The 60,948-nt window shown below is 53.8% G+C and overlaps 3 protein-coding genes across 3 annotated transcripts; 1 reads left to right on the top strand and 2 right to left on the bottom strand.

The window, feature by feature from the left end:
• Positions 1–1,363: 1,363 nt before the first annotated feature.
• On the bottom strand, positions 1,364–5,047 carry SOX18 (SRY-box transcription factor 18). The gene is made up of 2 exons (XM_083873297.1): positions 4,643–5,047; positions 1,364–3,071 (listed from the first exon to the last, which is right to left on the bottom strand). Exons 1-2 carry the CDS (start codon positions 5,043–5,045, stop codon positions 2,221–2,223), a joined length of 1,254 nt encoding a protein of 417 aa, XP_083729423.1. The 5' UTR covers positions 5,046–5,047; the 3' UTR covers positions 1,364–2,220.
• Positions 5,048–20,388: 15,341 nt separating this feature from the next.
• TCEA2 (transcription elongation factor A2) lies at positions 20,389–35,672 on the top strand. Its single transcript, XM_083873087.1, has 10 exons — positions 20,389–20,556; positions 23,000–23,062; positions 23,652–23,757; positions 24,850–24,940; positions 29,921–30,054; positions 31,492–31,548; positions 32,267–32,421; positions 32,754–32,900; positions 34,729–34,800; positions 35,380–35,672. Exons 1-10 carry the CDS (start codon positions 20,488–20,490, stop codon positions 35,386–35,388), a joined length of 903 nt encoding a protein of 300 aa, XP_083729213.1. The 5' UTR covers positions 20,389–20,487; the 3' UTR covers positions 35,389–35,672.
• Positions 35,673–37,736: 2,064 nt separating this feature from the next.
• RGS19 (regulator of G protein signaling 19) lies at positions 37,737–53,702 on the bottom strand. The gene is made up of 6 exons (XM_083873375.1): positions 53,638–53,702; positions 42,607–42,743; positions 42,309–42,445; positions 40,832–40,906; positions 39,650–39,884; positions 37,737–39,089 (listed from the first exon to the last, which is right to left on the bottom strand). The coding sequence occupies exons 3-6, from the start codon at positions 42,407–42,409 to the stop codon at positions 38,901–38,903; spliced, it is 600 nt and encodes a 199-aa protein (XP_083729501.1). The 5' UTR covers positions 42,410–42,445; positions 42,607–42,743; positions 53,638–53,702; the 3' UTR covers positions 37,737–38,900.
• Between the last annotated feature and the right edge of the window lie 7,246 nt (positions 53,703–60,948).

Below are 60,948 nucleotides of genomic sequence, written 5' to 3'. Positions count from 1 at the left end.
TACCTGGAAGCTGGGGCCTGGAAAATAACTCAGGACTTTCTTCTTCTCCCCCCCTCCCTCATCTCCTTCCTCCCAGGCCACTTCGGGGAGCAGAGCGGGATGGAGACCATCGCCGGCTGCTTCCTTTCATAGTCATCGGCAGCAGCACAGGATGCTTCTCATTTGGTGTTGTGTTTGTTTGCTGCAGCGCGGGTTCTGGCACCCGCCGGGCGCCCGCCAGCCCTCCCGTGTAGGTAGTGAGGTCATTTTTCCATGTATTCCCCCTTTTTACATACTGTATATGGAAAGACAATGAAGCGCCTTTGTGGCGTTCCATGGGAACGCGTCGCCAGCCCCCGGAGTGGTCCCATTTATTAGCGCTTCACATTCAACAACAACAAAAAAAAAGTGAGTCAGGATTGAGTCCTGTTAACACTAATGTGAATTTAATTTAGGAGAAGCTTGAAAATTAATGTCATTTGTTAAATATCCATTTCCCCTAAAAGGCAATTCTTTGCCAACAACAACAACAAAAACCCTCTTCTTCTATTCAATTTTTTTGAAAATTTTTTTTTTTAAACAGCCTTTTTTGGCGATATCAGCCTGGTTTAAATCACTTGGTGCTCAAGGAACGGATGCCACTGGGTTTTAAGCAACAGATTGTTGTTCCTCCTTTTCAAATTGAACTAAAAAGCTCCCTGTAAATCATACAGTGATTCACAGGAGGGGGATGAAGCTCCGGCAAAGCACCAGCAGCTCCGAGCAGGATCCGGCTGGGCATGGTGACGGCTCGGCAAGACCCGCCGCTGCTGGAGCCGGGAAGCAGCCAATGAAGGCCAGGAGGAGGAAAGGCTCTGGTACATGGAGTTTTATTCCAACTCCAAGGACTGGAGAGAAAGCACTGGAGCAGCCTGGCTCTATTTTTGGGGGGGTTTCATGGGAAAACAGGGTGAGCCACGGGGCCCTCGCATCGATGCGCTGCCAGCCTGCCAAAACAATGACCACACCAAGGCTTGTTTCGGAGGAGGATATCACATGTTTTATTATATTTTAATCTGAGAACAGCTGCTTTTCCTGCTGTGAGCATCTCTGGGCGGCACGGCGCGGTGCTGTGGGGCTGCCGCCAGAACCCCATCCCATCCCATCCCATCCCATCCCAACCCATCCCATCCCATCCCATCCCAAGCCACCGTCCCGTCCCGAGCCGAGCAGAGCCACGTTCGCGGAGCCCGAGGCGGCTGACGGGGCGGGCGGGCGGCAGCTTGGAAATTAATACATTTGCCAGGTTGTCAAAACATTAATCAACGGATACAAAAATCTGGAAATGGTTGGGACAACATGTATTTGCGGAAAATATGTGTTCACACAACAAGCACACAAGATGGGAACAATTATATGAAGATGTTTTAATAATTAACCAGAATAAAACAAGTTTGCTCTCCATACAGTTCTAGACAATAAAAGTGTTTGCAGTCATATTTTTCTTTTGTACAAAATTCCAGTCAGTTGTTCCTCAATATTTACATTATCATTCCCTTTTCACAAAATATCTCCTTTTTTCCCCCATTCCTTTTTTTTTTTCTTTAAATCCAGCTTTGCTACATAAATGCTTTAGATCTCATGGATATCCCTTGATTTCTTTTTAAAAAGTCTAATAAAAAACCCCCAAAAGACATTAAATACCATTTTATATATAAAAATGCTTAGTAAAAATATAGTTTTGTTGCCCAATTAAAATATATTGCTGAGAATACAGTAAAAACTGTCCTAAAGCCCACCCCTAATGGGCGCCGACTCTTTAACAGCCCCGGCAAAGTCTTTCTAAAAGCTTTTTCCTCCTAAAAGTTTGCCTGTCCTTGAGTTAAATACTGGGGACAGGTCATATTTTGGCTCATCCTGGTGTGATTGTTTCAGGCAGGATTTACTGGAACTGGCTTGAAAATGCCCCTTGGAGCTGGCGGGAGCTGGAGAGGTGCCCTGCCAAGGGCTGGAGCGGGGAGCACGGCGGGGAAAGGCGTCTATCTGTGTTATATAGTTATACGGTATATCAGTGAGTTCAGCATGGTCTGTCTCTAAAAAGAATTAAAAAAAAAATCAAAATAAAAAAGAACGAACAAGAAAGCGATGCATTTAATGAGATACTCTAAATATGATGGAGCTCGTGGTTAAAGGAGGATGGCTTTTTGTTTTTAGAGGAGAGTCAAGGCTCTCCTGGTGCGCGCATTGGATGGTGGGGCCAACCTAACCGGTGATACAGGGGCTATAGTAAACAGCACTGCTGGCATCGGACAGGGCTGATATCAAACTGCTCTCCTCGCAGGAGATGCTTCTAGGAGTCACTTTGGACAGGGAGACATGGTAAGGGAGGCCCGAGGCTTCGGGACGAGTCCTGCTCATGTTCAAATACTGGTCAAACTCGTTGCGGTCAACGTCTGTCCAGAGCTCGGTTTGGTTCAAGTGATCCACGCTCTCCATGTGATGGGCTTCAGGCGGGGGCGACAGCTGGCCCAGGTGGGCGGAAAGCCCGTTCTGAGTTCCCGAGCACATCTGGTTGTAGTAAAGGCTGGAGGGATGGGGAGTCCTCATGGCGTCAGCCAAGTGTGAGGGGGTCTGAGTGTAGGGCACGGCCACGTCCCGCCCCATGCACTTCTCCTGGGGAAACTCCATCTGGTGATGGTGGTGGTAGCTGCGAAAGGGCATCATGTTGCAGTCATCCTGCATGTGCGGAGGGAAAAACGCCGGCTCGGTCTGTTCCAAGACATCCAAGGGAGACATCTCAGGAGTTGGCAAGCCATAGTTTTCAATATCCGACCCCATGGAGTGGAGTTCTCTGAAGTGGTTAAGTGGGGGAGGTTGGGGGTGGCCCGGCTGGCTGCCGCCATGGTGACTCATGCTGAAGTTGTCACTGCAAGGCTGGGAAAGGTTATGCAGGAGGATATTGGGTTCCATCCTCTTGATTTTCTTGGCTTGCTTCTTTCTCCTTGGGCGGTATTTGTAGTTGGGGTGATCCTGGAGATGCTGGATTCGCAGTCGCTCTGCCTCTTCCACGAAGGGACGCTTGTCGCTGGCACTCAGCGCTTTCCACGATTGGCCTGGAAGAGGAAAGAGAAGCTCTGTGAGAGTGGCTCAGCCACCTGGCACTGGCCAGGGCATGGGGACACCCATGGAGAGGCAGCCCAGGGGTGAAGGCTCCTGCAGATAGCTTGGCACCTGAGTGGGGTCTCACTGCTGGCACCAGGAAGGGCTGGGGAATGGGTTCCCAAGCCAGGCTGTTCCCTTGTCCCAGAAGAAGGTTTGGGTAGTGTCCAGCACTTCAGTGCTGTGGGAGAATGGGGGTACATGGAATGGGAACCCCTCTGTCTCCCACTTCCCCTTCGTACAGTCCACAGACCCTGCTTCCCTGCATCTTGCATCCATAGCTTGCACCTCTGAAGACCAAATCACCCATCCCAAAATCTCACAGCACCATATCCTGAATCCCACATCCCCACACCCCGCAGCCCCGTGTCTCTGCATCCTGCTGCTCTGTCTGTCCATATCCTGCTTCCCGTAGTCCCGCATCCTGCAGCTCCATTTACCCATATCCTGCTTCCCGTGTTCCCACATCCCGCATCCTAGAGTCGTGCATCCCGCATCCTGCAGCCTGTATTCCCATATCCTGCATCCCTGCAGCTGTGTACCCCTCAGCCCTCTATCTCTGCATCCCGCAGCCATGCTTCCCTACATCTTGTGTACATGCAGCTCTGTATCTTCACATCCTCATAGCCCACAGATCCATATTCCTACATCCTGTAACAACACATCCCACAGCCCTTGATCCAACAGTTCTGCATCCTTCCACCTCGCATCCCTGCATCCTTGCAACCTGCAGCTGGTAGCCCTTCATCCCACATCCCTAAATCTTGTGTCCCACAGCTTTTTAACCTTGTAGCCCATAGCCTTGCATCCCCCAGCTCTGTATTCCACAGCACCCATTGTTGTACCCCAGCTCCTGCATCCCATATTCTTGCAGTCTGCATCTCACAGTCCTGTACCCTTGGAGCCTGGCTAGCAGAGCCCCGTATCTTTGCATCCTACAGCCCGCTGCCTTGTATCTGTGCAGTCTGCATCCCACAGCCCTGGACTCTCACAGCGCACATCCCAAATCCCTGAACTGCTTCATCCCACACTCCCAGCCCTGAATCCCTGTACCCCCACACTTCACATCTCCAGCTCTGAATCTCTGCATCCCACTGCCTTGGACTATCAGAACCAAATCCGTCTATCCCTACACCCCCAACCCCGTTCCCCAACATTCTGAGGTCGGTACCTCTGCATCCTGCAGCCCTGCACTCTTGCAGCCCACATCCCCAGACCTGTACCTCTGTATTCCTGTATTCCCAGCCTTGTACTCCCACACCCCTGTCTCCCCAGCTCGATATCCTCCCTATCCCACAGCCCTGTACTCCTCCAGCCTGGATCCTCAGCTCCACATTCCCACATCCCTAGCTCTGTGAGCCTGCATCCCACAGCCCTGTACTCTCACAGCCCGCATCCCCAGCCCGCACCCCGCATCCCCAGCCCCGTAACGCAGCATTCCCGCATCCTTAGCTCCACACTCCTGCATCCTCCAGCCCCGCATCCCCGCTCCCCCCAGCCCTCCTCCCGCTCCGCTCCCGCTCACCCAGCATCTTGCTGAGCACGGCGTTGTGCAGGTCGGGGTTCTGCTGCGCCAGCCGCTTGCGCTCATCCTTCGCCCAGACCATGAAGGCGTTCATGGGCCGGCGGATGCGGGAATCCTCGGCGGCCTTGCCCTCGGGGCGGCCGGCCGGGGGGCTGTATCCATAGCCCGGCTCGGGGCTGGGCGTGCGGCTGGAGGCCGCGCCGGGGGCCGCGCCGCCGGGGCCGGGGCCGAAGGCGAAGCCGGGCTCGGGGCTGGGCGTGCGGCTGGCGGGGGAGGCGGCTCCCGGGGGGCGCGGGAAGGCGAGCCCGGGCTCAGCGGCCGGCACGGCGGCGGTGACCCATGAACAGTCGCCCCGGGGTTGCGATATCTCCTCTCGGCAGTAGTTAGACTCAGATATATTCATTCCAGCTGGACAGCACTTTGTGTCCGACCCGAGCGGGTGCCGGAGAGAGAATCGGGATTCCTGCCGCGTCCCACCGGGTCCAGCACCGCCGAGCAGCCGCCCGCAGTTCGCCTCCCTCGCCTGCCTTCGGGGGACTCGGGCTCGCCTGCGTTTGTTTTGGTTTCTTTTCTTTTCTTTTTTTTTCCCCTACCTTTTTTTTATTTTTTCCCCCCTTTCCCCCCAAAAAAAACTTTTGGGATGATGCTGGGCTGGAAGGGGCAAAATATAGCCGGGCTGGACCAATCAGCGGGGCGAGGGGAGGAGGAGGAGGAGGAGAGGGAGAGGAGGAGGAGATGAGGAGGAGGAGGAGAAGGAGGAGATGAGGGGGAGGAGGAGGAGGGAAGGGGGGCGTCCCCAGGCACCAGCAGGAAGAGCCACCCGGGGAGGGCCGAGCTGGGACCGGTGTGGAAGCTGCTGCCCCGTTCCCTTCTGTCCAAGGACAAGGGTTGTTAAATTTTTCTTCTTTTTCTTTTTCTTTTTCTTTTTCTTTTTCTTTTTCTTTTTCTTTTTCTTTTTCTTTTTCTTTTTCTTTTTCTTTTTCTTTTTCTTTTTCTCTTTCTTTCTTTCTTTCTTTCTTTCTTTCTTTCTTTCTTTCTTTCTTTCTTTCTTTCTTTCTCTCTTTCTTTCTCTCTTTCTTTCTCTCTTTCTTTCTCTCTTTCTCTCTTTCTCTCTCTCTCTTTCTCTCTCTCTCTTTCTCTCTCTCTTTCTCTCTCTCTTTCTCTCTCTCTTTCTCTCTTTCTCTCTTCCTTTCTTTCTCTTTCTCTCTCTCTTTCTCTATTTCTCTCTCTCTTCCTTTCTTTCCTTTCTTTCTTTTCTTTCTCTCTCTCTTTCTCTCTTCTCTTTGCAAGCCCCTTTTCTGCTCGCTGTGCCCTGCCCTCGCCCCGCACCACCCGCGGTGCCGAGGCGGGGAAGCGTTTGGCTTTGCCTGCCAGGCTGTGTGCAGGAGCACAGGGATGTTCAGGGCTCGGCGTTTATTTTTCTTACTGACTGACTCCGTGTGTGTGTTTTGGCCGGCATTCCCCATCCGGGGCTGGGAGCAGCCCTGGGGTGAAGGCAGGGGTGAGCCCTCTCCCCCCGGCAATTTTCTGTGGGAATTTCAGTGTCAGGCAGAGAAACCGCTCCTTGAGTTTAAGTGCCGCTGACATGAGAAGCATTGTGTTTTCTAGGGACTGTTGAGGAATGGGGGGTTCAGTGTCAGCCAGGTGACGGTGGCTAAGCCCAGCCTGCAGGGCTGCTGGGGCTGGCACAGCTGAGCCATCACTGCACGCCTTGGGCACGGCCGGGCAGCCACAGCCTGCTGCCATGGGCAGCCACAGCAAAGCATCACATCCCCTGCCACCAGGTCACCGCTCTGCTCACTTGGCTGCCATCCAGCAGGGAATTGCAGTGCCAAGGGTCAGGTTAGGTGGTCTGAAGGTCCTTCCTGCCCTTGGCACTGGGAGTTACGAGTTCTGTGGGATCCATTTGCAATCAAGGAGATTGGCCAGAGCACTGTGCCTGCCCCCTGAAAGCCCCGAGGCAACTGGCCTGACTTGAAAGAGATGTCCCAGCTCCCGGTGCCTGCCCCCAGGCCCTCTCTGGCTGTGGACATGCCCTAGACCCCAGCCTGAAATGTGAACCTCAGCCTTAGGAAGACTTTGGGGCACTGGGTTGCGCAAGAGCCCAGCTCCAGCCTCTCACAGCCGTGGGGTATTGCATGCCATGCTTTCTGTGTGTCTGGAAGTGATTTGGACAAGCCAATCTGCTGTTAACCCTAAACAAAACAAAGGCCTCTAAAAAAAAAATTTAAAAAAAATCGTGTCTCACTTGTTCTTCAGTCATCAACCAGGAGCAACAGAGGTTTCAGGCGAGATTTCCTTCACATTTCTGGAGCTCCTTATTAAAATTTTGAAAGTGTAAATCAGCACCAGCCCACAGGAGAGCCCACACAGCTGCGAGGAGTCTCCTCTCCTCTCTCCCCCATCCAGAGGGAGCTGGAGCACTGCTTTGCTGGAGAAGCAGTCCCTGCTGCCATCCAGAGCAGAGCCCCTGGAGGCTTTGGCTCTTTGCCCCTGCCCTGGGAGAAGCAAGGTGGGTGCTGGGGGATCTGGGGACTCTCAAGCCAGGATCTGTGGCTGCCTGTGAAATGAGCAGCCTTCAGGGCAGTCAGTCTGGGCAGCTGGTGGGGATATCCCCCTTCTCCCAGGCTTCAGCCAAGCATGTGGTGCATTCCCTGATCACATCCTCTCTGTGGCCTCCTCCATGGCCCTGGCAGAATCCTTGGCCTCCAGGTGTGTTCAGAGCTGCCCTGGAGCAGGGGTTGGACCTTGTGGCATCAGCTGGCATTTGGGATGTGGTGGGGATGAGCTGCAGCAGGGTGGGAGTTGGGACAGCTCTGATTTTCCTAGCCCCAAAATGATGTAAAGAGCTGGGACAAGACCTCCCCAGGGGAGGCAGAGCCTCATGTCCTCCACACTTGCTCTGTACAGCCACTCCAGGCCTGGGCTTCTTCCACACAGGATGGCCAGGGCTCAGGATGCTCTCCCTGCTGCAGGGGGCAGAGATCAGGGTGGTGCTGCTGTCCCTGCTACAATGGGATAGTTTGAGAGCTCCTGACCATGGAGCAAAGCCGGGCACTTTGACCCTCAAGCTCGTATGAAACTCAGCCTCACACTTGGCTTGCAAACTTGGTCTTGCAGTGCATTTGCTGTTGGTTCTGCATCATTAGGAAATCATTAAGAAAAAAGAAAAAGACAAAAAAAAAAGGAAAAAAATTGCAAAAAAGGAAACAGATAGAAAGGAAAAAAAGGAATGGGATGAAGAGCCCTGGAGTGTGGCATGGTTTTGGAGGAGGTAAAGCACAGAGAGAGGGGAAAGAGAGCTCCAACATGCAAAGCACACAAAAATGCCTGAATGCAGAAATGGCTGGGTACAAAGCACCCAAAATATCCAAAATATCCCTGGGCCAGCCCAGGAGGAGCCTACCTTCAAGGGCAATGCCACCCTTTTTCTCCCTTCCCTCTCCCCACAGCCAGCACCATGGACCTTCACTCCAGGGAGTGAAAGTCCCCTCAGCCAGGTGTGGGGTGAAGTTGCAGGGTCTGTGTCTGGCTCAGCTTTCCTGTGAGGGGGATAAAGCCTTCCTTTCACCCTGCTGCCTATAATAGGGCTGGACCGTGGGGTGTTGGAGACCCACTGGCTCCTCACCAGCCACATCTGCAGCCACACACAGGGAGGAAGCTCTGGGCATCCCTGGGCAGAGCCAGGATCGGTGTGTGCCAGCTGAGTGACCTCTCCCCAAGCCCTCCTCACTGGCCTTGGAATCAGACAGGCTGGACCCGAGCCCAGCAGTCCAGCACACAGCCTCGGGAGTTGTGTATTTTTTAATTTCTCTCTTTTTATTTTTTTTTTTTTTTTAATTCCCTCCCCAGTTTTATTGAGCTGGCAGCTGGCTGACCCCACCCCGGCCCCTGGCCTCCCTCCCTAGCATCCCGCGCAGCCCAGCACCACACCTAGCAGAGGAAGCGTGGCGGGACGGCCACCTCTGCTCCCCAGCACAAAGGCATTTGCCCTCTCCGCCCCCAGCCCGCCCGCTCCCGGTTATTTCTCCCAGCCGGGTCCAATGCCGAGCTCCCACCCGGCTAAAAATAGATGCGGCACCACCTGGATCATCCCAAAGGACGTCAGGGATTTGAGGGCTCAAAGAGGGGCTGGTGGGGATGGCAAGAAGGGAAGAGCCTGTTGCCAGCTGAGCCTGATGGTTATTTCTGCTGCTGCTACTGCCTGTGGGTTGGTGCAGGAGCCCCAGGCTGAGGCTGTGCGACCAAATCCAAGGGACTTGTCCCCAAAATTTGCATCCAGGTAACAGAGTGGCAGGTGGATGCTGGCAGGATCCTGTGGCACAGCAGTAGCCAGGCTCCAAGTTGTGGTGGGAAAATGGCTTTTTATCCTCATTTTGCAGAGAGTGCAGGGCAGGGACAGGGGCAGGATGGGTCCTTGGGTCTGGGTGCAAGTGCTGCACCCTTGTCCAGTGCCCAGCACTGCCCTCACTTGCTCACACAGACCAGCCTTGCCTCTAGATGTGTTCACACCACTAACTGATTAATCACCATGCAGTTACCAGCAGTGTGTGGCTGGCGCTGTTGTATGTCCAATTGGACAAATGAGACATTTTACAGGAAGATATTATTATTAATTATAGCAAATAATTATCATTAGGGCACACCAGACACGTACCCAGAGCAGTGCAGCCAGGTGGGATGGACCTGACCTACACCCGCACCTGCCAAGGGAAATGGGGATCCTCGGGGTGGCCACGGGGAGTAGGGATGTTCTTCACACAGTTTAGGGGGAACAAACTGTTCCCAACTGAGCTGCATGGCCCAAGTTGGCAGCTCCCCCAGTGCCCTGAGAGGTGCCCCTGTGCCAGCAGGTCCTGTGGGCTCCCCTGGGGCTGGGGCTGCTCCAGCCTTGCTGGAACAAAGGCTTCCCAAAGAAAGGCGCTTCCTGGAGAGCAAAGGACTCAGGGCTGGGGCTGTCTGTGAGTCCTGCTGGGAGGCTGAAGTCATCCGCTGGGAAATGCTGTGTTCACTGGAGCCTCCCTTTCTGCAAGGCCCAGCTCAGCGCCCCGTTTCCTCGAGCACAAATAGTTCAGTGGGTCAGGCGGAGCTGGAAAGTGCCGAGCAAGGCAGCTGGGGTTCAGCATCCATGTCAGGAGCATCGTGGCTGCAGCCATGTGCCTGTACAAGGGTGACAAATCCCCCGTGTCCCCAGCCAGGGATCAGAGACCCACCCAAGTGGGGGAAAGTGGGCACTTGTGCCACTCCCAGTCCAGGGAATGCCCAGCTCAGCTGTTTTCTGCTCATGTGCTCTTTTTTTTGTCTGCCAGCTCCGTCGGACAAGTGAAAGGCATCGGGGACAACAGGAAGGTGTCGGGCCACAGTGGCTCTCTGCCTGGGTGCTCACTGCTGCTCTGCCCTGCTGCCAACCTCACCACAGGTCCCCAACAGCTGCAGGAGCTGAGCTGGGAGCATGGTGTGGGCTGTGTCAGCCAGGCCTGGCAATCAGACACCGCATCTGAGGAAGCAGAGAAAGTTGTCTTTATTTTCAGCTCTTTTCAATAACCAGAGGTCAGCCTTGTTTATACAGGATTATAACTGGAATGACAACAGTGATATCCATTGTGCGAGCAGTGAAACCCACAGCTAACCTGAAAAAGCTGTTTGCTCCGCATGGGTGCAGCCACTGCACCTCCTGGGTGATGGCCAGAGACCTTGGGCCTCCCTAGGACTGTCCTGCCTCCCCTTCTTTTGCTTTGCCACAGCCCCTTCTGGCACAGCTGACTCTCAGGTCCCACCATCAGCTTGTGGTGCTGCACTTCCAGCCACATCACCCTGTGTTTGCTCCCCAGGCTGTTCTCTGTGAAACCCGGGGTGAGATCCCCACACCCCAAGCATGAGCAGAACTGTTGCAAATCCCACCCATGGCTCTTATGGACACTAAATCCCGGGAAAGGCTTCAGCACAAGGAGATCAGAGCATGCCAGAATGTGCAGGGCACACACTGCCTGGAGTCGCCTCCCTGGCAGCTGATTGCAGCTTTAATACCCAGTTCCCATCACAGAGAGAGAGCTTTTAGGAAGGAAAGTCTTACACTTCTACCAACTATTTCAAGACTTCCATAAACACATTTTTGGTTGAGCATTAATGAATTACCTCAATGCAGAGCTACTCATGCCAAATACATGAATACAGAGTGTAGAAAAGCCGCCGAGAAGCAGATTTGGCTGCCATTCAGCTGCTCCGATCCGCACAATTTCTTTTCTTGATTATAGCAAGAAAATGCTCCCTGCCTGTGGCACTGCATCCTCCCAGGAACAGGCAGCTGGCCGACAGTTGGGCTGTGCAGAGCCTGGGCATGCCGGGGTTATTCGCTGCTTCCATCGCTTGAGTTGGCAGAAAACGCTGCTTGCTGGTGTCTGTGCAGGAGATGCAGCCAAGAACTGGGATCCTGCTCCCTCTGCATGCCCAGGCTGGCTGCCTCGGGATGCCTGACCTCCTTTCGGGTGCTGAGGAAAGGAAAACTGCAATTAGAAGGATTTCTGAGCCTGGATTTTTTGGGAGGTAGGTTGGAGCTGCCTATCTGTGGCCCTGCATCCACACATGCCCATGAGAACCATGGCCATTTGCAGCTCCAGCATGGCCCCTCTCCATGGCCTTAGCCTTGGGGACTCCCAGGGGTTGATGTGATCCCTAGGAAAAGTGCAGTCTCCCCTTTGAGTACACCTTTCTCACAGGGCTCTGCTCTGTGCATTCCCAATCTCTGCACCCACATGAGAGAGTGGGAGGTGGCACCACTGTGGGCATCGAGCCCCTCAGCTGGCAGCAGAAGGGTCATCTGTCCTCTCTATCACTGGGATGTCTGATCCAGCAGCACAGGACATCTCCATCTAGGAAAGGTTTGCTGTTCTCAGGAACTGCTGTGGCTCCTGACACGGTTTAACTTAGCATGAGACATGTCCTCACTGGGCAGCAGTAGATGGCAGATGGCTGCTGGCTGTGCCATGCTCCCCTCTTCTCTTTCTCCTCTTTCCTCTCCCCTCCTCTCTCTCTCCACTTCCCCTACAGCCCCCACTCCAGTGCTTTCTGCTTGGGTTTTCCATGCACTGGCTGGTTTTTGCTCACAGGAAGGTGACTGCCTGGTTTCCGAGCATCACCACAACCAGGCCTGGAGGAGGAGGAGACCTTTGCAGCATCCCTGGAAGAAGAGGAACACTACAGCACCCCAGGAAGAAAGGGAGCCCTTTGCAGCATCCCTGCAAGTGACAACCTTTGCCAAAGCTTGGAGCCCACCCCACTGCACACAGGATCTCTTCAGGCCCTTTAGAGAGAACAATCTCCTCAGCAAATGGCAGGGTGTATCTCTGACGGAGTGCTTCTATCCTCAGAGAGAATAATAGTAATAATTACAATAATAACAACAAATAGTAATAATTACAATAATAACACTAAGAATAAAGAAAAGGACATGAGAGCATTCCCTCCTTGCCAGCAGAGGAACAACTTTTGCTTTTAGGTGCTGCACTGGGGATATTAAGGGAAGGGAAGGGAATGTGCTGCATTTCCAGCTCAAAACCCCAAGAACGGTGACATCCCTTCCATAAGTTGGCCTAAAAACGAGATTTTAAAGCTTCCCACAGGCAGCATCATTTTCTTTGATTTCTGATTTCAGAGCATCCTTTGTGCTGCAGCTCGGAAAGCAGCAGTGAAATCGCCCAGCAGCAGAGCTGGAGCTCAGGGATGCCGGGAGCAGTCATGGAGGGGTTTGGCACAGGGATGCAGGGTGGGATGAGGAGGGCGCTGCGGACCCCCAGGGCCGTGCCGATGCCGGGGATCCCCGCGGCTGGCGGAGCGCAGGGGGCCGGGGCAGGAGGGAGGCGGCAGGGAAGGGCTCCAAGGGAAAGGCTTTGTTCCCGGGCCAGCCGGGAGCGTGCGAGGGCCTCCGGGCTCCAGCGTTTCTCCTCCACTTCGCTCCTGCTGTGTGCGGGAGCCGAGCCAAGGTGGAGCACGGCGGGGTGGAGCGGGTCCCTGAGGAAGGCAGGGGACAAGGGACGGCCGTGCATTTGGCCCTTACATTGCCTGGGAAAGCAGCTCTGTCTTTCCATCTTCCCCCAAGGCTCTTCTCTCACCCAAGCTGAGGCTGTTTCCCAGGCTGCTTGCCCTGAACACCTCCACCTCTGCCCTTTGCCAGCGACCCCTCTTCTTGGCCCATGGAGCCCGTGGATCTGCAAGCTCAGGGGAAGGATAAGGAAAGGCTCACGACAGAATGGCCCTCCGTGGAGAGCTCGAGCTGGAGAAATAAGGTTAAAGGCTCTTATCTGATGGAGCTGCAGCCTTGCCAAAGCCTGTTGCTATCAGCTCGGGACACATGTGCTATTGGCAAAGCTTCGGGGACACAATAATACAAACAGTTTTCATTGTCGAGTCAACAATGATGGGAGAAGGAGCCTGGTGCTATTACCGGTATAAAAGGCACTGTAGGAAAGCTCAGGACAGGAGGATGCAGTCGGGATCAACAGCAGGGTTTAGCAGATTACAGTTATATTTGTATTCGGGAAGGAGAAACCTTCCATCCCCAGTGGGCTGGAGCCAGAAGGATGGAGCCAGCAGTGGGGGTTTAGGCTGCAAGGAAAAACTCTTAGAGCAGCACTGGAAGCAGCTGCAGCAAAGTGCTGATGGCAGCGGGTTTGGACAAGGGCAGGTTTGCAGCATATCAGCCCAAGGTTGTGCTCTGCTCATGAGGAGTCACTCAGGGAAAAACTCACGGCTGCAAGGCAAGAGAGGCTGTGCAGCAACAGCCCGAGGCTTGCACAATCCTCCACATTTTCAGTAAAAATTCTGTTTATTTGGAAAAGCCAGTGTTTGCAGGGTGGGTGATATGGCACACACCGTACCCAGACCTTGCTGTCACCTGGGCAGATTTGAGGATGATGGGGAGAAGGTGGGTGCCCCCACAGGGCTGGTGAACAGAGGCCAGGCAGTACCTGCATGTTTCACAGGCATCTTTCCAACACCTACATTGCTTACCCCCACATTCCTTCTCCTCAGCCTTCCTGGCCCCTGTTAATCTGAACGGGGCATTTTTGGAGAACAGACACCCCCATGCCATCCCATCCCATTGCCTTGGATGTGGATGACAAGGTGATGGGGAGCATCCCCTCTATTATGGCAGTGAGGAAGAGGATGCAGATTTGCCAGCTGTTGTGCAATGGTGGCAGGAGTCAAGCATCCATCTATCCATCTATATCTATCTATCTATCTATCTATCTATCTATCTATCTATCTATCTATCTATCATCTTTCTATCACCTCAGGCACAAAAACCTCCCACCATGGGGGGCCGTGGGAGGCTGAAAAGCCGGACAGGAGGTCAGGAAATTGTTGGCTAATGTCAGGGACCGAGTGGGGCCAGGGTGGCCATTCCCACCGGGAGCGATGATGTCAGGCAGCAGCCGGGGCCAGGAGGCAGGAAGCCCAACGCAGCCAGCGAGTCTGTCCTCCTTGGCCTTCCCCATGTGTTTTCATGAACAATGCACCTCGTGTCAGGGACACTGGGGAGCAGGTCCTCCTTCACTTGGGACACTGCAAGGCTCATCCTCCTGCACTGGGAAAACTGTTGCACCATTCCAGGTGCTGCTCTTTGCTCATGTGGGCTCTGGGATGGTGCTGGTGTTGCACCTCTTGCATGGGGATTTGGTGTCTGTTGCATTGCTGTCAGGTGTAGAGGTGACAGCTCTGCTGTTGTACTATGCTGCTTCCCTGGGTGGCACATCTGGCCCTGTGTGCGGAGAAGACAGGCTGGTGAGCTCCAGAGGAAGTGCCTGGAGAAATAATGGCCCTGCTAGCTGCTGGCCCTCTCTCACTTCCAGCTCGGGCTGGGAGAGGGCAAATACATGCTTCAAGCATCCAGCCATGCCTGCTACGGTGTCCAGATATTCCATCTGGAAGTGGAAACAGCAATTACTCAAATGTGACAGGAAAGGCTCTGGTGGACTGAGACACTTAGGGAAGCTGTGAGATGTGGAAAATCCTCTCCAGGCTGCAGGTCCCTGCTGAGGTGAGGAGTGTCCATGGCCCTGCCCAGGCAGCTGGGGCTTACTTTTGCATCTTGGCCCTTTTGTGAACTGGGCTGGCATTCAGAGCGGTCAGGGGCTGCAAACAAGGTGGCTGGGACTGGGCAAGACACCTGGTCACAAACAGCAAGAGGGAGAGGGACCTGCTGAGGCCAGCGAGCTCATGGGTGGCCCCAAAGACTCGAGCTGGGCCTCTCCCTCCACCCCACCCAGCACACCCTTGTTTTCACGGAGGTGCCTCCGCGCTGGGGCCGCCTTTGCCAGCGGCTGGCAGCGATTGCTGTGCTGGTGCCGACAGGCCGGCTGGCATGCTTTCCCCCAGGGAGGCTTTAGCAGGAGGCTGTGCATTTCTGGGAATTGTGTTGGTTATTGTTCGAGCTGCAAGTGTGCGGCGCGCTGATGAGATCAGGGCTCGGTGCTCGGTGCTGGGGCAGCGGAGCCGCTGCAGAGACGCTGATGGGGCGATAAGCGGGGCAAGGTTCTTATCTGTGCTCCCATCGCTGCCGGGAGCAGAGGGCACGGCACAGCCGTGGTGACCTGGCTCTGCTCGATGTGAGGAGGGAACATGCTGCCTTCACCCTCCGGCAAACCACGGCTGAACTGATGAGGTTATTTCAGAGATAAGGCCCCAGCTCTCCTCGCTGAGCCTCTCCTTCTTCCCTCTGTGCCAGTCAATCCCTGTCTCCAGGCCCTCTGAGGTCTCAACCCCAATCCTGTCTGCTCTGCCGCATCCTTGCTCCTTTGCTGACAGGACACAGGTCCGGCTGATCCCAAACTCTGTGGGAGACAGTATCAGAGCTCTGCCTACAAAAGCACTGAGAGAAAGGTGCTGGGGTGTTTAAGCCCTTTGCAATCCTTTGCTGTGGCTGAACTGAGAGGAGTAGGCATCCTCCATCTCAGGAGGATGCCTCCTTCCACACACTGTGGCTTTTGACACAGAGCAAGTCACGAGATGCTGAGGTCAGACCTGCTGCCACGGAGGGGCACTGCCATCCAGAGAGCTTCCCACTGCCCGGGTCTGGAGATCACACGGGTGAGCAGGGACAGCATAGGAAATGCTACATGGGAAAGCCCTGTGTGGGAGCCCAGGAGCCCCTGCCTTCCCACAGCAGACTTATCAAGGCACCAGTTCAGAGTGGTGCTTTCCATGGGCCAAAAGGGAAGTGCATACACACCAGACTTCTCGGGGTCAAGGATGCTGGGCAAGCAGTGAGAGGAGAGGCTGCAGGGGGCAAGGGAGGGAACTAGGGCGTGGGGAAGGAGACACAAATAGCAAAATGAATGGCTTGAACTTCCTATGTTTTATGGAGGTGAATAAAAGGAGACCGAGAGGGGGAGAGAAAGGAGACCTTAGTGGCTGCACAGGCTCTCATGCTCACACAGGCCAGCCCAGACCCCAGAAACTGCTGGTGGCTGATGTAGGGTGGCAGCCTGCACCCACTTGGCTGGCATGGCTCTGGGCTGACTGCTTTTCTAGCCCAGTGTCCCCTGGGGGCATCTCACGAAGCGTGACAGGCTGCTGCTTAGCATTTATTTCTCTCCCTGTCATTATTATTTTGAACAGCAGCCAGTATAATTAAAATCGTTAGGAGGAAGAGGTTTAGGGAAAATCCAAAGTGTCTCAGAAGAGCATTTGCAAAGCTGGAGGTCCAAACTCCACCCTGGCACTCGCGATGAGCAGGGCTCAAGGGAGCCATCATCTCCTCTGCATCCTCCCTTCCATGCTCCCCATTTCTCAGCATGGCAGAGGCTGGGCTAACACACAGGGTGGTCCTGGCCACGTTCCCCTTGCAGCAGCTGCCCACTGTAGTCAAATCCTGGAGCTTTTCCTGGTGTAGGACTTGTCCCAAGAGGTGCAGATGGCTGTGTCCCCAGGCATGGGTGCTCACCTGCAGCTCCAGGACAGGATGCAGGGAGTAGAGGACATGGAACCTCTGTGGGCTGCTCTTCCAGAATGACATGGATGAATATTAAAATATCTTGTGGGAACCATGATGCTTTCTGTTGTATTAGGGGGTCTGTGCCACAAGAGGAGAGGCCCCTTGGGTCCTCAGAGGAGAAAACAGATGGTCTGTAAGACAGAAATGGAAGTCACCATTCATACCACATTCTCCAGGTTTCCTAAGTGTTTGAATGGAGGATTTGACTGCTCCAGGGTCAAATGTCCCCAGTGCCAGGACTAGGAGATTAAGGACATCAGACAGCTGCAGCAAGGAGAGGAAGAAAAGGCAGATCCTTGCCTCCATTCCAGGGCTGGCACAAGTGCATAGTTAGAGGATCAGAGTCAGGACCCCTCCAGCCAAAGCAGGCTCATGAGGGTGAAAAGGAGGGGAGACACATCAAAACCCCTCTCCAAAATAAGTGCTGCTCTGGCAAAGCCTATGGCAGCTGCTCCCATCTCTTGCCTCAGCATCTACCAGCTGCTGATTGTCTGTTGTTTTCTGGATGGGGTCACTCATTACCAGCTCAGAGTCCAGTGTGTCACCTGGGACAGGCAGTCCCCCAAGCAGTGACCCAAGGCTGAGGTCCTGGAGACCTGAGCACCCCTGAAGTTGGGGGGTGTCTCAGGACAGAGCTCTCCTATGGGCTTTGTGGTGGGTGGATGGACAAGGCAGGCCCAGGAGTGCCTCTCGTCTCTGCTGTTTCCAAAAGTGGACCAGACCAAGCCTCTGTGGCTGGGAGCAGAGAAAGGGTGGGGTTTGATGGCTGATCTCCAAATGACTTGAACTTACTGGGGATAGTGGAAGCAGGGAAAGCTCATCCAACTTGATCCAGCCCATTTGCTGTGTTCAAATTTGCTGAGAGTCGCTTGGGAAATACAGTAGCCCAGTGGAAAAAACAGGTGAGATTTTGTGGGGTTTTATTTTGCAGGAAACTTCTCCTAGCTCTCCCAGATCTGCCTGCCAAGGGCAACTGCCAGTGAGGCACCACACACAGAGACTTTCAGGGAGTCTCTTGGTGTGCAGGGGTCAGCAAAAGCCCCCTCCCAGCCTCTCCCTGAAGGACTCGCCCCTGCTCTGTTTTTAGCACATTCAAGTAGCTGCTTTCACAAGAGGTAAAAGAAAGTTCATGGATCCGTTGACAGATCACCCCAAGCGGGAATTTCTCTGGGAATTCCTGCAATAGCAGGTTGGCTCCCGCGGAGGTGGAGTTTCCTCTGGATCTACCTCCACCCAGGCTTGGGGAGCGCTCTGGCCACCGGCTCCGCGCTTGGGGGGCTGGGCTGAGCGACGCCACCGCTGCTTCCCAGCCAAGGTCAGCCAGAAACCCTCCCCGCTCTGCAAGCGCCTGGGCTGTTGTGTCCTGTTAACCCTTGGGAAGAGCGGAGCTACAGGCCAGCAGGGTCGGGCTGCAGAGCTGGCCCGTGCCCACGGGCACACAGGGACAGGGGACATGCCCGGCAGGCACATAGGGCTGCAGGCATGAGGATTTCGTTCCATTCTGTCCCTTGGGGACCCGCTGCCAAGCAGTGGCGGGCTCTGGGTGAGGCTGGGTGCCCCTGCAGGAGGCCAGCACTGGCAGGGTGATGGCTCCTGCTCGAGGCAGGGAGCGACGGGGTGATGGTGCTCGGCATCAGTGACTGTGTGCTCTGGAATCTGAGACATGTTCCCGGCCATACTTGTGGTCAGGAACCATCTCTGCGTTGCAGCGACACAAACCACACTGACAGTGGCAGCACTGCCGCTCGAGCGTGTCTCTGACGCCAAGGACTGGTGTGACCCGACCCCACACACGGGACAGGCAGCTGCCCATTTCCAAGGACCTACAGAAGGTCCCCTTGTTGGGAGTTGTTTCCTCCTCCCTAACAGAGGTGGGCTTCTCCAAAATGGCACACCCTGACTCCACAGCCAGACCCTGCCAAGGGTTGGAGGGCTTCCAGGTGCTGCACAGGCTCCAGACTGTGGGGTGGAGGGAACTCATGTTCGCAAACATGTGGCCAAGCCAAGAAATTTCAAGATATCAAGCCAGGGAGAGGGTCCGGGGCTCACATTTAGTCTGGGGCCACCTTTGCTGATTTAGGGATGAACTGACACGTGTCTCACACATCCAGGGAGCAGCTCTTGCTCAAGGGGATCTCAGAGCTCTGTGGTATTCCTATAGATCTCCATGGTATTGCTATAAAGGACAGCAAGCTGGCACCTTGCTAGTGGGCAGATTTGGGGGTCAGCCACTTATCAGAGCTTTAGCACTTATCTATTCAATACTTCTCTCTCTGGAGGTATTCAAAACCCATCTGGACAAGTTCCTGTGTCACCTGCTTTAGGTGATCCTGACTTTGAATGGGGGTTGGATGATCTCCAGGCCCTTGAACCCTACCCTATCCTTGTGATTCTGTAACTATGCCCTCAGCGACTCAGCCGGCTCAGAAGAGAGTGCAGTTGGAGATGAGTGCTGGGAATTCTGGTTCCCAAGACCTGACTGTGCATCCCGAGGCCACAAGTAGCAATATCGCTGTGCTTCCACAGCATCTGCAGCTCCATCGGGGCAGGACACGGCCGCTCTTCACCAGCACAGTCAGAGCCTTCTCTGAAACATCGGAGCTTGGCGAGGGCTGTGCATGGAAGTTCTCCCTCTGCCAGGAACCAGCTGGAGGGAGCGACAGCGCTGAGCAGCAGCTCCCGGGGGATGCGCTGCCCTCGCACAGTGTGCGAGTGCCATCTACAGGGGGTCCAGCCCGGCCCCCCCAAACACCCGTCCTCTCGCCTCTGGTAACTGCTGTCCAGTCCCCAGGGCCGTGTGAGGGGCACAGCCTCGGTTTATCCAGGGAGCGGGGCCAGCACTGCTCCGAGGGCTCAGCACGGCCATGGGCAATAGTCACTGCCACAGACCGGCTCGGGGTGGAAGGGGCCTGTAAGGCTCATCTTGTTCCAACCCTCTGCCACGGGCAGGGACACCTTCCACTATCCCAAGCTGCTCAAAGAGCCATCCAACCTGGCCTTGGACACTTCCAGGGATGGAGGGGCAGCCACAGCTTCTCTGGGCACCCTGTGCCAGCGCTGTCACCACCCTCACAGCGAAGAATTTCTTTCCAGCGCGACATCTAACCCTGCTCTCAGTCCGCGTGAAGCCGTTCCTCCTTGCTCTGTCACTTCAGCCCCTTGTCCAAAGCCTCCCTGCATCTCTCTACGAGCCCCTTTAGGCACGGGAAGGGGCTTTAAAGGTCTCCTGGGAACCTTTTTTCTCCAGGCTGAACCCCGCAGGTCTCAGCCTGTCTCCACTGCAGAGGTGCTCATTATCTCCGTGGCCTCCTCCGGACCCGCTGCAGCACTTGGGACACGGCTGCTCCTGCCGTGTGGCGGCACAGGCCCGGCGGTCCCTCAGCCCCGGAGGTCCCTCAGCGCCAGGGGTCCCTCAGCCCCGGGGGTCCCTCAGCCCCGGAGGTCCCTCAGCGCCGGGGGTCCCTCAGCGCCGGGGGTCCCTCAGCCCTGGGGTCCCTCAGCCCCGGGGGTCCCTCAGCGCCAGGAGTCCCTCAGCCCCGGGGTCCCTCAGCCCCGGCTCCGCTCCGAGCCCCCACCGCGGGGCGAACCGCAGCCCCCACAGCGCCCCCGGCGGCCGGGCGGCACCGGGCGGCAGGGGCGCGGTGCACGCTGGGAGACGAAGTCCCGCCCGTGGGCTGCTCTCCGGCAGGCGGCGGGTGGAGCTGGCGTCCCGAGGACTACAACTCCCGTCGTGCCCCGCGTGCGCCCGCCCTGACTGCGGCACCGGGGGCTGAGGTGGGCACCGGGCACGGACCGCAGCTCCCCCCGCCCGGACCCCCGTCCGGCCCCGGTACCGACCCCGGGGAGCGGCGCGATGGGCGGGGAGGACGAGATCGTGCGCATTGCCAGGCGCCTGGACAAGATGGTGGCCAAGAAGAACGCGGTGAGTGGCGGTGACAGGGCCCCCGCAGCCCGGTTGGGGTAGGGGGCCGCCCCCTGCCCCGGGCTCTTGTCTGGCGGACGCGCCCCCTCCTCTTCCTTTCCGCAGGATCCCCTCCTCGCTGCTGCGCTGGTGGGCACCTATCTCTCCCTCGGTGCTCGTTGTGAGGGGCCTCCCCCTCTCCAGACCTCATTTTGGGGGGCTCTCTTCCAGTGCCGCCCCTGTCATTACATCGTGCTGGAGCAGAGGCTCCCCCCATTAACGTGGGGCTCCCTCCCCCAGGCCCCCTCGCCCTCTCCTTTCCTCATCCTTTGCGGAGGTACGGGATCCACCCACTGCCAGTTATTGGGCGGGCAGCCCAGTGTGCCCCCTTGGGTGCTGTGGGAGCCTCCAGTCCCCATCCTGAGCCCCCCAGCCGAGCCTTCAGGCATCCCCAGACATCCTCATCTCAGCCCTTCGGGGCTCCCCCTGTGCCGCCTGCCCGGTGTTCTCCTCCTGGAGCGCATCCTCCGCCCTTCCCCTGTCCCATTGCGAGGCCTTTGGAAGGGGAGTCCCCACCAGCACTGGCCTGGGGCTCCAGTTTGCCCTCGGGGAAAACTCCGGTGCTGATGGATTTGCTTCCTGCATCTCCATCCCATAGCGGCACTACTGCTCACTCCGGGGCCTCTGGAGTGTGGCCGAGCTGCTGTCTGCGCTCGGGGGTCTCACAGGGTGTGCTGTGACCCGTGTGACAGCCTGGGGGGAAAGGAGCCGGTATTTTCCAGCTTAATATGGGCTATATCAGTGCTTGTAGGAACACAGTGACGTGCAAGTGCTAAGGCAGAAAGCTGTCAAGGGTTTGTGATGGAGGTAGGCTGTACATCTGTGTTTGGGGTGGGGGAGAGGGATTTTGGGGCTGGGGAGGGCTGTGGGGAGTGGGAGATGATGGGTGAGGGGAGAAAGGGATTAGTGGAGTGTGATATTCCTGTGGTGGGATGCTGGGTGCTGTTATCACATGAACTTTTGGATGTTGGACTGACCCTGCCAGCCGTGGGTAGGGCGAGCACTGTCACTTGTCACTTGTGTCGCTGTTGGAACAACCCAGGGAAGTGTGTTTGCGCTAAAGTGCAGCTTTGATGTCCATTCTCACGGGTGGTGTGTTTTCAACATCAGTGTTGAAATAGGAAAGGAGCAACTTTGTCGAATTTGCTTCCAGCTTCATTGGGAAAGAAGCAGCTTCTTACAGGAGGAGTATGCAACATTTCCTCTTGGCTGGCATTGAGATAGTGCTGAACTGCAGCATGTTGTGTGTTGGCTAATCTTAGAACTCTTCCTGCAGGACAGTTTTCTGGGGTACCTGTTTGTTGCTCTAGTTTTTTCGTGGTTTCTCATTTACTGGCATTGTGCTGGGTGGCTCCATTTGGAGTCAGGAATCACCGGGTCACTTTGGGTGTTCAGGGCTGGAGGAAACGGGAAGGTGTGAAAGTGCCTGAGGGGGAACTCAGTCGTTCTGGGTACGGTAAATGTGTGTGGTTTATGCTGGTGTGAGTTGCTTGTGTGCACACTGAGAGCTTTGACTCTGCTTTGATTTTGGCATCTGTTCTGTAGGGTGGATTGCAGCTGGATTGCTTCCTGGGATGAGTTGGAAGCAGCTCTTCTGCATCGAGAGGACGGGATGTGAGGACAGGGCTGGCAGTGCAGGCAGCTTTGCTTCCCTACAATGGTGGCTGTGCAGGCCTTGTGCTGTAACTGGGTTTGGAGTGGTCGGTGTTGTAAATGAGCTGCTAAATGTGAACACTGGAAGCCTTGTTTGAGGGAAGGGGGTTGGGAGGAAGGAGGCACTGAATGGAGACAGGCCTACGCCAGGCTGGGATGTGCTAGAGGGAGACAAGTGATTTCCATTTCTCTGAGTCACTGCCAGTTTTAGGTATCTACAGATTCCTAGTCTGATTTTTCCTGGTCCTGAGTTCTGGGATGTAGAGATGATGATGTAAGGAGACTTCACAGAAAAGTTTCAAGTGACCAACTCTTTCAGCATCACATCTTGCTGGCTTTGCTCCTGGTCTCAGCTTTTGTCCTGAGCAGAGTGGGGGCTCTGGAATATGAAAACTAGGAAACAGCTATATGGAGTCACTGACATTTATAATTCAGAGTATGTTTTTCAGGTCTTAAAAATGTTCAGCGTGCCAGGTAAGAATAATAAACTAATGCTGCACTTGCACCATACACAAGCAAGGACCTGTAACACTCCAGTGGTCTTCTGTTTTGCCCATTCCAATAATTCAGGTGCCTTCAGGTTGCAGGATCTACTGTCTGCTTGGGACAGCAACCCCAGCAGTGAGCTTGCTGTTGTTTCAGGAAATGCTTGTTGATGTTTTTCCCTTTGAATTCAGCTTTCTGTGTCTTTTCCCAAGCTGTTGAATTTCTTTAATAAAAGCTGAGGCACTCTTTTTCTTTTCCTCTCCAGGAAGGTGCAATGGATTTACTAAAAGAACTAAAAACTATGCCTATGACTTTGGATTTACTGCAGGTGAGTTGCACAGTTATGGTAAAAAACTGAAGTTTGCATCTGGATGAGTTCAAAATGTTGTCTAAATAAACTTAATAGATTTCCTCACATCTCTTGCCTCATGCAAAGAATCAAAATAAACATTAAATCAAATAAAACAGTGCAGAAGTTGGGTTTTGGATGGGCAATTAAAGAGCTCTGGACTGCAAAAAGAGGAAAGACTGGATTTAAAGTAGCAAACACAGAGGGCAGTCTTGGGAGAAGTTCTTTGTAATGTTGATATTTAGGACTTAGGGGAGGAGTGAGCAGAATTACAATTTGGAGGTTGTGATGCATCTCAGAGTTTTTCACTCTAAGCTTAAATGTCACTTACAAGTGTGTAGGGAAGGGATTTGTGGGAGATTGGATGTGTCTCGTGTTTAGCTGTGCAAGCTGGAGAGTGTCACCTCGCTCTTCCAAAGTTGTAAGGGTCAATGTAGAATCATTCTGCAAGCCTTTGGATACTCCTGTCTTGGTCATGGCTTTGACTTTGTTGTGGTTATATGAGATTTCAGTTAATAATTAATAATGGATCTGTTCTGGAGTGATTCACGGGGGTGTTCCCTTGCAGTCCACCCGCATTGGGATGTCGGTGAATGCACTGAGAAAGCAGAGCACAGATGAAGAAGTGATATCACTTGCCAAATCCCTCATCAAATCTTGGAAGAAACTTCTAGGTAAGGAAATCAGCATGTTCCTGTCAGATTCAGCTTGTGAACAATCTGCCTTCAGTGGGAGGTTGAGTTTTTTGGGAGAGCTTATCTCTTGATCTGAATAAACATTCTAGCAAATCAGCCTTTACAATTCCACCCTCTCTGTCTTTCGAGTTTTGTGTCCTATCATGCATCCCCCTAGATTTAGCTCCTGTGTAGCCAGCTCATCATTGGAAGAGCATTGAAAGCTTCAGGACTATTAACTTATGCCTCCTCACGTAATAATTAGCAAGTTATTTGTAGAAACAATATCTGTGCTCTGAACTCTCTGCTCCCACTTGTGCTCTGTGCGGCATTAACACCATGTGTGCTGTCAGCCTCGTGCAACAGCTCAGGAAGGGAAGTGCTGGAATGCATTTTGAGTGGTGAGTTAGAGAATGATCTTAGTTCACCATCTCATAGATAAACTCACACGGACCATTTCCAGCTGGGGAGGCTCTCCTAGTTATGGGCTCCCATTTCTTGCTAGGCTGGATGAGTGTTAAAAGGGCTCTTCTCCCGTCCTGTCTGGATTGTTACTCCTCATTAGACTGGGTGTGTTTTGGCTAGACTCAGACAATTTACCTCTGGGTCAAACTTTTCCTACAGTGTCATGAAAGTCCTCTCCACGGTTGTGCTGTTGACTTTCAGCAACACTTGGGAATCAGAAGAAGCTGTACTTCCACAAGGACCAGCCTGTCCTGGCCTTTCAGCTGGTGCTGGCTGGAAATTCTGCTTTTAGTTGTGCTTGAGAGAACTTGATCTAATCCCTGCTCAGCAGCCCTTGAAAGAAACTTCTGTGAAGAGGCATGTCTTGTGAGGAAGCTTATCTCCCAGGCAGGCTGATTGTTCTCTAGTTTGGTGGGGAAAGTTTTTTCTTGAATTAGTTTCTACTTGGAGGCAAAGAAAAGGTCTGTTGGAAAGCAGGAAGGCCATAAAAGCATTTTCTCCTGATTCTTTTTTGGGAGGATAATAACTTGCTTTAGGCCAACAGTGGGTAGTGTGAAAACATTGAGGAGTATAGGCAGGGCTGTAGCATAAAGAGCAGTTATGAACTGATTTCTCTTTTGAACATAGATGCCTCTGAGGAAAAAAATGAGGAGAAAAAGAAAAGCCTGTCTTTGCCAACATCTTCCTCCAGGGAGACTGGTAACTCAAGAGACCAAAGGTAATACTTCCCTTTTACCAAAGATGACACTGTTAGAGAATTTAAATTTTCTTAAGGCACCTTACTTTAATTTTTATTTTTAAGAGTCAGGAATTTTGTGTAGTCAAATTTCTGGTCAGAGACACTGGAAGTGTTTCTTCTTCAAGGTTGATATATATGGTTATTAATCAACTGTAATGCAGAAAAACACATTAAAAATACAATGGCTTTAGTGAGTCTTTAAATTTTATTCATATTTTATTTAATGTTTTTTACTCTTGCTAATGTGTTGTTTTTTCTAGTAGTAGATCATTCCCCTATTCTTTTTATGTTGCTTTTTTTTTGCATTTTTGTTTATTTCTAACTTCGAACTACTTAGAATGAAGATTATTTTTGGCCTTTTCAGTATCAAGTGATGGATGGGATTGATTGATACAGTACTAAAGTAAAACTTCCATTTCTTTGTCCTTGAAAAATCCCAGGAGTCCCCTTTTCCCTGTGGCTGATGTCCCCCAGCTGGCAGGTCAGCTGCTTGCTTGCTCCTTGCCATGCCTTGAATGCTGCATCCTGTTTCCACTGCCTGTGACTGCAGTTGTTGAGTGCAGACAGTGATCAAAGGGGAGGGGGAAAATGGGATTTAAGGCTTTGTTCTAGAAATTTCTCCCAGCCTCAGATCCCAAAAGGGTGTGTGCTTCCTAGATTTGGCTCTTAAGTGATTTAGCCAATTTCCCAAATTTGACAGAAGATTTAGAGTATTCAGGCTGTAGTACTGCTGGCTTTCAGGATTTTTCATGTTTGCAGCCTTTGTTGGTCACTTTCTTGTCACTTCTTTGTTTTTGCTCAGCTCTCTCAAGGCTTGGCACTTCAGGGTGAGCCTTTGCAGCTCGATAGAGAGCGGCTAATGGAGAGAAGGCTGAGCTCCATGACTTTCGATGATTGGTATCTCTGGTTATCTTGCTTCCATAAAATGGGAAAAAGGATTTGCTAAGAATTGCAATGAGAGGACTTGAGAGACTTCACAGCCAGGATGGAGTTCAGTGATGCAATGCAGGATGGGAGCCAGGGCTGTCCAGATCTGTGTGGGATTTCACTCAGAACAGGATCCTGGCTCTAGGCACAGAGGCAAAACCCCTCCTTGCTTTGTCACTTATCATGGGGTCTGTGGAATGGAGTTGCCTGGCTCGTGCTGCAGATACTGCAGTTTTGTGGGTTTTTTTTTAATCCTTGATGGTTTTTTATGTGTATTCAGCCTCCATCTTCTGCCTAGCAAAGCATCCTCTTGGCTGTGAAGGATGAACAGAAGCCAATGGATTAGTGCAGCCTAGACCAGGACCAGGGGCCAGCTCCTGGTGTCAGTCTGTTGAGCCAGGCTCTCTTCCAGAGACAGGAATGTTTTTTCTCCAGTCCTACAAAATAAACTACTAATCTGCCTTAAAAAAAAATAATAATTTATTGGCAGAGGAGGGTCTCTGTTCTTTGAAGCAGAGACTGCAGTGGAGTCAGACTGGTTGCTCAGTGTGTGTGAGAGCTGGTTCAGATGAGGCTGCTGTCAAGACACCAAAGAGATCAGTTTGTATTCAGATATCTCAGCCTCTTAGTCTGTTAGATTTTGGCTATGCCTTCCATTTTTGTCAGGGAAAAATACTTGACTAACTCTTAGCCTGAAACTCATCTTGCTTTCTGGAGCACAGATGTAGAAATCCCTGTGTAGTGACTGGAGCTATCACTGCAAGACCTGAAGGCTCTGAGCCAGCCAGTGTGGAGCTGGCACCTGTGAATTTAGATGCTGCATTACTTTAATCCAAAGCATATTCTGTTGTGCTGTAGAGTTTCAGATCCATAGTGTAGTACATTTTAATGGGCTGTGTCTAATGTTTCTGTCTCTGGCAGCATGAGGGTTTTTTTTTTCCAGGATTCTCTAAACTGCCTTTATTAGGTTTTGTATCTGTGGCCTGAATTTAGCTCTTCTGTGGGATTTTCTTCCAGTGCAGCCCTGAGTTCTGCTTGCAGTCCCTGGCTGCTGCTTTGTCACCATTTTGTTCCAGCATAGCCTTGTTTTATGTATAAACTTTTGCTGCCTGGATAGATTTACAAGCTCTTTCTCCTGTTTAACAGGAACAGTGTGAACCACAAGGATTTCCTGAAATAAGTCTTCTAGGTGTGTTTGAGCTCTATTTCCCAACTATTCTATTTATAAACTAACCTCTAAACCTTAATAAATAATTTTCTGTCTCTGGAATGGCTGAAAAGTCTGTTTCATCTAATTCTTGAGGGATCAACTCTCATCTCAGTGCATGGATGATGTGTGTGTGTGCAGGCAAATGTATTTTTCCTCATCAGCTAACAGAAGTGGGACTACCATGCATCTTGTTGAGCTTTTTTCCACCCCCAAGAAATAAACATCTAAATATTCAAGTAGATAACATTTGCAGATAGAACCTGCCTGAAAATCAAGTATTACCTCTGCAAATACAGATTTGAAGACCTGTGTTTGAGGATTCATTGTAGTGGAGGTCGGTGTTCTGAGTTCACACTGAGGTCACCGAGTTCATACACAGGGTTTTGCTCTGGGAAACCTGTGCTTGTTTCTTGCAAAATTTAAATCTGGAAGAGCTCTCAGGGAAAATTCTCCTGCAGCCCCTTCTCAGCACAGCACAGCCTCTTCTCAAGCTGTCCCTAGCAGGTTTTTTCAAGCTTTTTGACAACCCTAGAAAACCTCAGGGCAAGGCATTTCCACAGCTGCCCTTGGCAGTATTTCCAATTCACAACTCACCTTTACTGTTTAAAACTTACTCTCAACCGAAACCTATCTTACTAAACCCATTTCTACATCCTTCTGTGGCTTTTTTCCTACAGTCTTTCTTTGTAAGGAATTTCAGGACTTGTCTCCTTTAAGTTTCCCTTGCCACAAACCACCCATATTCCTTCAGTCCTTCCTTTTACTGTAAGTATGTTTTGCCTTTGTCCTTTGGGGAAGTCTAATTTTTCCAAACTATTTTATGTAACATGAGAAGCTGTGATTTTTTTTGGATGGGTTATTCCTGAATTATGGGTTATTCCTTAGTGTATGCTCTGGTATATACACCCCCATGAGTGCTGCCTGTGATTTGTGTGTAGCTTCTTAAGCACAAAAGTACCTGATGGCAGTTTCTACATTCCAGATGGGAGAAAATCATCATCTAATGGATTATTTACAGGCTAAGGTGTTTCTTCTTTTTGTAACATGTGCAGTGTAAATCCTATTGAATGTTTTGAGCTGTTTGGACACAAATCTGTTCTTTAATAAGCTCCTGCAGCACCGACCAGTAAAACCAGCTGGTAAAAAGGGGTTTTATTCAGCTACTGGTCAAACAGAAACACAGTGAGCTCACAGTACAATCTTACTCTCAGAGTGCATCATCTCCTTCATATGAGCAAGAAATCAAAGTTCTGCTTTGGTTTGACCTGAACAATTTGCTGAAGGTTCACTGGTAGGATGCTTCTGAAAAGGGCTTGGCAAGGCTCTGAACTGTGGAAATCCAGGAGCCCCAGTGGTGATCTGTGGGATTTGAGCCAGACTGGATATGACCTTAGTCACAGGAGCTCCCAGGATAAGTCCCTAAAGTCGTCTGGCTCAGTTTGTGTGGCAGCAGATTCAGAAGGTTTCCAGCTTAGTGCTGTTTTTTTTGTGGGCTGACTAATCTCTTCCAGGGCAGTGTAGTGGAAGTGCTTGTTCATAACAAATTAATTTTTGATGGCAAAGAACTGGAAGTAGTGACCCAGCTTAACAAAAATTGTCAAGCCACTTAGATCTTCAAGAAGATACTGCTAGCATGGCATGGTGAAATATTGAGGTTTCTTTTTTTCCCTTTCTGTCTCTTTGTGCAATAATGGTACCACGCATTGGCCATAAATACAGGGAATTTTACAGACAAATCACCAAAGCCAGAGCAATCTCTGCTGAAAAATAAAATTGCTGTTCTGCTGTCTAGATTTAGGGGGGAGAACAAAGCTCTAGAAAATCATCTGTGAATCATACTAACTCAGATCTTTAACCAGCAGTATTTGCAGGGCTGACTAACGCCGTGTGCAGATGTTAGGCTTTCTGAGTGCACAGCCAGCTGAGCTGCTCATTGAGGTTCCTTCTCTGCATGCAGACCCTGCAGCAGTGACTCAGCCTGCCCACATCATCTGCTGGTTGTGCAGGCAGGTCTCCATCCAGCTCCCCTGGCAGGTGACCCGAGTGAGTCAGCCACAGAGGGCAGATGTTTGCATTCCCTTGCCTGTGCCTGTGATTGCTCCAGGTGGAAATGGAGTTATTTTTGAGAATGAAGCAGTATTTCTTAGTCCTGTGCTAGCCTGGCACCTGTATGAGCTGTGTGTGGCTGTGTAGGGGTGCTCTTCTCTGAGATGAGTAATCAGTGTCTTGCTCAGATTACAGGAAAAAGGAAGAACCTTTTATGTGCTACACTTTGTTGGTGATGTTTTTTAAATCAAAGCTGAAGGAGCCATTTTCTTTTTTTTTCCCTTTGTTTTCCTCAGCACAGCTCCTTCTTCTGGAGCTTTCTGCTGAGATCAGTTATAGGCCTGGTGTCCTGCAAAGTTAAAGTGGAAAGGAGTACCATGAATCTGCACTGCACTGCCAAACAGAGAGAGTGCTGATGGTCTCAGATGTCCTGAGTGTATTTGGGTTACTGGTGGTGTCCAACAGAAATGTTTTCCCATGATGTCCAGTGGTGCAGCAGCTGATACGTGCTGAATAACACAAGATGGTTGGCAGGGTTGTTCATGGATTAAACCTCTGCTGGTAGCCAGCAGTGTCCAGAGGAGAGCTCGTGTCTGGGCTGAGGGCATTGGCTGCTGTGTTGTGCTCTGTGCTGGTTTGGGATAATGACTTTGCACTGTGTTCTGACTGGTTCTGTATTATGATTAACAGGATGCTTGGCCACATACCTGCTGCTCCTTTTTCTGCTCTCAGTGGCCCAAACTGAGACATTCTGACAGGTGAAGTTTTTCTTTTAGCTCCAACAAGAGGCAGGAGCCTCCAAAGACTCCGACCACCCCCAAAATCACCACCTTCCCTCCGGCCCCCGTCACCTGCGATGCTGTGCGCAACAAATGCAGGGAGATGCTGACAGCAGCTCTGCAGGCTGATGGTAAGTGCTGGAGGAAGCCCTACATTGCCCTAAGTGCTTCACAGCTCCTGGACCATTCTGACTGAGACTGTCAGTGCCAGCTGAGCTTAGATACACTGTTCTGGAGCAGCCTTGTCAAAGGATTATTGCCAGCAGCTCAGTCTAGCCACTGGTCACCCCTTTGATGGACTGGTTGCTGTTGCAGCATTTTCAGACACTTACACAGGGACCTGGCTTGAGCTGGAGGCATCACAATGTACCAAGCAATGGCTGTTAAGAACAAGGGGTTTGTCACACAGGGTTACTTGGGCTCTTCTGCTCTGCAACATGGGGTGGTCTGTCCAGAAGTTTAATCTTTCAGGTGTTCAGGGGTTTGCTTCACTTTCTAGATCTTTTCTGATTGCTGTAAAGTGAAGTTGTCTTCCCTGTCACCCTTGGGGCACAAAGTGAAGCTGTAACTCACTACATGGACTTCGTAGGAATGGTGCTTATGCCAGTCAGAGTCTGCTGTCTGAGTGCTGCCTTTGCAGGCAGGAGCTCCTTAAATATTGTGGTCCTCTGGATCTGGGGTGGAACAGATCCCTCTTGCATTCATACTGTGCCATCTCAAGTGAGAGGCAACTGCAGGTGCTCAGCATGTCTAGAAATTTGAGCATCTGGTTGTGTCCACATTGCAGATCCCTTTAAAACATTGGGGTCTAACACTGAAGAGTCTTACTAATTTGGAGCCAAGGAATGTAGATGACAGATGGAGAAGTTCATGAGGTCTTTGTTTCTGGACTTCCTGTGCATGTTTTTAAATGCTGCATTAAATGTTTTGCACAGCTTTTAGAAAAACCCTTTCCATACGAAATCTTGGAGAGAGTTCCCTTGAGCCTTTCCCTAAGCTCAGCTGTGCCCTACCTTCCCTGCTTTATGGTGTTGGTTATCATACTGGCTGTCCAAGTCCATGGCAGTTATGCACTCTGTATGATGCTGTTTAATTGGTGTGTGGGAGAAGAAGGGGAGGAGCAGACAGTCCTGAGGTGAGATGAGAAAGGAAGGCTTGATCCTGATGCTGCACATCTCCAGGCCCTCCCAGATGGCTGGTCTGAGTAGAGTTACCTCTCATTGAGGTGAATATCTGATGAAACTCAATTCCTGCCTATGTATGTTTGATTTCAATTATATGAAAAATATATTGGAAAACTAAGTTTTTGGGCCAAGACTGTTGTTAGCTTTATCTCATGCAGTCCATATCCTAGAGAGGCACTGGGCACAGACTGGCTAGATTAATCTGTTTTCATCACTGCCCTTTTCCAAAGGGTCAAAGAGTAGCAAGAGCAAAGGCCAGGATGCCATTTGATGGGAAGAGCATGTGAATCAAACCAGCAAACAGGTTTGTAGCTCAGAAACACTGAGCCTGGGGAGCCCTGGCTTTGTTGGAAGCACTGAGCTCGTGTTTCTGCTCTCTTACAGACGACTACATTGCCATTGGTGCCGACTGCGAGCACATTGCAGCCCAGATTGAAGAGTATATCCTTGCTGTACAGTGCTGCCTTGAGGGCCTGCATGCCTCCAGCAGTGAAATCCATGTGCTCAAAGGAAAAATGGGACTGTCTGTGCATAAATGTTTCTGCTGCAGCTTGTCAGGGTTTTGGGTCTGGTTCCAGCTCTGCTTGGCTGAGTCCTGGGTCACTAAGGAGCTACCAGTGTGGAGTTGGGAGCTCAGAGACTGTAATCCTTAGTTTGTCCTTCCCATCAGAGTGCTGTTTCCTGCTTTTGATTCTACTTCCAAATACATGCAACTTCCCTGTGCTCCCTGTTGAGTTGAGTGTGCTGATCTAGACAAAAGCAATGGAAAGGATGGAGCAACGAGGATCCAGTTCCATGTTGATGTGAGATAGGCCTGATGAGAGGAGTTTGCTTGGTTTGGGAACTGTGGGGTTGGAGGTGCAGCTGAGCTATCTTAGTGAAGGGGTTTGTGGCTGCCTTGCTGAGAGAAAGGGGAGGTTGTAGAACCTGAGCATAGCTGAATATTTCCAGCACAGTGAAAAAGCCCAATCTGGAAGCCTCTGGACTTTGGGATTGTATAAAGCTGCTCTCAAATCCAGCACTGACCTCCCAGAGCAGATGCTGCTGTAGGGTCCCAGCACCTCCTTCCTGGCAGTGGGTGACAATCCCTGCTCTTCACGGGTGGCTGGGAAGTGCTTGATGCCCCTGGGTTGGTTGCAGGCTCCTTGACTGCCCTTACGCATCTACCAGGATGTCAAGAACACTGACATGAAATACAAAAACCGCGTGAGGAGCCGCATCTCCAATCTGAAGGACTCCAAAAATCCTGAGCTGAAAAAGAACGTGCTGTGTGGGGCCATCACCCCTGAGCAGATTGCAGTGATGACCTCGGAGGTGAGGGAGCCTGAGGAGCAGGGTTTGCTTCTTAGAGGGCACGTGTCCTGAGGCTTAGCTGGGCTGCTGCCAGGGTTGCAATTTTCTCATTAGCTGCTGTCAGAGTGCATGGAGTGAGCTTGTGATGGGGTTTGCAGTGTGGAGAGTGGTTTGTTGGGCCTTCACATCATCCCAGGGCCCTGGGTATGAACCAGAAACCAGAATTGGAACAGGCTTTCTGTCTTAATGCCCATCTGTCAGGCTGTCTTGTTGTCCTGTTGGCCGTTTCCACTGCAGTGGGTGTGGTGGTAAAACTGGGCAGATGTGGTTTTATTGCTTTTTTTTTTTTAAAGGAAATGGCCAGTAATGAGCTGAAAGAGATCAGGAAAGCCATGACAAAAGAAGCAATCCGGGAGCATCAGATGGCCAAGACAGGAGGGACACAGACTGACCTCTTCACCTGTGGGAAATGCAAGAAGAAGAACTGCACCTACACCCAGGTTGGTTTTCCTGCTCCTGTCCTGGCCTCTGCACAGGACATGATCTGTCATGGTCATGAGCTCGCACTGCTCCATGACAGGCCCTGCAGCACAGCCCAAATTTTGCTACTGCTGGATAGAAAACACTCGAGGCTGTCTAAAATGTACTTTTGCAAGTGTTTCTGTAAGCTTGTGTAGCTTTTTGGCTCACTTGTACAAGAGCTGGAGTTGTGCAGCACTGAGGAAGCTTTCAAAAGTTCAGCAGTGCTCTACACTGAAAGCAGGTGCTGAGAATGCTGGGATTCAGGCAATAAAGGAGTGGGTAGAGAAGAGGCTGCAGAAACTGAGTCAGACATGTTGATGGTATTAAAAGTACAAATTAAGAATATAGATAACCTGCAGCTGGATAAGTCTCAAGTTATTTAAAATCAAATAGCATGGAATGGGTGAAACAAAAGGAATAAATGAAACTGTAATGTGAGCAGACAGGATTTTTCTTCCCCATGACCAGCTGCTGGAAGCCTTGTGCATTACCAGTGCTTTTTAGCTCCCATGTTCGTGCCAGGCATCTGGAGATAAATGTGCCTTCGCTGTGAGTCAGTGGTTTAGAATGTGCAGATACCCAAAAATGCACCAGCAGCCACCAGATTGCTGCTGAGTGACTGCGCACAAACTGCGTGTGCAAGTGCCGGGTGAGACTCCTGCATCTGCTTGGACTTGACATACAAACACATGGGAAGAGAAGGAGATCCAGGAATCTGACCAGGGAGTTTCCTTTGGCACAGCAGCAGCCTTGCATCCCACAGGCTGGCTCAGGGAGAGGCCAGCACTCTGCCAGTGCTCCCAGTAAGCATTCCTGGGCTGTCCCAGCACCTGGCACTGTCTCCACCTGTGGAGGACTTGATTTTGACTGTCTGGAATTTAAGCAGGAGACAGCAGTGTCTTCTGAATAGAAATATCAGGAGGTTTTCTGTATTTTGATTTGTTTTCTAGTGAAATCACTAGTGGGTGATGAGATGTAAAGCCTCAAGTAGATGAACTGGCATTTATGAGCATGTTGGAAGCAGACAGTAAAGGGGGAGAATTACAGAATTTAGCTATCCAGCATTCTTGCAAAAATGGTTAATTTGCATAACGCAAATACCGTGACTCTTGCACATTGGGTAATTACACACGTAGATCACCATAATCACCCCTCAGCATAGTTCTGCCTGACTAGTGTGGGGAGCACCAGTATTTTCAGTCTAGATCTGCCTTGTGGTATTCAAATGCCACGAAAATCTGGTTTCTAGTAAAGTATGTGTTTCTGGCAAGAGCCAGTCAGAGGCAGCAATCACATCTGGGTTAAATATCAGAGTTCCTTAATGGCTCAAACACAAACCAGACTGGAACTGTGCAGAACCTGGTAACCCAGAGTGTGTTCCTGTGAGGCCAGGATGTGGGACTGCTCTGTAAATGGGAATGGCTTGAGTGCTTTTTTATGCTCTTGTACTTGGGACTGAGGAGTTTGTCATGGCAGGGCTGGCCACATCCCTTCCTGGGGGACAGTTTGGGGAGAGATTTGCTGTGAGAATGTCCACCTCCAGAGTCACCTGCAAGAAATGGGCAGCAGATTGGGCGAGGAGGGAAATACACTGTCCCAAAACTTGTCACTGAGGTAATGCCAGGCTGAAGGGGCTCATGATATGTGTATGTGTGTACTGTGTGTGACACAACCACCAGACCTACTGTACTGGAAAGCTCCTTTTGCCATCCCAGTGATTTTGTGAACCCAGCAGGAATCCCTGGAGGGCAGAGGGACAGGGCCATGTGTGATGCTCAGCTCTCACATCCCTTGTGTCCCCCGCAGGTGCAGACCCGCAGCTCCGATGAGCCCATGACCACCTTCGTCGTGTGCAATGAGTGTGGGAATCGCTGGAAGGTACCGCACCAGGGCTGTTACTGGAACTGAGGGGGATTGGGGTGGCTGCACACACCATGCTGCAGGCACTTGGCTGCTGCTCAAAGCTGCTTGCCAAACCCTCACTGGCTCTAGAGAGTGACCCTCTCCCCCAGCACAGAGGCAAGAGCTTCTGGGTTCATCCCTGCAGACCAGCTGGGGTCAAGTCTTACTTCCACATTCCTACATTCCCTTCTCTCTCCTCATATCCCTTCTTCCATAAGCTGCTTTACAGTGCTTTCCATGCTGCCTCTGCCCTCTGCGCACTGAGAGACAGTGGTGATGATGTTCAGGATTTCAAAACTGCTCTTTCATGCTGAGCACAGAGCTCAGGGGTGAGCAGAAATCTCCTGGTCAGTGGTGAGCAGAAATGATGCCACTACAAAGTGCCAAAGAGCCTCAGCAAGAGATTCACATGGGAGCTCCCTTTTGCTCCTTCTTCTGAGAACCCCCTAAGCCCTTACCAGCTTCTGAAACCCCCACACTGGATCCTTACCTTCTTCTGCAGCTCCCCTTGGCAGTGAGGTTTCTAACTGGGGTTTAAACTCCCTTCTCTTGCAGTTCTGCTGACATGTGCCATGGCCCGAGAGCGGCAGCCAAACGCAGACCCGAGCGCAGCCTCCACACGCCGGCTCCCACGGCAGTTGTGTTTTGTGTCCCAGTGAGTTTGCATTGTCACACGCCGAGAGCAGCAGCAGGGAGGCCTGGGCCTCGCAGAGAGCCACAGCCCTGGGCTGACAGGTTGGCAGGAGAGCTCACTAAACACACCCAGTCATTACTTTCTCATCTAAGCCAGTACGGTCACTTTCTCTTCAAAACTAATATTAAACATTTTTGTCAGTTTCTGACTTTTATTTCAAATGTGTGTGGAGCACTTTGTTTTTCCAGCATGGGAACTTGACAGGCAGTCCATGTCCAGGTGGCTGAGGACTGAATGATGCCTGGAGCAGCAGAAAGTGACATATGACTTGCAGGCACACCCTTGGTGTGTGAAGGCTTGTTTCTGTCACCTCATGGAATCTCAACCACTGGGCCAAGGCCTAGGACAGCTGAGTGGGCAGTACTGGTGATGGGACACAGCTTTTGGGACAGAAATCAGATGTTGCTTTCCATCTTGGCAGGATTCACTGGATTTTGCACTGATTCCTTGGCATTTTGAGCCTTTAAATGCCAATAGCATTGGCTGCTGCAAAGATAAGAATGTACCAACCAGGTTGTAACAGACTGAAAGCAGGGTGACACCAGCCATAGAAAATCCCACCCCAAACTGTTCAGAGGGGGTCCCAGGTACTTTCCTGTTTGTGCTCTGCTTGTAGCTTGACAGCTGAAAAACAGCCTGGAGTTTCAGAGGGGCTTGCTGGAGAGGCTCAGGAGAAGGGAAAATGCTGCAAATACAGGAAAATTTTCAGAGGCTTGGATCTGGACAAGGTAAGGGCTACATGGATGGGTAGGAGCTGTTAGCATTTGGCTGTAGAAGTGGAGGAGGTCTGAAGCAAGCTCAGAGCTGGTTCTTGGAAGGGGTTGGATAAGGAAAGGATCCTGTAGCAAAGCCAGCCCCAGATGTGCAGATGTGACCCTGTGAAGGAGACCTGCAGAATCAGGCTCCTGGGAGCTAACTAAAACCTGGTGGGGAAATTCCATCTGAGCTCACAACAGCTTTCAGCCAGACTTAAAATCCCTCTTTCCTTTTCATAGCCTTTAACTGGGGTGATGCAGCACTTAGGGGACCCCAGCAAGGTCTGTGGGTCTGAGGCTGCCCAGGAGCAGTGCTGTGTCCTCAGCTCATGCTGATGGGCAGGGCAGGAGCATTTGCAGCCACATCTCTCATGGCATCGCTTCCCTCTTCCAGAGTGAAAAACAAGTATTTCCACTGGCTTCCCAGCATGCCAGACAGCAGACATTGAGCAGAGACCTCGGAGATGTTTGGAGAGGAGTAAGCAGCCACATGAAAGCAGCGGAAAACGTGCTCCCAGCCCCTTTGAGGGCTGTGCTGCTCCGGAGGCAGGGATCCCACCAGCATCCTTCGCTCAGGGCTTTCACTTTACAGGGTGCAGCCAAGTCTCCCAAGAAGGAAAATATTCAAAGATGCTGACAACTCCTTTAAGCCTCACGAGTCTTGTGGTGAATGGGATTATTCAAGCCAGGCTTGGGAGGGAGCAGTGTCCTCGCAGTGATGCTGAAAAAAAAAGCTTCAGGATCTGAAACCCATGCTGACCACAGCACTGGCTCGTGCACTGGGAAAGGGAGCCAGCTCTTTACCAGTGCCTCTTGTCTTTCTTCTTGTGTGCCCGTGAGGAGCAGAGCTGAGCTTGTGTACAGCCTTCTGATACTCCTGAATTAGGTACCAAGAGTCCCAAGCAGGAGTTTGGGAAAAGCACCATGTCATTTTACAGTGTCATTTTATGAAATAACACCAAGGAGAGCCAGGGAGGGGAAGTACACTGGATAAAGAGGTGTTTCAGAAGTAAAGATTTGCCTGTAAGGTGTTTAAAAGGGATTGGGAGCAAGAGAAAAACTACATTATCTCATGGCAGTGGGGTCTTCCCTGTGGTTAGTCCTCTGTGGTGTGTGGAGGGGCTCTGACCCCCTGCCCTGCTCTTGAACAGCTACAGGGATGTTCAACCTCTGACCCTCAGGCTGGGGCCACGTTTGAGAGTATTTCCTTTACTCACAGAATAAACCCAGAACTAAAACTTCCCCTGTGCAGGGTGGGGATGTTGTAAGGGTGCAGACTAGGGGAAAACCTGCCAGTAATAACAATACCAGCATTCCTAATAAACCATTACTGGTCTCTCTCAAAAATACATTTTCTTGAACTGTATTTCCAGCTTGGCAAAGAAAACTAAATTTACTGACATGAATTTCCACACAGTCATGCCATGAGGAAGGAAGGAAACAAAAACAAAACAAAAAAAAGCTGAAAGAATTGGTTTGTTAAAAAAATATGTTCAATAAAAAGCACTTTTTTTCCTTTTGGAAGGGCTGAAGAGAGGAGGGGAAGGGGTGGATAAATAAGAAACTGCTGTGGTGGATCAGGAAAAGCAAAGACTGGCAGCAAAACCCCTGTGTTGGCTTTGTTTCAGTGTGAAGGGCAGGGACAGACATGTTTTAATCCTGGATACTGAGCCTCAGTAAATCATTCCTTGTGCTGTGCAAAAACATGAGAATTCTGTATCCTCCGTATGACACTTCCCATCCCATATGGAGCCCAGGTCCCTGCTCAGTGAGGGACCAGGGCAGAGCCCTGGGCTTCTCCCCATGGGCAGGGCAGGGTCAGCTGAGAGCACTCTCATGCGAGGCAAGCTTGTCTTGGAGCCTGTGGGTTCTGCAGGAGGGCAAACAACACCTTCACAGGGGTTTTCCCCTCTCTGAGGTCTATGAACCAAGCATGGAAGATGGGTTTGGGGTGACAGTGTGTGGTGTCCAGCAGTGCTGATGTGTCATGAGGACTGGCAGGGGAGGCAGCTGTAGGACACCCCCTGCCCCCCGCCCCAAGCACATCCCCATGGTCCCTTCTGGCACCTCAAAGCACTGCCCTCTGCTACATCCGGATCCACTGGGAATACAAACAGGCTCTAGCACCACCCCCCTGCCCTTTGGGCCACCTCAAACAGCTGGAGCAAGGTAAACCTGACAAGTTTTTTTATGTACAGAGATGCTTGTCAACCCCCCCTCCCGCACCTCATGTCCCCCAGTAAAAGCCAACCAAAAGAGCATTTAAAATTAAAAAAGAAACAAACCCAAACCAACAACAATCGACCTCCCCCTCACCTCGAAAAACCCCCAACCCACTTGGGATAAAGTGACCTCTTCCAAACAGGGTGTGGGGTGAGCCAGGCCCCGGGTGCTGTCCTGTGCTCCCCCAGCTCGCTCTGGCCAGCGCTGGGGACGGGGCAGGGGAATCAGTAGTATGAGCTGGCCCAAGCTGTGTCCTGGGGACAGTCCTGGAGTGTGGCCCAGACACCGGGGTGACAGTTCATAGGTAAAAAGCTAAAAACTTGGTGAGGTCTGGCAAGGAGGGCGGCACCGACCGCCCCTGGCCACCATGTCCCCACTGGTGTCCCCACAGCTAGTGGGTGCCCTTAGGACTCCGAGGAGGAGTGGGATACGGTCTGGAGCAGCGATTTGTAAATGGCAGAGTTCAGGAAGCGGGGGTAGGAGTCTCTGTGCATCAGCGTGTAGATCTGGAGCTGTGCGTCGTCGAAGGTGTGCGAGGACGGCTCCTGCATCTTCCGGTTGATGACCTCCCGCACCCGCGAGTCCAGGCTCACCTGGGAGGCACGGAGAGAAAGTGGGGGCTGGGGGACACCCAAGGACAAGCCCCCGGCCCAGCACCCATCCCTCCACCTCCTCTCACGGGAAATTGGGTAACAATGCAGCACCAGATGTGGGGAGACCACAGTGTGCTCCCTCCCAGAAAATATTGACACTAGAGCCCTGGTGGTTGGGGAGGGTATCAGGGAGGAGTGGGATCTCTCGGAGTCCCCGTTGTGTCCCCCAGCTGGGCACAGGGAGGTGGTTTGGGGTGGTCCTGCCCTGGGTAGCCCCACTCCGGGCATGCTGCAGGTCGGGATGCAGCATTTTTCTCGGCCCGCTGGTGCCCTCGTGAGGTCTCGGCTCCACAGCACAACCCGGCCCGCGGTTCCACTGCCAGCAGCGTTCCGGGGGTTTTGGGGGACTGGATATCCCCTTCCCACCGTCATTACCCTGCCAAACTCATCCCCAAACTGTCACAGGACTCTGGCAGCAGCTGGAATTGAGCCCTCTTCCTAAGAATCCTCCCCAGCCCCATTTTAGCCTTAGCCCTCCCCTCAAAGGCTCTTCCTCCTACCTCCTTGGGAGAGAGGATGGAGATGTAATCCTCGTAGATCATCCTGGCCTTCTCGTCGATGGTGTGCTTGTTGCACTCGGTTTTGAGCTCCTCACATGCCAGCCAGAAGAGCATGTTCTCCTCGCTGTACTCAGTCCGCAAAAACTCCCGGAAGACGTTGCGCCCCGCCGGGCTCTTCATCAGCTTGTCAAAGGACTGTGCCCAGCCCTGCACCTCCTCCGGCGTGGGTTTGGCACTGACAGGTCCAGGGGAAGGCAAGGGGGTGGTGTTACAGCTGGCCAGGGATCCCACTGTGTCCCTCCTGCTCATCCCTGGTTCCATCCCAGAGGAACTGTGCCCAACCCCTTCCCCCGTGCTCATGATAAGGCTGTTCCCGCTCAGGCTCCAGTGGTACGGAGCTTTCAGAGGTCACACCTGGGGTCTGTCCTGGCTCTGCTCAGCCAGGCTGGAGCACGGCCTTGCTTTGGGCTAGATTTCCCAAAATGGGTTGTATTTTGGTGCTGGCTCTGCACAAATCCCAACAAGAGGAAAAGCCCTTTGGTGGAGAGGCAGCTCTGAACCAAGAGAGACTGACATGGGTCCATCACCCCTCTCAGCTGGGGAGGGAGAGGGAGGGAGGGAGGGAGGCTGTTGCCCAGCAAATGCTCAGCACCTGCTCAAGCAGGCCAGGTACACTCATTATTCATGGTTAATTAACACATCTAACCCTAACCCGGCTGTGCCAGGCACTGCACAGAGCCCCCATGGCTGGGTGTCACATTTGTTACTCAGGGAATGGGTGCTTGGTGCCCAGCATTCCTGGAGTGGAGTGCTGTCCCATTCTCCTCCTCCCTGAGTGGATACGGACACTGCTGCTGCTTCCACTCAGTGCTGAAACTCCCTGGGAATGGGCTGTTCCCTCCTCTCCCTGTAGCTGCTCTTCTATCTGAATGGCAGAATAAGGTCTGAAATCTGCTGAGGTTCTTCCATGCCTCAGTTTCCCTTTGCAATGGGCCCAAGGGCAGAATCACAGTAGGATTCATCCTGTGGCTCCAGGCTCCCTGTTTCTTGGTGAGAACTGGGGATGAGCTGCTGGACACATCACCAGGAACCCCTGAGCCCTGGTGTCCTGATCCTCTGCCTGCTGTGCACCCAAGGGCAGAACACAGGTCCTCCCCCACACTGCACTGCCCCTGCACTCACCACGCTTCACAGTTTGGGATGGTCTCCAGTTTGGTCTCCCGGGATGCCCTCCATGCTCGCTCTCGGTCCTCGTTCCTAACGGGGAGACAGAAAGGTAGTCAGGGGCATTGGGGGCACATGCAGACCCCACCTTGACCCCTGACCACTCAGTCTCCTCTGTGGGCACCAGCAACCTCCACCCATGCCTTCCTCTCACCCACTGCCCTGGTGGCACCCTGGTTCCCCCATGCAGTTTTGCTGTTTCCATGTGAGGGTGTCCCTGTGGTGTGCCTGTGCTCAGGCCCTGCTGTGGCCCTAGTCCTGCTCCACCACTCAGGCCGTGTGCCAGGGCCATGTGCCAGGGATGTGTGCCAGGACTGAGCTGAGCTGGAGTGGCCACAGCAGCCGGCAGAGGTCAGTGCTGGATCGGCCCAAGGCGAATCTGTTGTGTTCACAACTGTGAGCTGTTGTGTCATGAATAATCACCAATAAATAAACAAGCATTTATTGGTGATGTGCCAGCACTGGCCTGGCCCAGAGGCAGATAGTGGGATAGAGGTGTTTGGGGATGTGGTGTTCCCTGTCCCTGTGTCCCCTTGTCCCTGGGGGTGCTGGTGGCACAAGCGGAGAGCAGCCATCAGCCAGCTTCCCCTGGGCCCTTGAATTTCCGTGCCCAGCACTGACCGCAGCCCTTCCTGCTTGCGACACTGTCCCTCGCTGCTGGTGCAGTACTGCCTGTACAAACCTCTGCCCCAGCGTGGGCAGCTGGGGTGGGCAAAGCTGTGGGCATGTCCCTGTGCCACCCCCAGGGCACACTGCCTGCCATGCCGGAGCCCCACTCAGCAACCGCTTGCTCCAGGAACAGGAGGTATATCTGTCCCATCTCTGGGATTTCTGCTCTATCTCTGCTCACACGCTCTTGCAGAGATGAAGGAGAGACACAGGGAATGTCACCAAGCCTAGGGCAGCCACCTCCCTAAGGAGGGAGATGCACGGGGCTCAGCTCCAGGGTTTTTTGCTCCTCCAAGCTCGCTGCTCTTGGTGGCTGTAAAGACCAAAGCTGCTGCAAAGCCAGAGGCATCAGCAATCTCTGAACGAGCAGATGCTGAGGAGGAAGAGCAGATGGGCTCTCCAGAATCTGGGCTATCCAGAGAATAAGGAGCTGGAGATCCTCAGTAAGGACAGGAGATGCAGATGGAGACAAGCAGCTGGTTCCATCCTTGGCTTTGACAGTGCTGGGAGGGCAGGGCTGGACTCTGTGCCCACTGCTCCAAGGCAGACCTTCCCAGAGGGCTCATATGGACTGGGATCACCCTTCCCTGGAGTCCATCAGGGCATCACTGCTGCTTTCTGCTCTATGTATCCTAAGAGATTTGGCTCATGAACAGGAGTCACAGTGCATCCAGGATTGACCTGCCCTGCCTACGGGCTGACGAGGTGGGTGGGTGGTGCTCACTGACCCTGCAGGAGGCAGGGCCAGGTGGGCAGTGGGACGTACCATGAGCAGCTGCAGCAGCAGCACCAGCAGAAGCAGCAGGCGTTGGGGCGGTGGTTGCTGGCGGGTTGCACCGTTGTCGGAGAAGTCTCATGCCGGGACATCGGAAGGGGTGACTCTGTGGACGCGGGTCCTGCGTACTGAAAGGCAGGAGGGTGGAGAGGGTCAGGGAGCTGCCAGTGATCATCCCCCACCTTGTGCAAGCACACAGAGATAGAGGAGCAATCCCTGTGTAGTGACCTGCTGTGATTTAGTTTTGGCACCTACTTGCCACCCTGGCCCCCAGCTGGTCACTCCTCACCTGCGTCCCAGCCTCATACACGGTGGACGGGGTTGGGTCGTGCTTCAGGGGCTGTTCTGCCGCTCTCAGCTCCTCCCAGCCCGCGGGTGAGCTGTGAAAGCCCCCGGCTAAAGTCCCTGCCACCTCCTGGATGGAGCCTGTGGGGAGGGAGAGGAGTGGCACCACATTACTGCACAGAACCCCTGGTTCTGAGAGCTCCTTAGTGCTGGGGAAAGCCCTGGGTAGGTGGCAAGCGAGGGCAGGGCAGCAGGCAGAAAGTGCAAGAAAAGGAAGTGAGAAGGAAAGTAGAAGAGGAAATGCATTGGGACATGCTCTGCCAGCCCCCTGCTTTGCCTGGAATCCCATCTCACACTTTGGAGATGCTGTGGGACTCACTGCAGGCAGCAGAGGGGGTTGGTAGGGTGAGGGGCTCAGTGCTGGCCCTGCACACCCCTTGCTATGCCCTGGGCCATGAGAAAGAGTGGCTGAAATCACTGGTGTCTTCAGGGAAGGGATGGGGAAGTTGGAGCTGCTCCACATCATCATGTGAGTGGAAGGAAACAGGGTGGTGGTGGTGAATTTTCACAGCTCCTGGTGTTAAACCAAACCTCGTCCCATGCCACCTGCCTGTTGCTGCCTGCAGCACTGGCTCAGCCTGTAGCAGGGATGCTCCTGGTAGGAGAGATGCTGGGTTCAGCATGGGTAGTGGTTATGTCAGGCCACAGCTGCCTCTACCTCCCTGTGCCTTGCCAAGGGTGATGGGCAGCAATCGTGGTCCTCCCCCTGCCAGAAGGAAGGAACGGGAGCAGAGGCAGCAGATAGGAAATCTCAGCCTCAGCATCCCCACTTTGAGCAGCCCCAGGTCTCATCATCTCAGGTCTGAGCCTGGGTGTGGACTCAGCAAGAGGACAGAGCAAGGGTATGGGATGCAGCTGGGGATAGAGCTGTCCCCAGAGCCCTCCTTGAGCCCTGGGGGTAGAGCTCCCCTGCTCCCACCACAGCCATCACCCAGCAGTGCTTTCCTGGGCCCTCATAAACCCTCCCACAGTCCCAGTGCTCCCACAGGAACGAAAAAGGAGAGAGTCTGTGTTTCACTCCCAATTGTCCCTATTTATAGCCCCAAGTGCTGGCAGGACAGCTGTGACCTTATCACCTGGTTCGGCAGCAGCTCTGGTGCCTTTGGGTCACTCAACCCCCCATTTCTCCCTTTCCTTTGCTTCCTCTGACCATCTTCCACTCCCAGCACCCTTCTTCCCACTGCCCACCCACATCTCACTGCTCATCCCATGGCACCCAGCACTGCTGGGGGCTGCAGCACCAACAACAAGAACTGGGGTTGAGGCTGTGGGAATGGGGTGAGCAGGAGGACAACCTGAAGGCTGGGAAAACCCTGCTCCCTCCCAGCTCAGCCTGGCTCTGCCGCAGCCCTGGGCTATGGATTGGGGGGTGACTGAGGATGTGGGGACAGTGTGTGGCTTTGCTCTGTGGGGACTTCTGTCCAGGTGCTTTGCTTTGCCTCTTGGCCAGAGCTGACCCACAAGTGGCTGAGCCAACACACCTGGGAGAGGCAGCAGGAGAGGGTGGCATCCCCTGGCAGGAGCATCCCCTTCCCATCCCCAGGGGTGTGCTCAGTACCCAGCCAGGAGCAGGGTCAGGTCGCTGCCCTCCCTGGGTGCTGTGGGACACATCCAGGGACACATCTGGAGGAGCGTGCTGTGCCATGGGGAACAGGGAGAAAGGAACTGTGGGCCTGCACAAGGACCACAGGGACCTTGTCTGATGGCACCAAGAGGTGATGCTGGTGTGATCCTTGCTGGCACCAAAAAGTAATGCCAGCACACTCTGATGGGCACTGAAGGGCACTGCCATCATGGTCTGGATTTATAGGGATGATTTCCCAGCACTGTGCACCCCTCAATGCCCCTGCCACCCCCACCTCCCCATGCTGGCAGGGACTGGGTGCCATGGGGCTGTCACCAGCTGCCCCAGTGCCAGGCCCCCCATGGGTCTGGTGGATAGGGAAGTGCTGGAGGGAAGGCGAGGGCGTGCACTCGAGGCTGCAGAAAGAGGAAGGATGACAAAAAAGGGGACATTTCCCCCCAGAGAGAAGAGACGCTCCAAAAGCCACCCTCCCTGATCTCCCCTAGCCCCCTGTGAGTCTGGAAGTCCCCACGTGCCAGGTGTCCCTGGGCTGTGCAAGGTGGCATCACACGCCTGTGATGTCCCCGTGATGTCTGGCACCACACTGTCCTCTTGCCATATGGAGTGGGGACCTTCCATGCAACCGGACAAGACGAGCTCCCCAAAATAACTTTCAAAGGGGAACCTTCCCTTCTACCAGGCCTTGCTGAGATGTTGGCCCCATCCCACACGCCTGCACTCGAAGCTCCTTGTGCCCTGCTCACCCTGGGCAAAGCAGGCTCCCTCAGTTCTGCAGCACGGGGCACAAACCAGCACCCACCTCAGTGCAGGGGCACTCCTAGCACAACCTGTGCTGCTCCCTGACCCTGTGCCGTGGTGCTGGGAGCACTAGGGGTGTGGGAGCAGCTCCTGTGGTGTGTCCATACCTGCAGCCCGGCCATGGTGCCAGCCAGGGTGACCCCGGCCGGCTCAGGGGGCACGTGGCATCGCCAGGACCGCCGGCTCTGCGGGCAGGGAGGTGGAGGAGAAAAGAAGAGAGAAAGAGAAAAGAAAAGCGGCTGAACACATCCTCTAACAGGAAAGGGAGTGGTAAGGGAAGTGGCAAACTTAACTGAAGAGTTCAGGCCTTTTTTGGGAAAGCCCCAGCCCGGCCCAGGCGCTTTCCTTGCTGCTCCACCACGGGGCCAGCTGCCCCATCAAGGGGCACAGTGGGTCCCACCATGGCTGAGCCACATCAGCCTCCTGCTTCCCGGAAGGCTGGATCTGGCAGCAGCTGTGAGCACGAGGGCCACCAAGATGTGGCTCCCCAGCCAGGACTGGCACTGATGGAAGCCTCTCAGAAATAACCTGGGCACGCTGGTGCTGGAGCAACCCCATGGCCAAGGAAGTGGCTCTGCCGAGAGTGACAGGCAGAACATGTCCCCAGGGTGTGTGCAGGCTCGGTAACCAGCCGAGGCCACTTCAAAGCGACAATGCTTTCTGCCACGCTGTGTTTCCCACGGCCCCGGGCACAGACACCGGCAGCGAGGTGGGCAGTGCGGGAAAGGGGCTGTGCTGGGGGTGGGCTGAGTCAGAGCCGCCGGCGGTGCCTCCCGGCAGCATCGCCCATCCGAGGTGGGATGTGCCAGCCTGATGCACTGAGCGCAGCCCTGCTCGCTCGGCCAAGAGTGACTCACAAACAAAGTTGTTTGGTTTTTTTCCTCTTCAGGAAAAAAAAAAAAAAAAAAAAAAAAAAAAAAAAAAAAAAAAAAAAAAAAAAAAAGAAGAGAGGGAGAGAAATCAGCCGCCAACCTCCTTTTTCTTGATGAAATTCACCCTCGGCACTGCTGTGGGCGGAGGAGGCTCCAGCCCACAAGTGATCCAACACAGCTTGTGGTCTCTGCCGGCGGCTGCCCCTCGGCGGCACGGTCTGACCGCAGGTGAAGAAGGGCAGCAAGGGGAGAGAGAGGGAGGAGGGATGCTGGCAGCCACCCCCGCTCCCCTGGGGCAGCGCCATGTGCCTGTTATCAGCTCATCCCAGCGCCCGGCTCAGCGCGGCCGCTTCCCTCGCCTTCCCCGGGACACGAGCTGTGTTATCTCCTCCCGAGCCGAGCCCGCGCACCCGGCACCCAAAACACGACGCGCCTGTGCTGCTGCTGTTCCCCAGCGCCTTTCCATCCGGATGGAAACATTCCTGTCGCCCAAAAGTCACCCCCTGGTGCTCCAGGGGCTCAGCCGGGCTCTGCTTCTCTAAGCACCTGAACCTCATTTATTTCCCAGATGGTTTTCCAGGATTCCCTTTGCTGCCACAAGGCAGGGAGAGAGCTGGGGCTGTCAGGATACAGCCACGCTCCCACGGCCTCTGGCACCCCCAGCTCACAGGCACCGAGCGTGTTTTTATTCTCTGGCCACCTCTTGCCACGCTCCACCCCAGGAAGGACCTTCCCTTCGTATTTTATGGGTCAAAATCGGGACAGCAGCTTTGCTGCTCATCACAGAACCCTGTGATGTGCAGGGATCATTTGAGTGGGGACAATGAACAAACCCCCAGTGGCAATGGAGACACCATCCCTGGCCAAGTCCTTGTCATAGCCCTGTGATGCCTCAGCCGAGAGCAGCACCGGGCCTGACCCCTCTCCGTGCCTTAGAGGAGCTGCAGACACCCATCACCTGCTAGACCAGCCCCGCTGGATCAGCACAAGGAGAGCTTGGCAGCCCCGGCTGCTGCTGGATTCTCCAGTGTCTAATAAGGGCTCAGCACAGCCTGCAGCCTCCCCACCCCCTCCCTGGCATTCTCCCAGGAGGTCCCAGCACCTCTGATCTCTGCCAAATTTGGCTGGAACCAGCCACTGAGTGCAACCAGAGGCAAGGCAGCCCAGCAGGCAGCTGGGGTGGGTGACAGGGGGCTGGCACCCCCCGGGACCCCCCTGCCGGGGTTACCCCATGGTAACAGCCCAGGCACCACTGCTGAGCCCCACAGCTGCCTCCCGCCCCCGCAGCCTGTCCCAGCCACCTGCCAGCAGCACAGGAAGTTTTAGGAGTTATTTTTAGACTCGGTTTTCAATCCCCCCCTTTAGCAATCTTTTAAAAAAAGATTGAAGAGGTTGGGGCTTGTGCCCCCCGGCTCTGCGGGATGGGGCTGGGCTGACCCCAACCCTACGGGCACAGAGGTGCCAATGAGCCCTGGCAGGGGCTGGGTGGGCTCTCCTGTCCTGCAGGGATGAGGGCGTGGTTCTGCCCGTGTGGCTGCACCCTGCCGTGTCCTCACTGCCCTGCCAGCCCTGGCACTGATAATGCTGCAGATGTGCACACACGTGGCCAGCGGGTACCTTTGGGGAGATCCTCTGCCTTGCAGTGATTTCTCTGCCATTCCCAGAGGCTGGAAAGGCAAATCCTGCTGATGGGATCTGTGAGATGCTTCAGTGTGTCCAAACACCTCCCCAGTCCTTTACACCACGAGAGCTGACAGCCCCTCTCCTGTCAGGATGAGGACGATGCCGGGATCCTTCTCCAGCCTCCTCTGCTCCCAGTGTATTTCTGCTTGAGCACGCTCCAAGCTAAACCCCACCATAAGCCCTCCCAAAAGGACCACATGAACCTCTCTAGCACCTGCTGGGAAGAGAACAGACCCATGGCTCTGTCCTGGCACCACAACTGCTGGGCAGCACAACAGGCACAGCACTACCAGCACCCAACGCCCTGACCCCAGTTTTTGCACTGAAACAGACTTAATTATTTTATAGCATAAAAATAGCCCCATCCCAGCATAAAAATCCCCCAGCTGGGGGATTTACTAAGGCAAGCCCTGGCAATTATGTTTCTACTACTCGAGGTATCCTGGTGTTAGAGCAGGTGCCTGTTCTGCCTTCTGTAATGATCCATGGGAAAGGAGAAGACAGATCAGTGATCAATACTCAGCAGGGGCTAAATGGATGGAGGAGCCTGGTGGTTGATGGGAGGGAAAATCAGAAGAAAGGGAAGGATGTGGCATGGCCAGGGTAAGAGCTGAGCTGGGCAGGTGGCAGGGTGCTCCTTGCTCCTAGCAAGCTGCCAGGCCCCTGGGACCACAGGACAGTGGTAATTTGAGGGATGAAAAATGGCATCTTTCAAGGAAATGAGGAACCAGACAGAGAACCAAGGCAGGATTGGGATGAAAAGGAAGGACACTGCATCACAGGGCAATGCTGGATCGAAGGGCTGGCTTAGCACAGCTCTGAGAGCTCCCAGCACAGCTGAGGGATGGATGACTTTTCCCCCAGCCCCAGCACAAGACCAAACCCTACTGGCTGCATGCAGAGCCCTGCATGGGAGGCACCAGGAGGTGCATGAGGAGGTTTGGGCAGGAGGTGTATCTGACCATGCCAAGGACAGGTCTGGCCCTGCTCTCCAGCCACACTTCCTCCCCAAAGCATGGCCCCATGTGGTATTGATGTGGTCAGGGCAGGGCTGAGCCCAGCTCAACCAGTGGTGGGACCAGCCAGGCCAGGGCCACACCAGCAGCACAGCTGGGGACAAGGGGAGCCCATCCCAAATGCTGCACCCAGGGGCATTTGCCCACCACCCATTCAGGTGTGGGTGCTGATGCCTGCACGCTGATGGATGCCTTTGGAGGCCTGGCTTCAGGCAGATGTCACTTTGTGCTGATGGGGACATGTACCAGGTTTGGGACACATCCCCAGCACCAGGTCCCTGGGTTACAGCTTTCAGAGCTGGGCTGTCACTCGTACCAGCAAAACTTCCTCCCATATCAGACTCTGGTCCTGCATTAAAACACTGAGGGTCTGAGGAATGAGCCCCCCAGGAGACCATCCTGCAGGCAAACACTCAGGGAAAGGGGATCTGGTGACTCAATGCCCTGCCCAGGTTCTGGAGAATCCCAGGTGACCCCTGTGGTGTGGTCATGGTGCCAGGGCAGCAGTGAGACTCTGCCCTGCCCCAGCCATCAGAAAGGATCAGGATGAGCAAGTCATGTCCTCTGAATCCAGCTGCCCTGGTGATTTAAACCCCAGCCAAAGGAGCAGATTGATGGCAGGGTTCAGCTCCATCACCCCAGGGAGGAGCTGGCAGTGTGGGGAGGAAGGAAGCACTGTCACCCTGTGTGGCCCCATGCCACAGAGGTGGCCCTGGCCCTGGGGCAGTGTCTGGCAGTGCAGCTGCTGCATCCCACTGCTGCCAGACAGGGCAGGCACAGCTGGGGTACAGGACCCTGGCCACAGAGGGTGCCCATCACAGGCATTCTGGGCTCAGAGGGTGGGAGTGGGCCTTGCAGGGGATCTCAGTGAGATCCCCAATTTGACAGGCCATGGTGATGCCCCTTGCTGAGCCCCCAGGGTGCTGCAGGGTGCAGGTCCCATCAGAGGACACGAGTTGCTGTCACAGCAATACATTTCTGCAGCCCCAAATCTGCTTTGCCAGCTCTCCCTTCCTGGTGAAACCCACACCAGGCTCTCAGGCAGCATCTTCCCTTGGATTTGTTGTTTTCTTTTCCAGTCTAGCTTGAAGCTTTCTGTTGCTTTTTCAGAGCTCCTGCCCACTAATGCCAATATGTACCTGTTTGTTCTTCTCCTGCCCTTTGCCCTGGAGCGCTGCTTGGGCATTCGCCTTCTGTCGAGGAAGCTACAGCCCTGCTTGGGTTCAAACCTACAGGAGGGGGAGCAATTGGAAAACCCAAACCCTTACCCCAAACCCTTTTGCTGACCCCCTTTAGGCTGAACCAGCAGTGCTTCCAGCACTGGGAGTGGGCTACCAGTGCACCCTGGGCCTGTCCCCTGCACCCAGAGGCACAGCCACGCACAGGAATGCCGTGAGCTCTGCTCCCACCGTGCCCATCCCGTTGTTGCCCTGGAGGCTTTGCAGCATTTCTGCCTCCAGAGTGGGCAAGTGCTGACAAGTGAGTCTGGAGTGTGGCAAACCTGGGCCCCCGAGCCCAGCATGTCTCCACAGCTGGAGCAAAGAGCCCTCAAAAGGTCAACCAAGGCTGGTTCCAAGTGGTTGGAGAACTGGAAGTGCAGCTTGTTCTAAAACTCGACCATACATTTTCCTGCTGTCAGGAAACCCCCTTTTTTCCATGCCTAAGATGAATGGTGAAGCTGAACCCCAAAGGACTTTGTTGTTGTTTTCATTGCTGCTCCACCCTTCTCCTGGTTAAATTTTGCTTCCACGAGATGGCCAAGGGCAGGAGGTTTTGCAGGATGGGTGAGTGGCAGAACACTCCTTGCCTCTCCTGGTACACTCAACCAGAATGACTGAGGAGGAGATGATGGGATGGGCTGAGGCATCACCCTCCATGCCTAGCACAATGTCTGGGGAGGGGGAAAATCACAGGCAGGAGGTTTCTGTTACTGGTCCACTCTGAAGAAGGAACCCAGTGGATTTCCAGCCAAAAATAACAGAAATAAAATAATTCTTCATGCTCCCAGGGAGCGCTTTCGCAGAAGGGTGAAAGGTCGACCAAAACTCTGAGGTTGCTGCCTTGTTTTACACGGTGCTTGGGATCTGGATGGGGCCAGAATTCTGCCTTCACTGGTTTTACCCCAAAACCACCAGCTCCTGTGTCCCCAGGTCCTGAGGAAGGCGGCACAGGGAACTCACCCCAGGGCTTGTGAATCAGCACAGCCAGCGGCTCCTGCAGAACATGCACAGCTGGATTTAAGATGTTTGATCCCAGTGAAAAGGTCTGGATGTCCTGTAACCCATGGGAGCAGAGGGAAGAGCTGGCCTGTGGTGTTACCACAGTTACCATCACACCCACTGGATGGCCAAGGCAGTGAGGATTCAGGATTTTCTGCAGGTGACCCTCCGTCTGCTGCATGGGGCTACCCATGGAGAGGCAGCTGAGAAAGGAAATGAGCTGCCTGAGCCCCAGCAGTGATGGGAATGAGCTGGAGGAGGCTCCAGTGGTGCTGGTGCAGGATGGGCAGTGAACAGGGAGATGCCTGGGGCTGGCTGCCTGTTCCCTGAGCTGCCAGAGCTGGGGCAGTGATGGCACCACAGAGCTCCTTCCCAGTCTGTGACAGGGTGTTTGGAGTCCCTGCGAGTTCAGTTCCTTCCCCTCCCACACCACGGAAGATGTCGGGCACTTCCCCTATCCTGTGTTCCCCACAGGTAAAATCCAGGTTGTAACACATGGGGGGGGATGCAAGAAAATCACTGATAAGGTCCAGGATCTTTCTTCTCCCCAGAATAAGAGACAACTATGAAATAATGTATATAAACAGATGGATTTAGATCCTCCCCTCTCTGAACAGCTTCTGTAATAGAAATGCAGAGAGAGATGTGCAGATGAATAAGGAACTGAGCAATAGGAAGTCTCGACGAAGGCCGTGAGCACCAGATCACTCTGAACCTGCTGTTATTCCAGGCAAGAGCCCACACTGCTGAGCCCTGAGAGTGTGGCAGGGCAGAGGTGGTGCCTGCTGGCCTTCCTGTGCCCTGCCTGTTCTGTTTTGGGGTGCTCAGGCACGGCCAGGGGTTGATGCACAAACTGATCCGAGGAGCAGGAGGAGCTGGGGTGGAAAGGCAGAGTGGCTCTTACCTCCTCCTGAGCTTTCCAAAATTATTTTATCCAGAGGATAAAAATTTGGAAAAAAAAAAAAAAAAAAAAAAAAAAGAGAGGAAAAGCCCCAGCAGCTCAAGCTCGTGCTCTGCGGAGGTTGAGGAGTGACACAGTGGCTGCTTTGCTGCTCCTGACCTGTTGCTCACAGGGAAGAGCTCTGAGCACTGAGCTCACCCACTCACTTTGCATCAGCCCAGCTGAAACCCAAGATGCTGGAGCCCAGGCCTGGCCTAAAGCAAAGACTAGAACCAAAGCTCAGCCAGGATGGGAGAGGATGCACTTCAGGAGGTGGCTGAGATGGGCTGCTCCAGCACCTTGGGCAGACTCAGAACCAACTACCCTGTCAAGGTATTTTTCTCCCTTACCTTTTCTGGGTTTCATTTGAATTATCTGCCTTCAGTTCCTTCTTCTTTAAAATAATAATATCAAAACGGGTGCCTGCACCCTGACTGAGATATATTCATGTCACTAAACTGCTGTTTCTCCACTAGGATCCTGTGAGGTGGAGGTTGTTTAATTGCTGAAGAACACGACTGTATTTTGATTAGTGGCTTGAGTCATTTGTGGGGAAGGGCTGACGCGGAGCAGCTAAAATCCTTGTAGGGAAATCTGATGTGGCGCTTTCCCTTGGGAGATACTCTGAAATATGTGCCCACTGGGGCGACCCGTTTTCCCAAAGAAAACGACGTGCACCAGGCCAGCAAACGCCACGGCTCTGCTCACCCAGCGTGACACAGGAGGAGCATCTCCATTGACGGGGATGGAGATGCATCCAGAGGGGAATGAACTCCCCTCGCTCGCAGCAGGGGAATCCCTCCCACTCGCTTAACACTTTTTGTTTAGTTTCTTAAATAAGGCCGTGGCTCGGTGCCAGAGCAGCCTCATGGAAGCGGCGGGGAGAGGGATCTTCCCGGGGAGCCTCTCCGTGCCCGGGGTGACCGCACGGGGCCCTCTCCATCCCTCGGCCGCGCCAAGGGGAGGCATCCCGCGACGCCGCCCACGTGATGGGCTCGTGTTGGGCCACCGTGGCCTGTCCCGTCCCTTCGGGGGACAGCTGCGTCCCCGACACCCCGAGGCGGGTCCCTCAGCCAAGCCCCGGCCGCGCCGCTGCCGGAGAACCCGCGGGGAGCAGAGCTGGAGGCTGCCCCGACCTCAGGGAACCTCCCCGAGCCCCGGCCCCCGGGTCAGGGCTGCCCATCGCCCGGGCGAGGCTCAGCACCCTCCGCACCGCGCCCGGGGAGCCGCACGGGCGGGAGCTCTGGAGCTCTGCCCGGCCCGGCCGCCGCGGGGATGCTCCGCCGCCGCCCGGGCACCCACCTGTGGGTGCAGAGGAGCCGGGGAGGCCTCCGGGGAGGGATCCTCCCTGCAGCCCCCGCCCCGCCTGGGCAAACCCCGGCCCTGCGGCTGGAGGGTGCCCCCCTCCTTCCCCCTCTCCATCCTCCTCCTCCTCCTCCCGGCAGGAGCCCTGCCCTCGCCCGGGGGGATGCGGCGGGGAGTTCCCCCTCCCCGCTCGGTGCTCGGGGTCCCCCCGCCCCGCCGGCCGCTCCCCACGGAGCATCTCCCCGCCCCGGCGCTCGCACATGGGGCCGCTGACAGGCGGCAGCCGGACACACGGACGCGCGGACAGACAAGACAGGCACGGGCAGGGCTCTCCATCCTCCGCGGGGCTCGGGACGCGGGGGGAGCCGCGCGGGAGGGAGGATGCCCGCGGTCCATGCAGGGGGAGCGCGCAAAGGAGCCGGGGGACGGGGAGGGGGTGGGCGAAGCGGGGTCCGCAGGGGGAGCCGGGCTGGGCTGGGCACCGGGCGAGGGAGGGGGCGATGGAGGCGCGTCCCCCCCACCCGCGGCAGCCCCTGGCCGGGGCTCGGGGTACTCACGGGCCGGGCATCCGCGCCGCCGCCGCCGCCCCCGGCCGCCGCCGCTGCGCTGCCGCCGGGCTGGGCACCGGAGGGAGAGGGAGCGGCAGCGGGAGCCGAGCGGCGGCGGCGGCACTGCGCAGGCTCCGGCCCGGCCCCGCCGGCCACTTCCGAAAAGCGATTGCAGCCCTGGCACTTCCTCACGGCACACACACACACGGCACGCACACACACACACACACACACAGACACACACCCACGGCCCAGCCCCCTGCACCCGGCACACACCGCTGTGCCCCGGCACCGGCATCACCCAACCGGGACTGGTACCCGCTGCCAGCGCCCTGTGCACGGTACTCTCACCCTGTGCACGGTACTCGCCCCCTGCACCCGGTACTCGCCCCCTGCACCAGCGCCCAGTGTCAAATACTGGCACACAGAACGAGCACCGTGCACCCGCTATTGATAACCAGACCCAGCACCGTGCACCGAGTGCTGAGCACCGCCAGCACCAGGCACCCAGTGTTGGCACCAGCACCAGCATCACATACCCGGTACTGGCTCCCGGTACCAGCAGCAGGCACCCAGAACTACCCCCTGCACCAGCAGCACGTACCCAGTGCTGGCTCCCAGGACTCACACCCTGCAGCCAGTACTTACAGCCAGCACCAGCATCGTGCACCTGATACTGGCCCCCTGCACCAACACTGGGGATCCCCTCTGCCCCTCTGGGGTGTTCTCCCATCCCCAGGGGGTGGAGAAGGGCTGTCTGTGAAGCTTTCCACAGACTGCTTCCCACCTAAGGCTCCCAGCCCAGGAGTGGCTTTCCCTATGCCAGTGGTTTCTTTGCTCTTTTTTTTTTTTTTTTTTTTCTCTCCTTAAAAGCAGGTATTATACATCACTAAAAATAAAGGGTGATAAAACTTTGGGGGAGAAAGGAGGCATAAAAATTTCATGATCTTGCCAGCCAGGGAAATTATCCCACTTTATTATTTAAAACCTCATTAAAAAGCATTTCCCTGGGAGAGACAATGATCAAACCGCCATCTATTTCAATCCTCGAGACGTGCACTCAGCGACGTGGGGGGCATGTTTAAAATAGGCCCCAAATGTGACTCCTGCAGTGAAAACTCCACCCCGACCCCCACCCATGCGAGCAGCATCTGTGAGCTCAATCACTCTGCCTCTGCACTGGGGGATCAGACAGACCTGATGTGCCTCCCACATTTTCTACCTGCTCCATCCAGCACTCTGGATTCTCCTCTTTTCACCCATCCAGCTCAGGACACCTGTGGGATCCACGCAGGGGGATTCTCTCACCCAGGTGGGACCTGCCCCAGGATCTCTGCAGACAAAGCAGGGTCCTTCCTCTGACTGCAACTTTTGCAAATCCAGTGTGGAGTTGTGACTGCCAGTCTGCTCCCTCCTGCTGTGTGACCCGGCCACCAGCCCTCACGATTTTCTTTAGCAATTCATTTAACTGGAAGCTCACAAATGCCCATACAGGCTCCCACGTCTTCAGGAGCTGCTTTTTACTCTGTATTCGGGACTTTTGGAAATTCCCACGAACATTTGCCCCTCCCTGGAATTGTTCAAGGCCAGGTTGGATGGGACTTGGAGAAACCTGCTCTAGTGGAAAGTGTCCCTGTCCATGGCAGGGGGTTGGAATGAAATGAGCTTTAGGGTCTCTTCCAACCCACGCCATTCCAGGATTCTACGATTTGTGCTTGTGATTCCTTGTGATTCTCCATCCAGTCTGTCCTTTCAGATGATGATGAGAAATCAGTTGTTTTTTTTTTTTTTTTTTTTTTTTTTTTTTTTAAAGCGTGGATTGGGAGAAAATGCTTGGAGTTTCCAAACCCTCTGCACAATGATTCTGTCAGTGAACAGCCCGACTCGCAGCGCTGGGTGCTCAGGGTGCAGCAGCTCGGCCTCGCATCTTTCCCAGCAATTGGAAACGCTGCCATCAATATCCAGGAACGCTGCTGCGGCTCTGGAAAGCCGCTTTCCCCCCGTGCCAGCCTGGAGAGCTCCCGGGGAAGGACTGGCAGCACCCTGCCACCCTGGAGGCACCGGCAGAGAGAGCGGCAGCCTGGGTCCAGCCGTGTCGGTGCCGGGCGGTGACAGGCGGGGCGGGGGCGCTGCCCGAACCCCCCGTGCGGTGCCCCGGTGCCGTTCCCGCGGCCGCTCCGCACCGGAGCCGCTCCCGCCGCTGCAGTAGCGGGACCTGCCCGCAGGTGCCGCCCGACTCCGCCGGGAGCGCGGCCGGCGGCGGCTCGGGGGGGCCCGGGAGGTCCCGGCGGCTCGGGGGGGGGGGGGGGGGCCCGGGAGGTCCCGGCGGCTCGGGCATCCCGGCGGTTCGGGGGGGGGTCCCGGTGGTTCGGGCATCCCCGGCGGCTCCGGGGGGGTCCCGGCGGTTCGGGCATCCCCGGCAGCTCTGGGGGTTCCCATGGCTTGGGGGCGCACCGGCGGTGCGGGGGTCCCCGGGGGCTCGGCGGGGCTCTGGCGGCTCCCTGCCCCCGCCGATCGCCGGGAGAAGGAGCTTGTGCGGAGCAGGGAGCGGGGAGCGGACCCACCGCAGTGCGGGGCAGCTCCAGCCCAGGGCCGCGGGGCAGCCGCGCACCATCCCAGGAGCTCCTGCTTGTTCCTCGGGTACCCGATGGACGCATAGAAAGGAAGTCCTGATAGCAAGAGCTGGGCGCTCCATCGGTGTTTCCCCTGATTTTCTGCTGGTGTTGCTAAATAGGCTCAGACCTGGCCAGCAGGAGCAGGACAGCGACTGCCCTCCCTGTGCTGGGAATTGCTGCGGTCACACCTCAAAACCGGTGTTTGGTTGACTTTGAGGTGCTGGAGTGTGTCCAGAGAAGGGAACGGAGCTGGGGAAGGGTCTGGAACACCAGGAGCTGTTGAGGGAGTTGAGGGGGCTCAGTTTGAAGAAAAAGAGGCTCAGGAAGGACCTTCTCACTCTCTGCATCTACCTGAAAGGAGATTGTAGCCAGATGGGGGTTGATCTCTTCCCCCAGGGACAAGCAACAGGACAAGAGGAAATAGCCTCAAGTTTCACCATGGGAGGTTTGGATATAAGGCAAAATTCCTTCACAGAAAAGTTTGTCGACCACTGGACAAGCTGCCCAGAGCAGTGGTGGAGTCACCATCCCTGAAGGAATTTAAAAGCCACATGGAAGTGGCACTTGGGGACATGGTTTAGTGGTGGCCTTGGGAGTTTGTTGGACTCGATGATCTTAGAGGTCTTTTCCAACCCAAACAATTCTGTTCCATTCTGATTCTGTGATTCTAAGAAGGTGCTGGGTGAGCAGAGGTGAGCTCTGCCATAGGCTGCAGGGAGTACAGCATAACACCAGCACCTGCAGAGCTGGTTTTCCTCTTCAAGGAGAGCTCCAGTAACTCCAGGCAGGATCCTCAGGAGCAGGAGGACTCTTTTGATGGTTATCTGAGATGAGCCAGCCTGTGTCAGGGGTGAGATACAGCAAGGTTCCCAATGGAACCTGTTGCTGGAGAAATTGCTGGAGAATTTGCTAAAGAATTTGCTGGAGAAATCCTCTCCATCCCATCTCCAAGGTGCTCTGCAGTGTCAGCCTGCCTGCAACAGCAGAATGGGCTGATCCCTTCCAGGGTGATTCCAGCTTGTGTGTTCCTTGAGAGGTTGGCAAGTGATGAAGATGGATGGATGAAGAATCAGGGATGTTTTGCTTTAGGAAAGCCTTTCTCCCAGCAGCTATCTGGGCTTTTTAAAGCTTTCCAAGTAGCAGAGCATATTCAGACTGGAGTCAGCAAAAGAGATGCTCCTGGCACTGGGCTCTGAGGAAGCAACAGTCCTTGAGATTGTACAGCCCAAGTGAGATGCAGAGGAGAAGCAGCTCAGTGCTGTCAGTCTGCAGGAAGTGTTTGTCAGAGCTGAGATTGTAAAGGTCACGGTCACCCTGTCCCTGAGTGTGCAGCTCCTCTGCAGAGGGCAGCTGGGGACATGCTGAGGTGAGGCTCCTGTGTGTGCACAGAGCTGGCATGTGAGGGGGCAGGAGGCAGAGCTCTCTGGAGACCAGCCCTGCTCCAGGACATAAATCCACCCTGCCTGTCTCAGTGGTGGAGCTGTCTTTGCAAAATACCTGGTTTGAGCCGTGCAGTCTCATCACAACTGATTTATTCCCTTGTGAGAAGTACCTGTGCACCCGTTATGGGCTTTTTACTCTTTTAAGACTCAAAGCTTCCTGTGGAATGTCAGTGACACATTTCCAATCCCAATCTCTGCCTTAGCTATCAGATGTGCTACAAACCTGCATATCTCCATGGCTCCCCAGGTCTGCTCACAGCCTGACTCAAGAGTCATTCTGGTTAGGGTCATGTTTCTTCCACAGGCACCTGAAGTGCAAAGATTGCCTCTCCTGTACTCAAGCTTGAAGATAAAACAGCAACTTGAAGTTCTGGAGTGTGTCTGGAGGTCGTGGAGCAAAGTTTAAAAGAGGATTTTGCACTACCAGGCTCAGCATTTAGTCTTTAAATTCTATCCCATTTAGAGGGAAAAGGGTCGATTATTTTGATTTCCTAATGTAACAGAGCTTATGCAATCACACTGTATATCAGCCCACTCACGTTCTTTCAAATTATTCTCTTTGAAAACTTCTTAACCCTTTGGCCAGTTCTATCAAAACCCGAGAGTGGTTAGAGCTGAGTTCCTGCCATTACAAACAGCTGGGCAAAGAATGACCCTGCCAGGGCTGCAGCTGTGAGAAAAACCAACACATGCTGTCAGATGTTATTAGACACTGGAGAACCCTCTGGAGCTGATGTTTGATTGATGCCCAAGCCGTGGGAAAAGCTGGAGTCAGGGTTTGTGCCCTCACAGGCACCCAGGTCGGTCCCCCAAGAGGCGCCAGCCTGCTGAAAGCCAGACCCTGCAGATTCTGCAGCTCCCAGAGATGCTTGTTTGCTTTCTGGTGCCAAGGTGGGAGGGGGTGGGCAGGGAGAAGGAGCTTAGCAGAAATCCTGGCCAGAAGGGCCAGTGCTGGTGTTCCAGGATGGGGCTGAAGGTCCCAAAGCCTGCCTGTGGTGGTGTAAAGATGCTGCCCTTGAAGGAGTCACTGCAAGTTCTCAGCTCGGCTGCTGGGTGGCACAAACTGATTTTAGTGCTTTGGTGGGCACTAAAATCCATATTACCCCTACAGTTGTCACCTGAGCCTCTCAGTGACCTACAGACTCTCTCTTGGACTCTCATCACTGTTTGAGAGGTGTCTGAACATTCATTATGAGATATGTCAGAGAGAAGTGGTGACAATAAAGGCAAAGCTGAGGCAGTTGGACTCCTCTGATTACTTTTGGCTGAAACTGAGTCAGGCAGGGGAGATCTGGGCAGAAGTGCCCTTGCCTTGACTACAAGATGGACAGTGGAAAAAGCTGGACCACATTTTAAAAAGTCACAGATGTTTTGGAACTATCACAGCAGATGGGAATGGACAGGAATTGAGAGACACTTTGGAGATCTTCCAGCTGCAAAAACGAGCATGGTTTGGTCTGGTCCCTGTACAAAAGTTCCCAGGCAGGTGGAACAGCTCCTGCAGATGTGTGCAGAGCCCATGGGAAGTCTCCACTCTTTGGCTGCTGGGGAAAGGTGATGCTCATGCTTAGAGATAAGAAGAGTATTTGAAAGGAAGGTTTGAGAAGTCAAGTGTCTATCATGAAAAGAAAATACTTTGCCCAAAAAGGGAAGATAAAGATGCTCTCAGCTGTATAAACTGTCCCAAGAACTACATTTCCCTTTTTTGTTCTACTTGCATGAAGAGAATCTCTCCATTGCTTCCTCATCTCTAAATCACTTGGCACACAAAGTTCATGACCTGCTGACTACAAGATGGCAGACCAAGCAAGGGATGGTTATGAGTGTGTGAACAAATATCACCCTGATATTTCCTTTCTAACACAGCAACGTCCAGGAGTCATTGTCAGGAAAAGCTGGTCATGATTTTGAGGTTTCTCACTTGTTTGCTAAGCCGAGAACAACTTTGACAGGCAGAACAAAGGCGTTTGTACGTGGTTTTTGGTTTAACACTGTACAGCTCTGATTTCTCATTGATATCATTGACACTGAAATGGGTAAAACTTCGATTACAGCCTGATCCACATTGCCTGCAATGCCAGAGCAAACACAGTCAAGCTGCAGGATTTATATTGGCATCTTACATCACTTAGACCCAGGGAGATGATGGAGTAAAGGAGAGAAGGGTGCTGTGCCCTGAGAAAAGAGATGAGTTCCCAAGTTAGGATAGTAAATTTCCCTCAATCCAGGGGAAGAAAAACAGTGAGAATATAGATACTTTCTCACTTTCCCCTCTTCTTTCTGTAGTGGATGTGGGGCAAGGCCAGGTATTATTTGACGTCCCTGCACTCTTAAGAGATTTTCACTGTTGAATTAAGTGTCAGAAGTAAGAGCCTTCCCCCTGCCTCACAAAGCCTGGTTCAGTGTGGGAAGCACTGTTTCTGAAGGGAAAGAGTTTATTTTTGCTCAGTCTTGAGTCAGTCTCGGCTTTCCCTGCTGTGAGAGCTGGAGGAGGAGGGGAGGCCAGGCAGGCTTGTGTGTGAGGATTCATTTCCTCCAGGTCACTAACACCCCTCAGATAAGGTGGAACTGGAGTTTAGCTGCCCTAAGCCCAAACTGAACTTGAACCAGAGTCCCCACTTGAAATTCCCAGGGTATTCTGGGGAGAGACCCCTGCCCTAGTGCTTGTACCAATCCCCCACTCTTCTTCTGCTGCTGGAAATGGGTGTGAGGAGAGCTCTGAGCCTGCCTGGTCTGAGCTCTGAAATCTTCTCACTGTTTTCTCAGACCTGTCCTGGGGATAGACTTATAAATATCCCAGGAACAAATTGCCTGATGCATCCTCTTTCTGACACGCTCCAGGATAAGAGGAAGGGAGCTGTTTGCTCCTTCCTCCGCCTCTTTTCTCGGTGAGACAGATGCAAGACACGCAGCTCTCCCTCTGCTTTGGCGAAGGGAGGGGCAGTTTCCTGTTTTTATACAGAAATTAGATAGATCCAGGATGCCTTTGTGCGGCTGCTGGTCCCGATGCACACAGAGGGGCTCTCTGAGATTTATTTCAGCTTTCCTGCCTGTGATCCTCCTGGGTGTATCCCACGGACAGACTTTGAGGATGGGGGGACATCCTTCCGACCAGCCGGTGCAGGAGGTTCCCAAGCAGCGCCGAAAAGCTTTTCCTGCACAAACAGATCCTGCTTTTCCACTGGCCCATTCCAGGGTGTTTGCAGCACAGCTCCATCCTGCCCCAACCATGGGACTGCTCGGCTGTGTCTGGCATCAGCATC

This window comes from Zosterops lateralis, assembly GCF_965231275.1.
Source record: "Zosterops lateralis genome assembly, chromosome: 16".
Classification (NCBI taxonomy): domain Eukaryota; kingdom Metazoa; phylum Chordata; class Aves; order Passeriformes; family Zosteropidae; genus Zosterops; species Zosterops lateralis.
Note: the sequence above shows the minus strand (reverse complement) of the source record. Positions and strands in the feature narration are given on the sequence as shown.

Bases quoted from the DNA above. Each gene is read 5' to 3' on its own strand.
- SOX18 (XM_083873297.1), bottom strand. From the start codon at position 5,045: ATGAATATATCTGAGTCTAACTACTGCCGAGAGGAGATATCGCAACCC. The intron at 3,072-4,642 runs GTGAGCGGGAGC...TTCCTCTTCCAG, and splicing joins CGTGCTCAGCAAGATGCTGG to GCCAATCGTGGAAAGCGCTG.
- TCEA2 (XM_083873087.1), top strand. From the start codon at position 20,488: ATGGGCGGGGAGGACGAGATCGTGCGCATTGCCAGGCGCCTGGACAAG. The intron at 30,055-31,491 runs GTAAGTGCTGGA...GCTCTCTTACAG, and splicing joins AGCAGCTCTGCAGGCTGATG to ACGACTACATTGCCATTGGT. The intron at 32,422-32,753 runs GTGAGGGAGCCT...TTTTTTTTAAAG, and splicing joins TTGCAGTGATGACCTCGGAG to GAAATGGCCAGTAATGAGCT.
- RGS19 (XM_083873375.1), bottom strand. From the start codon at position 42,409: ATGTCCCGGCATGAGACTTCTCCGACAACGGTGCAACCCGCCAGCAAC. The intron at 40,907-42,308 runs GTACGTCCCACT...TCTCCCCGTTAG, and splicing joins TGCTGCTGCAGCTGCTCATG to GAACGAGGACCGAGAGCGAG. The intron at 39,090-39,649 runs GTAGGAGGAAGA...CGTGCCTCCCAG, and splicing joins CCATCCTCTCTCCCAAGGAG to GTGAGCCTGGACTCGCGGGT.